Source organism: Dermacentor silvarum, chromosome 1 (assembly GCF_013339745.2).
Source record: "Dermacentor silvarum isolate Dsil-2018 chromosome 1, BIME_Dsil_1.4, whole genome shotgun sequence".
NCBI lineage: Eukaryota > Metazoa > Arthropoda > Arachnida > Ixodida > Ixodidae > Dermacentor > Dermacentor silvarum.
This window is the reverse complement of record NC_051154.1, coordinates 2,924,695-2,996,783: the sequence shown is the minus strand read 5'-3', so window position 1 is coordinate 2,996,783 and position 72,089 is coordinate 2,924,695.

Here is a 72,089-nt window from a genome sequence, read left to right as displayed (position 1 = left end):
CAGAGCGAAATCTTCGCGCTACGGTTCGAGAAAACCTGACCGGCACTTCCACGGCCGCCTGCTCTTCTTCGTCGCTTGACGCGGAAGGCTCGCAACCGTAAGCGGTAATATTTCTCGCCAAGTTGGAATGGCCCTCGTCTTCAGACGTGTACTCATCGCTGGTAGACGCACCAGAACTCGAATCCATGCTCGCGATGGCGGCGTCGGCGCGCTTCGAATGACCGCGGCCGGCCCACTGGCTATCCGACGAGGGTGTCGTGACGTCACGCCTTCCAACTCCCGTGGGTCGGCCGGCGAGGCGCGCGCTCACAAAAACGCAAAAAATAAAGCCATCGGCTCAAAAATGAGCTAAGTGACTACTTCTTTTCGGTGTAATCATACACTGAGGATTCATTTTAAGCATTTTCGTAAAATGTTCAGATTTTGTGTCCGTATCCCTTAAGGAACTATGGCTCTACCGAGATATGGCTTGACTGCAGTGTTCTAGTGGGTTCAATCGCCCATCCTTCCGATGCTCTTCGCTGAAGCAGCCGCCTGCCAATGCGCCCGGTAGAGGCGCTGCAGCAGCTTCCTCCAGAACTCGCCCGATCGTTTCGCCGTCTCGCGTGCGGGTTCTTCTGGGCTGCAGTCAGGCGAGGATCCAGGGGGGATGTCCGGATGGCCTGACCCCCCTCTCAGATTTCTGCATCACCCCCTCGCTGACAGCGCGATGGCCCTGTCGCAAGAAAATATGGCCACCAGCATTCTTCAAAAGTATTTTTCGCGAGTACCAGTGGTAGCAGTCATGTAGAAGTAAAGCTAGCTCGCTCACAAGCTTAGTTGTATTCCGCAGGGGTGTGGTGTCGCGAAGTTGCCATAGTTATTTTTTCTCGTGAACACCTTGGACCTCCTGGCGCCGGCCGTGCCTTACTCGTCCCGTAGGTGGTGTCGAATGAACGAGGGGACGTCCCTTTTGCCAAGCACGCCGATGTGCGCGCAAGCGCCTTCGCGCCTGATTAACTTAGTTCCCCTCGAGGTGTCATCGGTTGCCTCATCGGCTGTCATCGGTTCCGCGACCAACCTGCTTAATGAAAGAGATCTCTCGCTGAAGTGTTCATATATAAATAATAACTAACAGCTAAACTAAGAACTACGCATAGGCAACTTTTTTTTTAACTGTAGCACTCATTGTGATCACAGTTACGCGTTGACAATATCCAGCACGAGCACAGTACCGTTCGTACGCTACAAGTTTTTCATTGTAACTTCGCAGTTTTATTGTCGTACATTAAGCATAGGAGGCTAAAACCCGCCGGATTCATTTACCTGAGTGGGCGTTCTCGCAGAGCGGGGCGAAGCCTCGAGCCGCGTCTGCGAAGTGGGGGAGCGTGACATCAGCGGCCAACGCCAGCGCGCGGGCCTAGGATGGCGTCGCGTGGTTTGAGAAACGGGAGCAGATGGGAACCGAACACAAAGAATCTTAAGGAAATCAAGGTGTCCCAACAGAACTGCAAGAACGGACGCGTGCTTGCGCATTTATAACGAACCTGCAACAGATCATCCTAAATTTTATTTTAAGAAACAATACAGGCTAGATATGCCGGGTGTTCAAAATTAAGCTTTATGGTTTTCTTAAAATTAGGCACTGGGAGGCACGTGAAGACCATCTGCGCAAATAAGTTATGTGGCCAGGTGGACACAAAGTGAGATGATAATTATCGCTGTCAGCAGCTGAATTAACTAAAATTGAATAATTAACTTTTTATTGACTGCAGTAATGTTTGTATTCAAAAATTAGAGGCAGTCGTGTTTCTACACAGTTTCACTTGGAAGAATTCTTCTAGCATGTCTGTGTTCCGAGATATCCAACTCCAAATTTTAATGGTCGTTTGCACGATTACGCATGCAACTTGCAAGAGAGTGAGGATCGGCGCAAAGCTCCTCCCTGATGTGACGCGGCTGTTGCGTGCGGCGTTTAGTCTGACAATGGGGCGGAGGCATTGGCAAAGATAACTGTCCCCCTTCCCCTCACGGCTGGTGAAATGAACAAAAATCGAAGAATCCGTAACCGCTGTCGTAACACGCGACCGCGCAGCCTGTAAATATGGCGGCAGCTGCCATGCCGAGATAATGCGAGCGGAGAAGCCGGAGGGCAGTACGCGTGCGTAATGGTGACTAGAAGACCGGGCATGCATGGTCCTTGCCTGGGCTACGCAAATAAAGTGACTGCTGATTTCCAAGTATTGTAAGTTTTATTGAAATCAAGAGCAACAACTGCACCATCAACAGCAGAAACCTCTTGAGCTATGCTAACGAATATTTCATACTGCTGCTTTAAGTTTGGTGTTATCATGCACAAATCTCATGACAACACTTCACTCATCAAGATGTGAATGCCCTAAAAATGTTCAAAATGCCTCCCTTCCATAGCAACACAAAGCATAAACCGCTCTCGCGTCGACTCGATAACTCTGCGCAGTACGACAATTGAAATTTGGAGTCGGATATCTCGGAGCACGGACGCGCTAGAAGAATTCTTCCGACTGATACTGTGTAGAAACACGACTGCCTCTAAGTTTTCAATACAAACATACACACTTACTGCAGTCGACAAAAATAATTGTTCAATTTTAGTTAATTGGGCTGCTCACAGCGATAATTATCATCTCACTTTATGCCCCCCTGGCCACATAACTAATTTGTACAGGTGGTCTTCGCGTGCCTCCCTGTGCCTAATTTTAAGAAAACCATAAAGCTTAGTTTTGAACACCCTGTATTATCAGGCACAGCCGCCAAGCACATGGCTGTATTGGGTAACGTCCTTTTCCTATAAGCTCGGAGAAACCGATACCTGGCTTCGCTACAGGTCTTCTTCCTCTTTCTGGGGTTTCAGGTGCCAAAACCAGTTCTGATTATGAGGCACACCATAGTGGAAGACTCCGGGTTAATTTTGACCACCTGGGGTCCTTTAACGTGCACTACAACGCAAGCACACGGGCGTTTTTGCATTTCACCTCCATCGAAATGCGGCCGCCGCGGCCGGGATTCGATCCCGCGATCTCGTGCTCAGCAGCGCAACGCCTTAAGGTAGGTCACCACCTTCGAGAAAAATTTTCACAGCAACGGTCCGAAAGGTACAACTGCACTTTTGGTGTGTAAAGCTTAGTTATTTTGAATGTTTAAAATCAGAAAATTGCAGAAAATTAAAATTCTTTTTTTATAAAAATCAAAATGTGCCGAAATATGCATGTTGTGCCAACAGTCATAAGTGAAATATGGTCGATGCGATTCAAATGCAACTTGGCAGGTATGTAGTGAGGACAACAGTCTGTGCATCTAAGCACCATCATCACCGTATCTCAAAGCTGAGGCGCGTTATCATAAAAAAAAACTAATAAAGATGATATCCGGCAGGTTTTTTTTTACGCAATTGGCCATAGTATAAGAAGTTACTGCTCGTTTTCGTTAATTCTGCTTGAATGCACAGCTCTATGTATAACAAAACAGCACACAAAATTTTACGCGAAAATATTTATTACACGGAGAGTTATCACTGTTCGCGCAACTGCACATAGCAAAAAAACATGTTTTGAGAAAAAAGGGTTTAAAAATTTCAAATGAATGTTTGTGTAATAAAAAACATCAGAAATGCCTAAAATCCACCAGACTCATAGCTTGGGCCCTCCTTGGAAGCGGCACGGTCTCCTTTTGAGCGAGCTGATGCACGGATTTTTTTTCTTGCCTGCTTTGCGTCTCCACCTGAGTTGCGCGCGGCCTTCCTCACACAGCAGCAGACACTGGTCAGGCATGCCATCGTCGTGTAGTGGCCGTGTTTTTCATATTTCATAGAGTACAGACTTTCTTCTTGAGTGGATAGCGCTAAATCCACGATGTTCAAAAAGCGCACGGAAAAGCACACGCGACACAGACGCAAATGCCACGCGAACGTGCGCAAAGTAAACAGAGTGTGCTGTATCGCCCCGTAGCCCTCTAGTGGAATTTTTTAATGAACTCAGAAAATGACTTGCATTTGAAAATGAACTAAAGCATACTAAAATGACGTAATATGCATTCTGAGAGACATTTATGATGAGGTAACAGACTCCGTGGTATCAGAAACCTTCAGTTTCGGTTTCGGACTCATCTAGTAGGGGTTGTAAAAATCGCCAGAACCTTTGAAGCGCTTGAGCTATCAAAATAATTCTTTTTGCTAAATATTCTTCAGTAGATAAGGAATCTAAAAATATTAATTTTAAAAAATCAATTTTTTTTTCAAAAAATCGGTTTTCGAAGGTGGTGACCTACCTTAACTGACTGAGCCACCACGGCGGGCTACAGTTGTTGCTCTAGCCGTATAAAACGCGGGTTTGTCGTGAGCAGAAACGGTGAATTTCGGTAAATAAGAAAGGCTACTATCATCATCATCATTATGACAGAAGCTGACCCCCCCCCTCAGAAAAAACCTGGATCCGCCCCTGGCTGCAGTGGCGGTCGGTTGGCTGCGAATTGGTTGCTTGCTGCTGGCTTCATTTCCGTGTGATGTCAATCTCTGCGTGTCGCCCACGTTACAGACGTGTGTCCCGGGTAGGCGAAAATGCGCCCGAGTGCCGTACGGGGTAAGACGCACCGAAGGCATCCTTATTCAATGTTCCGCGAGACGAAGAACGAAGAAAGCAGTGGGAACGGAACTTTCAGCGTGTAGATAATATATTGGATGAAACATGCGCGGTCTGCGAGCTACATTTCGAGCAGCGATATATAAGGTACTATCATGCACCAAGATTTAAAGATATGTAAATGCCACGTAGCTGGACAGAACCAAGGTATTGTTGTTTACCGTCGCTTGGAGATACTCAGATTATTTCTTGCATTCCGTCTAATTACATAGCTAGTCTTAATTAGGCAACTTCTCAAATGTTGTAATTAGATGAAATGTGTCAGAAAACTGTAGAGCAACAGGAAAAACTCCCGATACAGCTTTCTGTTGCTCAATACATGCTACATAAAAGTGTTTTTCCGAGCGTGAACGAATCCAGCCAATACAGGCAAAGTGCCTCGAGCGGCCAGTCGCGCGGCAATTTGGGTGTATTCGCGGGCTTCTCTCGCGCTCGGAAAAACTTTTATGTAGCACGTATTGATCAACAGAAAGCTGTATTGGGATATTTTCATGTTGCTCAACAATTTTCAGATTCACACCTTTCATCTAATTAAAGATTTGAGAAGTTTACTAATTAATTAAGACTGATGATCTAATTAGGCGGAATGCAAAAAATAATCTGAGTATCTCCAAGCGACGGGAAAAATTACCTAGGTTCTACCCAGCTACGTGGCATTTGCATATTTTTAAATCCTTGTGCATGGTAGTTGGGACACCCCGTATAATCAGAGACTACGCGCATGTAATCGAGGGGAAGGAAAGACGCATTCCTCGCGGAAGGCCCCTGCTATCGGAAGGCGCCATCCCCATGAATCTCCCGAACCTGCATGGTTGCATGCAGCGAACACGCGGCTGAACTAACACCGAAGGTGGTCAGTTTCCACCTAATTACTCGGCCGTACTTCTTCGTGAAAGGAGTTAATGCAGAGAAGCGAGGCAACAAGCAGACAATGAAACTCCGAAAGATAAGACCTAGGCTAAATATGCAACATGGGGGGGAGGCGAGGTGTCGTTTCTTAGCTTCTGCATGCTGGTCTACTACATTTTATCAAGCTGCGCCTGACCCTCGGTTCCCTTTCTTCTCGTTCATTACATAACCAGGGCTCGCATCCGGCAACATTGATGCCTTCAGGTAGCATATGTGGGTTCTTGACCAGTTGCCATCACTCAGAAAGATCACGTGCCCGTGACGCCTGCGGCAGAAAGGATGTTCCACATCCGCCGCCATGGTTTGTGAGTGGTGGCGCTGGCTAACACTCCCAGGGTTAGTTCTAGTTGTAAAAACATAAGCATCCTCGAAAGTGGATGGGAAAACGGTTCCGCGGTAGCTCAATGGTCAGAGCATCACACGCTTGATGCGAAGACGTGGGATCGTTGCCTACCTGCGACAACTAAAGCAGAGAGAGACAAGGTAGACATCCTCATCAGGAAAGGTGTCAAAACCGCCCTAGGTTTACCAGCGTGCACATCAACCGAGACGATCCTCAACCTAGGAGTGTCAAACACCCTAGAGGAAATGTGCGAGGCGAAACTCGCGGCACAGTATGTTAGACTAACTGGCAGCAAAACGGCCAGAGCCATTCTTAGGAAACTGGGCTACCGGAATCCAGAATCGCGAGAGGGGATAACCGCCATCCCCAAAGAAATTGGCAACAGGTTAAGAATACCCCCCACCCCAAGGAACATGCACCCCATACACAACGAAGAACGCAGGAGAAGCAGAGTCAAAAGATTCCAAAGCTCCCTCCTCCAAAAACAAGGAGTAGTGTGCACCGATTCGGCAGAGTACCCAGAAGGGCACTACGCTGCAGTAGTAGTGAGCGACAAAGGCGAGTTAATCTCGTGCTGTAGCGTGAGACAATCTTCACTAGAGGAGGCAGAGATCGCGGCGATTGCCCTGGCAATCACAAATCCATCAACCAGAATAATCATCACCGATTCTAAAACTGCAATCAAAGCCTATGGCACTGGTAAGGTGTCCAAAGAGGCCGCCAGAATTCTGCAAGCAGGCAAGGAGAACGTACCCAATGACCTAATTAGAATAATACGGGCGCCCGCTCATAGTGGACTCACAGGGAACGAGATCGCCAACGAGGTCGCCCGAGGACTTACAACACACCGGGCCCCAGCGCAGGCAGACTACTCCCTGTCCAAAAAGCGAGACTTAACCACATACAGAGAAATTCTACAACACTATAGAATGTGCAGGAGAACCCTTCCTCCCCCCCCCCCCCCCATAGATCTCTCACAAAGAAGGAAGAAGTAATCTGGCGAAAACTACAGACAGGTACCTTCCCAAACCCGTATATCCTACACAAATGGCTTCCTGTGGTGCACTCTTCGAAATGCAAAAATTGTGAAGGTATAACGACCCTAAATCACATGCTCTGGGCTTGCCCAGCGCTAAACGGTCTACATGGAAACAAAGAGTCGTGGGAATCCTCCCTCCATAGCCAGGAAGAACAAGCCCAAAGACAAGCCATCTGTCAAGCCCAGGCCGCCGTCGGAAGCCAACTGATTCCGGCCGACGTCTAGGGGAGTGTGATGAGTAGTGCTCGACACAATGCGGTGATGCGCGACGGTGATATTTGTGGTGTGCGACAAGGTGCGTTGCATTTCAAACAAGAAGCAGACGACAAGGAGAGCGCGCGCCGCTCTACCGCGCCGCGCCGAAAACGACGACGCCGAAGACCGTCCGGCGCGTGAACACGCGGCGCAAGACAAGAAATAAAAAAAAAAGCCAATCCAATCACAAAAGAACACGGAGCCTCGAGCACCCAATGAGAAGTCGACGAATCGACCAGAGCAGCAGAAAAAGGAGCCGCGCTGGCAGTAGGGGGAGGAGTTCCAGAAGCGGCACCAGGACAAGGTCGGCCACCGGATCGGGAGTTGAAGACGGCAGTCGGGTTCCGGACCCGAGCCACCAGGACTTCACCCGGCCGGGGCCTCCTGCCAACCCGTTCCTGGGCGCCGCTACTCCATCCGTTCGAGAACTGCTACCCGAGGCCGGCAAGCGTCTGCGCCCGTGGGCAGAACGAGAGCTGTCGGGCTACGGGCCCGAGCTCTACGACCAGCTGCCCGGCCAGAACGCCGCCGCCGTCAACCCCTGCTGCCAAGCCGCCTGCCTTCCCGGGAATCGCCACCCTGCCCGATAGTCAACTGCTGCTGCCCGAGGCCGGTGAGCGTCTGCGTCCGTGGGCAGAACGAGAGCTGTCGGGCTACGGGCCCGAGCTCTACGACCAGCTGCCCGGCCAGGACGCCGCCGCCGTCAACCCGTTCTGCCGAGCCGCCTGTCTTCTCCCACCGAGCCAGAGCTGCCACGCTCTGGTAGCCTGTACGACGTTCCGACAGCGACCTTTTGGTGAGACAAACAACGCTTCTATCGTCGTCTCCGCTTTGCCGCATCGAGAATCTATAGCGCATACTCACACCCGCAGCCTGCCCGAACTTGCCTCATATCTTTAGCGTTCCAGCTACGTGTTTTCATGTTATCTTTGTGTGTTTGGTTTAGGGTTTTCTTTTCGTTCCAGTTTTATTAAAAGTTTGTGTGTCCCAACAAATGGCTTTGTCCCCAATTGGGTTTTTGTCCCCGATTGGGCTCTTGCCCTTAATGGGGTTGTTCCCCAATTGAAGAACCGTCTGCAGTCACGCTGCATCACAAATTGGCGTCCGCGCGACAGGACAAAGCCGTTTGTTTGGATTCTCTTGCTAATTCTAACAATTTAAAAACATGGCTAGCACGCGAGAGCTGTTAGCTTTAGCGGAACGCATGGGGCTTGAGGGAGCAAAGCTAAAAGCGTGGTTCGCCGAGCGGCAGGCGCGAGCGCGAGAAGAACGTGCTGTGGAGCGAGAAGCGGCGAAAAGAGAAGAGATTGAGCGCGAGGCACGTGTTTTACAGTTGCGTCTCAGGGTCGCGGAGGCTGAAAGGGCACGCTCACTGAGAGAGATTTGCGAGCTGGAGTTATATGCAAGCTCTATTGAGCAATCGTTTGACGCGGGCTCCAGACTAAGCAGCTCAACATCTTTGACTATTGATTGCCCCGAACACCGTCACGGGTGTTTGTTAGAAAAAGGCACTGAACAAGAGGGCAGCAGAGAAATAGGCAGGAAACGGACCAGTGTAGGTCCCGACGTGAACCTCAAGGAGGCTGAGGACAGCGCGGGGAGCAGGGAGCAGGCAACTACCAGTGAAATCGAGGCACCCATGCGCATCTGTGCTAGTAAAAGCACCTTGAATAAAGAGGCACAAATGCCTTCAGAAAGCCCGATTGACTGGGCAACGGTGCGCAGTGGTAGTGACCTCGAAGAGGACACCACCGACAAGGAGGTACGCTTGCGAACTAGTGCAGTTGAAAGCACATCGCATAAAGAGGCGCAGATGCCTCTACAAAGCCCGACTGATTGGGCAAAAGTTCGCAATGCCAATGACCTCGAAGAGTGCGAGGCGAGCGATGAAATGCTGCCCCACTCTTCCGGTGTGCCCCTTGCAGTGGTGACAAGTGGCCTCGTCAGGTGCGAGGACCACCCAGATGAATCACCTCAAGAGAATTTGAGCTTGCCTGACTGCGTCCCTGAAGACCCGATAGGTCTATATGAAATGTACAAGAGTATGGAAGTACTCAGCCAGGAGACTTGTACAGAGTCAAAGGAAAAGACCAGTTACTTTAAGTACAAGGCCCATAGCATGTTAGTGCTTAGTGACGACGCATGCACGCAAGGTCAGTACAAGAAGGGCCTGCTAGCTGAGGAGGCCTGCAACTTTGTTAAAGAGCACCCTTCGGAGTTCCCTGATACAGGTCCTAGAGAATGTGAAGGGGAGTTATCGACTTTACATCTCCCCATGACAAAGGTCAGCAGATATACTTTGCATTCGTGTAAGGTCGGGGAAGGCTATTCAGGTGACCAGGTCGAGGCTAGCAAAGCAGTAAAGCACCGGTTCCAGATCAATCAGGGGCCTATGTGTATGTGTTCTCAACGTCACAGCAAAGCGACGCCCGTGCTATCATCGCAAACGCGTAAACGACGCGCCGTTCCAGGGCGGTTGTCCCAAATGCAAAAGAGACGCACGGTTCGTCTCACCTGGGACGCAATAACTTAAGAAGCCGATTGAATAGCCGGTTGCCATATCAGGATTTTGACCTTGGACGGAAACATGTTCGTTGTAAATAGACAACTTGGTTTTCAATTGAACTACGAGTGCTTTATTTGAAGTAGTTTTTGTGGGAGTGTCGTGCTTTCTGCGCCCCGTGAACATTATTAGGGACATAGCTTTGACTATGCGCAGAACATTTGCATAATAATTTTTATGCTGTGTATGCTCAGCGAAATTTCCCGGCTGAACAGTGAACGCCCAATGAGTGTTGTGTTTTAAGCATATGGGTGTATTGTGCCGCGCACTAGCCACAGTTTTTCCTCTGGAAAAACTTTTCCTAAAAAGGGGCTCATGTGATGAGTAGTGCGCGACACAATGCGGTGATGCGCGACGGTGATATTTGTGGTGTGCGACAAGGTGCGTTGCATTTCAAACAAGAAGCAGACGACAAGGAGACCGCGCGCCGCTCTACCGCGCCGCGCCGAAAACGACGACGCCGAAGACCGTCCGGCGCGTGAACACGCGGCGCAAGACAAGAAATAAAAAAAAAAAGCCAATCCAATCACAAAAGAACACGGAGCCTCGAGCACCCAATGAGAAGTCGACGAATCGACCAGAGCAGCAGAAAAAGGAGCCGCGCTGGCAGTAGGGGGAGGAGTTCAAGAAGCGGCACCAGGACAAGGTCGGCCACCGGATCGGGAGTTGAAGACGGCCGTCGGGTTCCGGACCCGAGCCACCAGGACTTCACCCGGCTGGGGCCTCCTGCCAACCCATTCCTGGGCGCTGCCACTCCATCCGTTCGAGAAGTGCTGCCCGAGGCCGGCAAGCGTCTGCGCCCGTGGGCAGAACGAGAGCAGTCGGGCTACGGGCCCGAGCTCCACGACCAGCTGCCCGGCCATAACGCCGCCGCCGTCAACCCCTGCTGCCAAGCCGCCTGCCTTCCCGGGCATCGTCACTCTGCCCGATAATCAACTGCTGCTGCCCGAGGCCGGTGAGCGTCTGCGTCCGTGTGCAGAACGTGAGCTGACGGGCTACGAGCCCGAGTGCCACGATCGGCTGCCCGACCAGAACGCCACCACCGTCGGTCCGTGCTGCCGAGCCGCCTGTCTTCTCCCTCCGAGCCAGAGCTGCCACGCTCTGGCAGCCTGTACGACGTTCCGACACAACGTCTTTTGGTGAGATCAACAACGCTTCTCTCGTCGTCTCGTCTCCGCTTCGCCGCGTCGAGACTGTAGTGCATACGCACACCCGCAGCCTGCCCGAACTTGCCCGACATCAGTAAGCGTTCTAGCCACATGTATGTTGTATTATGAGTTCTTTTTGAGTGTTTATTTTATGGGGTTTTTTTTCTCGTTCTAGTTACATTAAACGTTTTGTGTGTGCGTTCCACAAACGGCTTTGTCCTCGATTGGGTTCTGGGAGGCTCCGCCTCAGAGAACCGCCAGAAAACATTAACACAAAAGAACCTGCTCATCACAGGGAGGTAGACGGTGAAAGGGGCGCTGCGTCTCACCCCGATACTCTCTGACGGGTGCAAATAAAGTGCTTTCTCTCTCTCTCTCTCTCTTTGCCCACCTGCGGCAAGTTGTTTTTTCATCCATTTTCATTTCCATTAATTTATTGTTTCTTTAATTCCATCAGTAAGTACAAGTAATTTCCCCTATGTTGTCCTTGGTGTCATTGTCTGTTGGCTTCTTATGATATGACCAATATGTTGTATTTGTGACTGTAAATGAAGTGTTTATACATGCTGTGAAAAAGGCTTGTTTGTTTCGCCCAATTTATTCTTATGCTTTGTATTATAAGGAAGTGGTCTTCTAAAAGCGAACGTGCACGAATGCCCTAGACAAACCATTTGAGATTGCATATCCATAATTACTGAGCGAATTGGCATCCGAGCCTATGCGAGCGCTTGGGAAGTTTACTTTCCTGCAGCAGTGTAGTGTACCACGGCAGTTTAACAATCAAACCCGATGCGGTTAGAGAAAATTTAGGGCATGACGAAGGTAAAGGGTCGACTCTTTGCTTATGATTATGCTGTGGCACGACATAGGCAAATTCAACTTCCCGCGTGATTGTAAGAACAAACTGGGCAGACATTCAACATCATGCAGAACTTTTTGTTGGGCTAGTTGGTGCATGTTACTGAAGTATTAAAGTGCCAAACAGACGACACAAGAAGAGACACGGACGAGCGCTTACTAACAACTGATGTTTTATTGAAAGAAACACACAATATATGGGCATATCTGGCGGCGTAACTCACACGTTGTCGAAATTCACATGGTAACCAGGCAAAAAGGCGATAAAAGGATTGTAAACGATGATGAAACTCGAATAAAAGATGACAATCGCGACAAAAAAAAAAAAAAACGTGGTGTATAGAGCCACAAGACCATAGAAGATAATGGTTAAGCGATACACAAAACAGCGCTGTAACCCCATTAGAAAGCTAACGCTTAAGATTTTTACCAAGCGCATGCAGGCGGCGCATCAACGTGCTAAGTTCTAACCAAGGGCTTCTAAAAAGGACAGTTCACTTGTATACAGTATTTTTGACGGTTCGCTGACTCATTCCAGGCCCTTCCTTTTAATGTGACTTCAGCTCACGGGCAACGCTGTCTCCACTTCTCTCCAGAACAACGCTATCTCTTAGGCGAGGCTTGCACCCGCACTCTTTAATGGATGGCCATATTGGATCCAATCCCTTTCTCTAGCGAGCGTTCATGCTCTTTTAGTCGTTCATTCAAACATCGCCCCGTTTGTCCAATGTAAACCTTTTGGCATGAGAGGGGAATTTGATAAACCACCCCTTCCTTGCAACTGACAAGTGGATCGGTATGCTGGGTTCCGCAGGTCGCGCGTTCTGTTTCTTGGTTGTTAACATGAGCGCACAATTTAGCAAGTTTTGAAGCGGCTGAAAAAACTACGTCAGAAATATTGTATACAAGTGAACTGTCCTTTTTAGAAGCCCTTGGTTAGAACTTAGCACGTTGATGCGCCGCCTGCATGCGCTTGGTAAAAATCTTAATCGTTAGCTTTCTAATGGGGTTACAGCGCTGTTTTGTGTATCGCTTAACCATTATCTTCTATGGTCTTGTGGCTCTATACACCTCGTGTCATTGTCGCGAACGTCATCTTTTATTCGAGTTTCATCATCGTTTACAATCCTTTTATCGCCTTTTTGCCTGGTTACCATGTGAATTTCTGCAACGTGTGAGTTACGCCGCCAGATATGCCTATATATTGTGTGTTTCTTTCAATAAAACATCAGTTGCTAGTAAGCGCTCGTCCGTGTCTCTTCTTGTGTCGTCTGTTTGGCACTTTAATACTTCAGTAACATTCAACATCATCGCGGGAACGACGTCAAATCTTCCCCCAGCCGTCTGCAGTGGTCCGGAGAATCGCACTTTTTTGCCCTACACATAATTGCCCGGTAGCTGGTGCAGAAACCGGCAGTTTACTTCGAAGTGAAATGGTAAAAGTAACGCTCTCGGCTCGGCAGCCGCCATGTCCCGGAGCGAAGCTTCAGGAGGAACGTCTTGCTGCGCCCCCTCTCGGCAGGCAACATGCAACGCCTCAGCCCACGCCCTCCTCTGCGCCCACTACAAAGCCTTCTAGTACACTGTAGCTCGACCTAAGCGCACCTTGACGCCGGAAGAAGAGGCTACCCGACGAGAGAAGCGCCTTCAAGCCACGCGGGAAATTTCGGAATCGCCGTCTTCGTGCCGATCCAGCCTACCTCGCCAACAAAGCCGCCGATATGCGACGTCACCTAGCCGATCCGGAATACCGAGAACGCGAGAATCGAGTCAAGCGTCAACGCCCAGCCTTGCCCTGATAGCCCACCCTTGCCTTGCAAAAGCCAAGTTAAGCCGCGTTAAGCCTACATCAACTAGTTGCTAAGGAACGTCGCCTAGCTCAGCTGTTTATTCGGACTTGGCACGGCTAGCGTCAAGCTGGCCGCATTTTTTTTTTCGGTTACCTGCTTCGTTCTCAAATATTTGCCTCGACGAGTGGGCCTAGCCAGGTGACGTCGAGTTTACGCTTGTGGACCGAATAAAGTTCACTCACTCACTCCACCCACTAAGTGGAACTGGAATACAACCCAGCTGTTAGGGCTGCCTTTTAGCGGGGAAGGGTGTAATTTTACAAAAACTCGTAAGTTAAAGTTACAATAAAAAACAATATTTATTATAATATTTCAAAAAGTAAATAGAATTTGTGATATACAGCAAGGGTAGTGTGGAATAGACAAGTGCGGACCTTTTCTTCTTTGTGATTTACGCAACCTCCTTTCTGTATGACATAGTGATGCATGCTGTCCATTTCTGAGTTATGATCGCTTCGGTCTGAGAAGTTTTCTAAATCTTTTTGTCTCTGCATACATTGCTTGGCCAATTCAACCGCTGCTGACAAAAATGTACGTCATGGAAGTAGCTTAAGATATGCTTAAACAGTAACGGAACTAAACTTGCAATAGACCGGGATGAGCAGAATATTTGCAGTCAACATTGCCATAGATATTATAAGGCCATGAATTGTGAACTAAGACGAGGCACAATAACTCTTGCAATTAGCGACTCTGCTGAGTACAAACATTCGACACAGTCTTTGAGAATTTGCGGGTCAGTCTAATTTAAACCTAGCGATTCTGATGAATAATGCCAGAAACTCCGCTTATTTCATTCGATAAAGATTTATTTCTGAATTATTATTAACATGTGCGACTGATTCACACAGTTGGTGATACGGAATTGTGATGTGCTTTAAAGTAATCTTATGGTGTATGCTCCAAAGCCCCAATCTTATAACACAGAAAAGAAGTTTGACGCCAGAAGCGGTGCGCGGGACTTGACGCTGTGCCGTCGCCGCTATAGTAAACTACGTAGTTATCTTAAGGCCAAGATATAGTCCGCCGTAACGCACGCGCGCGGCCACGCGCGTCGCGGTTAAGCAACGCCGCTGAAAAGTGCGCCATCGACAGTCTGGCGTCACGGCGTAGCCGGCGTGCCCAGCTGCGCCGGGCGCGCTCTAGGGTTGCCAGATTGGGCTATTAATAGCCAAATTGGGCTACTTTTTACGCGGCTTGGCGTCGAAAATTCCGAGTTGGCTACATGGCTACATTTGGGCTATTTTCGCATTAAGGACTTCCAGGTCCCGGGGACCACGTCAGCACTGACAAAATTTGGGAACGCCGGTTTATGAAAACCCAAAGATTGCTGCTAAAAAGTTATGTAGGCAATCTCGAAGGCTGTGTTTTTAGGCAATGTTGGCGCTGAATGGATGGAGTAAAGTCATCGCTGCCGTGTTTACACGTCTTTCCAGGCTAAGCTCTCCTTTGTTTTGGTTTCGGCGCCATCTGCTGCCGCTTCACGCGTGGTTCATTAAGAAAACCGTTCTCAAAACTAAGCATGGGCAAGTGGGCGAAATACAGCCGTGCATATAAGAAGGAATGGGAGAAGGACCCCTCTTTCAAAGGTAAATTTTACTTTGTGCGCATATTTGGTTTTAAAAGCATCTGGTGGTGCGTTGTTTCGGAATGAAGAAATTCGGCAAATTTCTTACTCTGTTACAAAATGTCCGAAATTCATTCCGCATTCGAAGGCAACTACTGCATCTGCAAAGCATAAAGCCATTCAAATTTTAAAATATTGCAGTTGAGAATGAGGTTGCTTTAAGGTAGGGTCAAGGTCTTGCGTGAGGCTCCCACATGATCACGAAGTTCGGCACAGGCACGAGCGCACTTTGTACTCGCTCGTCGTCTGCCGTTATCTCAAGATCGGTAGCCACGGCACGGTGCGCGTTCCGTCCCCGCTTGCCCTTCTAGTCTTTGTAAACACACAGATATTGCCGGCCCACCGGCTTTATTAAAGAAAGGATAATCTAATGCGCTATAGGATATTTATTGCGTTTCCTTTTTGCAGAAGCAAGAACGCACGTGCGCCATTTTCACTTGGTGTGACGTAGTGACAGTAACGGAGGGTGCGCCAGCCTGGTCGAGCCGTGTGTGTTGGCGAAGAACAAGTTATCAAAGTGCGCGGGCTCGTTTCCTTTACTGTTGCCTGCCCCGGCGGGCTGACCACCCGTAAAATGAGTATTTTATGCTTTCACTAGGTCTAACAAAAGTGGTTGCATATGATAAAATAACAGGTAAATGAGCAAGAGGTATTTCCTTTTATTGAGATAGCAATTATACGGGCACTCCAAGTGCATTTCTACCGTGGTCATGGTCGTCGCTGTGAGGTTGCGTCTAAGTCCAAACACGGTAATCTCGTCGCCGCGCGCGTATGTGTTCCCTAGTGGAATTACATTTTATTTTTTTCAAGTCCCACTGAAGGTAAGTTACACAGCCCCCCTCGGAAATTTGGCAACACACGCATTCGTGCCTGCATTCACAGAAACTTACGCACACGTTTTCAGATTGCACGAATCTTGCCAGGGAATCCCTGTTTAAAAATTGCACAGTTCAACGCTTCGATACTAATACCACCTGGGTTATTGCCAGTGCCGTAATCCAGGTGGCAATTGAAACTGTAAACTTTAATTCACCTCTTCTGCTACGGGCCAGCAGGTCGTTCCGTTTTTGTACTGTTGCAGTCACAACTATAGATATATATCCCTTCTTCGCACGAGGAAAATGCGAGAAGGTTTCAAGTTTTCTCCAGAGTCCAGTGTGTCTCTAAGCGGCAGCATTTGCTAACTCAGCGTCAAGCTGCTTTCGAGTAAAAAATACAAAATTGAGAAAGAGATAGAGAGAGAGAGAGAGAGAGCAGCATAGAAATAACACGCTTAATTTAAGAATCAAGCTTAGGAAAGGCATCACTATTCTAAAATGCATTGAGCTCGGGCCGCCTCTTGGGCACTCGATCGTGACCAGTCGACGCTGATCCTAGAGGCTGCAGCTGGCAGTATTTTGTCCGACACTTATAGAAAAATGCTTCGAGTAAAGCAAGGCGTGAACTTAAGTTAGCTCACAACGTGCGGCTCAGTAAATACTGATAGCGTCATGAATCAATCGGAAACGAAATCCTTCGGCTCGTTGTAACAATAAGTGGTGACCAAATCCACGTCTGAGTGGCAGCTCTCACTAGAATCCTTTTCGCAGATCTTGAGGCCACTGTTGTGCTGGTTGCATGTGGCGGAAGTAATTTTAGAGCCGGAAATACGCGGTAAACCATCTGCACCATCTATAAGACACCTGGAGAACATCATCAAACTTTTGGCTATGTTTTTGGCTACTTTTGGGTAACAAAAAATTTTAGTCTGGCTATCCTTGGGCTACATTTTGAGATCATTTGGCTATTTTTTGTTGGAGCCATCTGGCACCGCGCTCGGCGCCGCCGGCGCGGAGAAAGAACATGTTCTATTTCACGCGGCTACTGTAACGGACACTGTAACGCGGCTTCCGCTAGACCCGAATGCACTGCGCGCTGTAGGTACAGCGGGCAGAAATGGCGGCTTTCGGCGCTCGCAGTGAAAGCGCGGCTGTGGCTTTCACAACGTCCGTGGACAGCGCAAGTGAGGATGCACTTATTGAACGCCTGCTGGAAGGAATTCGCAGCCATCCATGTGTGTATGATGTGAAACGAATGGAGCGACACTGAGCGGAAGAACAACGCAGCTATACGCGGTCTCGCCACAGGTAAGCTGCATTTGACATTCATTTTTAGTTGCAGCGGACAGTTGTCGCAGTGTAGCTTGTCCAATTCTTGTCGCCCTTTTTTCTGCTTTAGTTGACCAGTGCCTGAAATTATGGAACAGACTAACGGCAACATTTAACCATGTTTTGTGGGAGTGTGAAGCCATCGGCTCCACCTTCAGCGAGGATAGGTGGGCTGCGCTTTTGGGCAGCCCCGAACTCAACGACCAAACCCTGGCCGTCCAGAGTGCCCGCGATCGGGCCGTCAAGCTCGGCTTGCCGGTCCCTACGTGGGACTAGCCGGGTGGCGCGGGGTGTCCCCTGCGTCTTCTCTGGACCTCAATAAAGTTATTTCACTCACTCACTCACAGGCTGCGAGACCGCTTCAACCGAGAAAGAAAGTTAATCGAGCAGACGAAGAGGAGCGGGTATGTAGCCAAGCGCACGTGGGAGTTCCTCTCCGCAATGGAATTTCACAACGACTGCGGGCGTATGAGACCGTGAGTGAATACTTTGGCCACATTTCTCGGTCGGTGCGCGAATGATCAAGAACCCTTTCGCAGCCTTTTAGCTAGAGGTCGAAGTTTGCGGTGCTGATTTCTGAGAAAATTACGCGGATGTTTTTTTTTTTTTTTCACTTACAAAAATTTGCCGTTTACCGGCTGTTATTTTCTCCCAATTACCCGATATTTTGTAGTTTATTTTTCATCTTGTGAATGATAGAGCATTTTAAAGGGACCTTCGATGTCGTCCTTCAATTTCTTTTTTTTTTTGGGGGGGGGGGGGAGGCGCGTTGCTGTTTTTGCGATACAGAACACAGTGAACCTTATTTATATAACTTACATCTGCGAATTCGGGCCTACAGTTTTGAAGAATGTGGCTGATTTTGTCGTCAGCAGCACTACTGAAACGCGACGGCTATCTCTACGTGTCTCGACACAATGAGTACACGGCTGAGGTATAATGAGCAGTGACAGGATTTTTGTTTTATTGCTTGCGCTAGAACGCGTCATATTCTGACAACCGTTAAACAGTTGCATTGCTTCATCTAGAGGTCGTGTATCGCTGCAGTAAGCTTTAATTTTATTGTGTCAGAATAGCGCCTTGAAATTGTTATGCAAGAACTGTATTGATATGTGACTTTTAGACATTCAGATGTTTTTTATGCTGCTTACGTGCCGACACGATGACATTGGAATTCGAGTTGTCTGCTTTTGTGAAAGCACACTCTTGGCAAGAGTGCTAGCAAATATTTCTAAAGCTTTCTGAATATCTTGAGCTGCTCCTATGACACGATAGTTTATTGACATGCCATTCATGGCAACCACCCATACCAGCACAAAGCATTTGTATCAGTCAAAAGACTATCATATTGCAGTCCCTTCAAGTGTCTGTGACGCGCCAGTGTTACCTGCCCTCAAATGAAGGGTGGGGGAGATACTAAACCTGCGCTGTGGCTCAGAATAAGTGGTTGAAATGCTGACCAGACCACGACAATCAACAGCCAATGTTTCTCACTTTCTGGCCCGAATAATCCTTATTTAGAACCGTATCGAACGTGCGTGCTTCACAAGAAGGAGCGACCAGCCAGGACAGCACGGCGGAGGAGCTGCTGAATGCCATGTGCGGCACCGCCAGTGTGTCTCCGTTGCCCTCTGAGGACAGCTTCGACCAGGAGCAAGCAGGCCAAGCGGACCAGTACAGCGTTGAACTGGCTTCTCTACAGGCTGATCGACGCTTTTGTGTTGGGACAGTGCCTTCAAGTGTTCAGAAAAAGCGCAGAAAGAATGATGATTTTCATCAGCAGCTACTGAGCCACCTAAAGGAAAAAAATGACAGGAAATGAGGCATTTGGCCTTTCTATCGGTTTGACATTGGACAGGCTGGCCAAGCAAGTAGCAGCTAAGTGCAAAGCACGGTTAATGGAGGTAATTGCCGAGTTTGACATTTAATCTCTCTTAAAAATATGCAGCAGCTACCTTCATTGATCCTGTTAACTCCTGTTAAAAGAACGGGACAGCACTACGTAGTTCTTTTTCTTATACAATGAGCCTGCAGAAGCACTGTACCATAATTTTTATCCCGTTGCATTTATCAAGAAGCGCGAGAGTGATCTTATTTACCACGAGCGTAGTTGCAGCTGTATTGACGTTTGCATTTCTACCCTAAATTAAGCAAGTGTTCATGTGCCTTCACATTTCATTCAAACCAATTTTTTTATAGCAGCATAATTGATTACTTTCCCATTTTTTATGGAACGTAGCTATGCTGCTTTCATCCCATCAATCTATATGTTGTTTTCTTTGATGGCAGCCTGAATGAGATTGCTTTTTTTTTTTAAGTTCACTTGCAGTATCTGTCCATGTACTGTGCAGCTTAATCTAGAGGGTGAAAGTACCTTTGTATACTCACATGTGCTAGTAAAGCAAAGTGCAATCCATACTTTCCTTACACTTGGTTGCAACAGCGTGTTGCATTTCAAAGGAATATATTTGTCTGGCTCGGAAGTGCCAGAGCCATTGTAGGCAGGTCTTTTGTACATTTCCTTTGTAAATTTGTGTTCTGACCTAGCGTGAGTGAGATCACACTGCTTATTCGTGTGTGCAGGCAGCTTGTGTTCTTACTATACGATAAGGCTGCATCATCATGTTGGATTTAAAAGAGTGTACTATGTGCCTTGAAGTGATATATCTGTGATACATTTTTACTCATGTGTACCTGCTAGGGTAATTCACAATACATTTTGACGCTCATATGTGCAGGTGTAGCTATTTTCCTTGCACTTGGCTGCAGCCGCATGCGGTATTTTAAATAGTACAATGCTCATTGTGCCTTGAAGTGACAAATATATTCTAGTAATGTCTTTTTACACATGCTTTGTATGGAACTAACGCGATTCAGATCACTTTTATATATTCGCAAGTGTACTTTGCTTGCATTTTTCATATGCAAGGCTGCATGTTGTAAAGAGTGCAATACACATCTGTGTCTGTGTTTTGAAGTGACAAAGCTATTCTAGTCACGGTTTTAATACATTTCCTTTTTACATGTTTTGTACTGAACGAACATGATTAGTTATTTTTACATACTCTCGTGTGCAGTTTGCTCGTATTGTCCTGTATAAGGCTGCAGTGTCATGTTGGATCTAAAGGAGGGCAATATGTTTAGATTGACAAAAAGTTGAGCAAGTCGTCAGAGATTCATCGTAGCAAAAGATAAGGCGGGGCAGACACAGGTACAAGAGAAGAGAAGACGACTGAACGTCGTACATGTCTTTACACGGCGTTTGATCTGTCGTTTTCTCTTGTGTCTGTGTCTGCACGCCCAACCTTTTTCTTCGATGAGGGCAGTATATTGCTCTTTTGGCCTTGGAATGAGAAGCCTATCCTAGTCAGGTTATTTTGTCGATTTGTTTTGAAAAGTGTTCTGCAGCATGAGCCCAATTTAGATTGTTTGCGCTCGCAGTTTCTATTTTATCACCCATTGCTTTACGATTACCTACCTGTCTGAAAACTTGCTACGAGTATTTCGTTAATGCTATATATGGAAACTAAGCCTTGTCATGTGCTGTGCATACCACCAGTCATTCCACTGTTGTAACGCTTAAAAATCAATAAAGATGAAGCTTACAGTCTTCGAAGTTTATTTATTTTAAAGATACTGTATATGTTTGAGCAAGTAAACCAAGCAGCTGGGGTTACTAGATACATATCTTTACACAACGAGAAGAAAGGGAACCGAGGGGCCCGATTTTTAATAAGCATATCATAATGAGCCAACAAACAATAACACCAAGGACAACATAGGGGAAAATTACTTGTACTGAATAATTGAATTAAAGAAATGATAAATTAATGAAAATGGATGAAAAAACAACTGTCCGCAGGTGGGGAACGAACCCACGTCTTCGCATTACGCGTGCGATGCTCTCACCATTGAGCTACCGCGGAACCGTTTTCCCATCCACTTTCTGGGGTATTTATGTTTTACAACTAGAACTAACCCTGGGAGTGTTAGCCAGCGCCACCACTCACAAACCATAGGGCGGATGTGGAACATCCTTTCTGCCGCAGGCGTCACGAGCACGTGATCTTTTTGGGTGATGGCAACTGGTCAATAAACCCACATATGCTACCTGAAGGCATCATTGTTGCCGGATTCGAGCCCTCGTTATGTAGTGAACGAGAAGAAAGGGAACCGAGGGGCCCGATTTTTAATAAGCATATCATAATGAGCCAACAAACAATAACACCAAGCACAACATAGGGGAAAATTACTTGTACTGAATAAATGAATTAAAGAAATGATACATTAATGAAAATGAAAATGGATGAAAAGGCAACTGTCCGCAGGTGGGGAACGAACCCATGTCTTCGCATTACGCGTGCGATGCTCTCACCATTGAGCTACCGCGAAACCATTTTCCCATCCACTTTCTGGGGTATTTATGTTTTACAACCCTCGGTCCTTTTATTTGTTTTACAACCCTCGGTCCCTCGGCCCCTCGGTTCCCTTTCTTCTCGTTCATTACATAACGAGGGCTCGAATCCGGCAACAATGATGCCTTCAGGTAGCATATGTGGGTTTATTGACCAGTTGCCATCACCCAAAAAGATCACGTGCTCGTGACGCCTGCGGCAGAAAGGATGTTCCACATCCGCCCTATGATTTGTTAGTGGTGGCGCTGGCTAACACTCCCAAGGTTAGTTCTAGTTGTAAAACATAAATACCCCAGAAAGTGGATGGGAAAACGGTTCCGCGGTAGCTCAATGGTGAGAGCATAATAAGTTCACAAAATATGTGATGAAAACTCTCTCGAATGTTTAGTTACAATAATCACTTCAACGCCTTATGCATTAAAATTTATAAAACTTCAATAAAAGGGAACAGTGCGCAATAAAAAAAGATTACAGATAGGAATTGCTATGCTCAGGTGGCGTCACAACAATGAACTCGCCTTAAAGTCACTGCCAGCCTCTCCGCAGGGCGTATTGGTCTCCTGTGGTTAGGCGCATGCAGTATTCTCTCGTAGACAAAGCTCAACAGGTGATCGAACTTCGCCTTAGTCATTCTGCGAAAGCAAGTGTTTTGTGTGAGTCACAATGTTTACATTTATCGCCCCCAATCTTCCACTGCGGGGTATAATGGTAGCCGTAGTAGCATTAATTTCCGCATTAATTTCGAGCATATGCATTACAGCGCATGCATTAAAACGCAATCCACGTCGGCGTTTTTTTATTTCGCCAGCACCGAAATGCGGCCCCCACGACCGGGAGCAGAACGCAACGGAGCCATCTGCAAACCTGCCGACACGATTTTTTTAGCGTTTCCCGTGTTATAACAATGACACTTTTCAACACAAATGCAGGTCACAAAGAAAGGCCCATCGCGGATAATGCAGAGACAGGTGTTAAACAAACAGTATTATCCCTTACCTGAAATACTTAAAGTGGTACTCAGGGTCCACTTGGCGGAGTTCCTGCACTAGGTGGTGGTAGTCGCCGAGTTGAGGGCGCTTGTCAAAAAGCTCTCGTATGTACGTGGTCCGCTTCCGTTTTTTGCGTAGCCGACGCACTAGAAATATGAGTGCGATATTCTGGCTGTGAGGGCGAGTTAACGTCATGCCGTAAATGCAGTCAAACAGCGCACAGAGCGAGAAAAAGCGCGCGCAAACTCGGACGGCGCGGGCACATTCTGTCACAAAGACAGAATGCGCATGCGCCATGGAAACAGCTGATCGCGCGGCCGTGATGTAGCGCTCCGAGACACAGAGATGGCGCTAGCATCGCGCGTTGCGCGCGCTGAACTGTAGAGGAGGCAAATTTTGCACAGGCTGGCGTGGCTGGCGTAGCGCATCCGACTTCGCCTGCCGCGGCCTGGCGCGCCGAAAACGCCGGACTATATCTTGGCCTTTATGGAGGCACATTTGTTTAATCTTTCAATTTTGCAGAGGTGCACACACGCCCGTACAGCCCTTCCTTGTGTGGGTATCACCAGGCCAGTTATGCCTGGTTCGTTCCTTGTATACCATTTATTTTATCAGCGCGCTTGCCGTGTTACTATGCTATATCGCAATTTCCCAAAACACTCTTCGCTGGATTGGAACTAAAATTGCAATTTTATGGTTGTTACAGATACTTAGCACAGCGCTACATATGATTTCCGCGACGGTCTGCAGCACCAGCCTGCTTGGCGCATGCTAGCGAAGCTTCGCCAGTTGCACGTGTTACTGTTGCTTATATTGAACCCACACAAACCAGTCGGTAGCTGGTGGAGACGGTAGCGACAACGCTAGAGCGATAAATGGTAAATGTTTAGTCAATCAATCCTCCGCGATGAAGCTGCGCGGTATCTGAAAAATTATATAAATTGAATTGTGTGGGCCCACCTAGAGGCAAGCGTTGAGAAAAATCTGAAGCTTGTAGTGTTTCATTGGCAAGCGTTGGTGATCAGAACGATGCGTAACCATAGGTCAATGTTACTCTTCGGTACAACGTACGCATTGTATAGTGGCATTTAAGAATATAACTAAATACATATCAAAGACTGCTCTAACGGCAATCTAAGTCTGGAAAGAACGCGTACAAGTCAGATAACTTTCGCGCTGGCTCTCGCTTCAACGCAAACTAAACGTCGAAAGCGCAGCGCGTACGAAGCTACCGGCACTCGGCGAATGCACTTTGGCCCATCGCAGATCGCTTTGAAGATGAGGCTGCTCCCGCGGGCGCACTCTTCGGCCGCGTCGCAGATCGCTTTCAAGATAGCTCCGTGAGCAGCAGCCGCGTACGCACCCTCCCGTCTCCGTCGCTTCCTCCCCGTTCCTCGCGCGTGAACGAAGACCGTGGGTTTCGGCCGCCTTCCTTTCTCGCGTGCGCGAGATTAAGTAAGGTGCGCTTGCCGACTCATCCTCGCACGTTTTCACTCACACACACAACGCACGTCGCGCGGCGACGGTTTTATCGCCGTTGGACTTTAAACGGAGCATCACTACGACGGCGACGGCGACAGCAAAAATACGCTTGGAGTGTCCATATAATTGCTATCGCAAAAAAAAACAGTCCCAAAAATGACGAGCGAACAAAGCGTACCAGTCGCTGCAACCCACGAGCGCTTGCACGTCGCCGGCGCCGATCAGCGCCGGTTGCGGGAGCAAACGGCGGGAGCAAGTCTAGGGTGCCTCGATGCCCTAGGAGCAAGACTAAAACCCCTTGATGTTAGAAAGTAGCGACACGCTTTGATCTACGCCGCAACACCCTCGCCGGCGCGGTCAACCTCCTCTTTTTCTCCCCCTCTTTCGCGGAGGCAACGCATCCGCCACGCTGAATGGCTGCGGCGCTCGAGACTAGCCCGTCAGGTGACCCTGACGTCACGAAAACGGCGCGAAACTTGCTTTCGCGCGCCTTTAGTTTCTCTCGCTCGCCATGAGCAGTCTAAGTGGTGGTCGCCCTGCCGCTCCGAACGTGTGTTTCCCAAGTTTTTCCATCCTTTCGTAGGAATCTGAGATTCGTTCTCCGTGAAAATGCCTTGCTGCTGCGCGTTTCAATGCAGCAGCAGGCCAGAGAAAGGGCAAGCCTTATTTTATATCCCCCGAGGGGAACGGAATCTCGTGCGTCGGAAGAAGTGGCTCCATAACATCGGGAGAAGGGATTTCGCCCCTTCTAAGCACGCCGTTCTTTGCGAGGTGAATGTTGCACCTTTCCTCATATTTGTGGATGAAGTTGCATGGAGATTTTAATGCTCTTCGCATAGCCGGACTCTTCGTTCAGTTTAATACAGAGCACTGATAACTGTGCATATACTTTTTTTTTAAGTGAGTCGGCTGAAATTTTCGTTGACTCTTCGAGCCGTGACAAAGCTTTTTGTGTTTTCGCGCGTGCGTCAGTTTTCAAATGTATGTAATTTGTGAGTTCATGCCTGTAACTCATATTTTGTAGTTGTGTGCGTGTGTGTGTGCGTGCTTGTGTATGTGCGTGCGTGTGTGCGTGTATGTGTGTGCATGTATGTCTGTGTGCGTGTAATCCTTGCGCCTGATACTTGTGAAGCCAAGGAACTATTTTACTCTTATTGCGTGCTTATTGTATCTTTGCAAAGTTTCAATACTGCGAGCATTTTTTTATGTACTTTATGTTGCGAAGGCATGAACCACAATATATAGGTAGATAAGTGGTATTATGTATTATTCGCGCATGCTCATTAAGTACAAGCCACGCGCTTCTGATAATCTCCCTCAATTCTGATAAACTTGACATCTTGAAGTCTGTAAGTTGATTATCAAGTGCCAGTCTTAGCAGTTTCCGTGTAAGCAATCAGCCTTTTTTTTTTAGATAGAGACTTAGGTTACTCCCAGAGGTGATGGAATGTAATTTCTCGTCGTTTCATAGTGACGGAATACAGGCGCGTGTGTAAAGTTCTATGTTGGCTGTTTCGCAAACACAGCACGTATTTCGCACAGTGGCATTGGTACAAAGGCTTTTGGCCCACTCATTTTGGCGAATTCACTTTAAGTAAACTATCACATTTCTTCTTGGTTACCTTCTCTGAGCCTTTTAAGAGCGAAGATTGTGAACCGAATTCTCGTTTATACTCTACGCTGCTTATATTGTATGCACCCAATACACCTCCGCGTTACGGACAACCCAAGTGGCGACGTAGAGGTAAACAGCTCATCCACTGCTTGGTACTCATTTTTTCGGAGCGCTTCCGCTTGTATTTATCGAAGCGTCCTAAAAAAAATGGCACGACGTTCTATCGCAAACGTACTTTCGTCATGACAGTTTCACAAGGGATAAATTCCCATACAACGCTTCAAAGGGCCGAATAAACAAGCGCGCGCATTGATTCTAATGCGGCTGCAGCGAGCCACTGGAGGGTTCAGCGCCGCGCCGGCCCGGTGAGGGGGAGAAATCCGAGGAGAATTGAGGAGGAAAGCGCGCGCGGGGGGGAGAGTGTCGCTACTTTCTAACATCAAGAGGCTTTAAGCAAGACTTGACTACAGCGCCACTAGTTCTCGCGACCGCCACGCGGGCCGCCTCTCCGGTGGACCTTTTAAAGTGCCTCGATGTCAGCGCTGCCGTTCAGGGTGGAGACAACCCCGCTGGCACCGCCATATTGAATCACACGAGCTCAGACTCAGCTAAGCTTGCGTTCATAAATAGTGTTACTCGCGGCGCACTTCCAAGTGCTTTGCCTTGAAGAGGATTTTTTTTATTGGTATCGCATCTGCACATCTTTATAACCAATAGCCGTTAACTCGTGGAAGGTCGAAGACGTAAATGTATGGTGCCGGGAACATGCCCCAAGTTGCCTAATTCAATCACATTTAATATGCCGTATGTATGTTTGAAATACGCACTATTTTTTTTGCGCTTCGATGCTTGGCATATAAGGTTTGCGACCCCCTGTGTGTGTGGAAGTTTTTCTTTTTCGCTGTTGTATTTTGGTTTACACGTCACGCCTCCTTTACCGTAGCCAGCCACTCGCGCACGGCGGTTAGTTTCCCTTGCGTTGCGCGTGCTCTTCGCGTTCGTTGCAATTATTTGACGATATCTACGCGCAATTTTGTTTGTTTTATTGCGATAGTTGTTTTATTGTCGTTTCCATACTATTCTTCCACCAATCTTCGAATTGCCTCTTCGGAGTCTATAATGCGGACACATTTACTTTCGTAATGCTCTCGCTGAACCAAAGGACTTCAAGGAGGCCAGTGGTGCCTTAATCGACCGATGGGCAGATAGCGTCACATTCTAAGGAAACATGTTCCATCGTTACCCTAGCTTTACCGCCGCAAGCTCATGCTTCTTCTTCCTTGTTGTATCTTGCTTCATAAGTGCGTGTTCTAAGGCATCCTGATGTCGCTTCGAAAATTAAAGAGCTTCCCTTTGAGTTATCACATCACGTGATAACTTCTATCGCGCTTCCTTCTGGACAGTACGCGCAATCTACGGTGCGGCAGTTTGCCTTTGTTGCCACATTCGGCGTTATGACGCACAACTACCACAATCCGGAACACTTCAACCGGATTTCTGCCGTAGGCGTCGCAGTCGTCGTCGCCGTCGCCGTCGCCGTGAGGTTCCCTACTGATAAAATCTTCGCCGCGTGCCGTATGCCCGAGCGGAAGCGTGCGGGGACGCGCTCTATCACGGAGAGCGAACGCACTCAATCTCCCACGCGCAAGCAAGGAAGCGGGAAGCCAGCGCCGGAGGGAGCGGGGGGAGGGGGGGCGCACTTCCACTCTGCCAACAACCGTGCTCGTCGCTCGCTCGCACCGTCTCTTATCTCCACACGGCTCTGACCTTTATGCGCCGTGCATTCGCCGCTCAGTTTCCGTTGAAGCGATAGACCGCACGTACCTTCGTCGCTGCGGCGTATGAGCTTGCTGCCAGAGTTTTGACGGTCGTTGTCTACAGTCATTCAGTGTGATCTATTCATGTTTCTTTGTGCGCGCTCACACCAGGCTTGTTCATTCAGTTAGTAATAGTCGGGCCACATTTTCCAACGCACGCTACACATGCAATGCTGCCCGGATCGGCAGTGCAGCGCTACAGGTGTGTCCCTTCGCACGCGCTGCCCACGGGAAGCGCTTCTCATCAACACCACCGTTTCACACGCGCCTTCTAGTGGTCATCGAGTCTCTCTTAATGTCGGTCTACTTACGCCGCAGCACACCTGCTTACTTAATCAGCTCTTGTTTACTACAATTCATATTGCTACCAAAGCCGCTCACCTTACTTCGTATGACATTGCTGTGTTGCTATCGCATTCATTGCTTCGCCCTTAGGGCGAAACTGTGACATTTTTTTCCCCACAAAACTGTGTGCTGACAGGATTAAGCTGGTGTAAAAATAACTGCGATGTGAAAATAAGGTTTAGTTAGTGCTGTAGAGAAAAATGTAACGTAACTTGTCTGTGTCAATCTTGCGTAGTACACACAAGAAACCAAACGATGCACAAAATACATTTACTTAGTAATGTCTAGTACAGTCAATCATGAAAGAGTCAATCATGAAACATGAAAAATTATATGTACTGTGTGGCGCCTGGAGGTTATGCTGAAAGACGAGATAAAAAAAAAAATTCGCAAGGTAGGCTTGACACACACAATTCGGGATAGGGATAGGTTTTTTTAATTTATACATTACATGGGGGGGGGGGGTGTTCAAGTGAGTAAATCAACCTTATTACACACAATATAAATCGAAAACAAGAATACAAACAAGAAAACGCAACCGCGGGTAATATTAAGCAAGATATCCAGCCTGAATACATCAGCTACCATCGAATACGTCGCATCAGCCAAACACATCGATGGCGAGTACACAACATTTTATAAATAACCATTAGAGCACTGATAACTACATTGAAAAAATAAACAACACTGCATACATATCGCGTACAAAAACCTTAAATGAAACTAAGACAGTCAAATACAGATTAGCAATGTTTTCCACTTCGAAAATATAGTCTATGATGATGTAGGGCTGTTGACTTTAACAGACGGCGCCCATCCTGTCGATTTCCCTCGTACTGGTTCTCTTCAAAGTGTTTCTAAGTACAAGTAAAAAAAAAGTGATTATTGATATGAAAAGTTGCCTTGTAAATACAGAGAACCCATTACAATGCTTAAAAATAAATTTTCGCAGAAGTAATGCTTATTACCTCGCTTCACACGTTTCGAAGAAATGCACAGGCTACAACAAACACCATGCCAGAAAGCGCCGAAACAATTTGGTTCCATGATGCCCCTTAACTTTACTACACCTGGGCATATCGTGCACAGGCATTTAAAGACCGTCACAGTATCCACTACGATCGGGAATGAGCACGAATGACCATCGGCTTACGAGCACCACGCTACAAATATATTCGTCTAAAAAATCAGCTATATAACGTAACAACCTGCGATCCGCAAGCTATCTGCTGAGAAATTAGAGAAAATCACAATGCTTCGCTTGCCACGTACACAACAGCCGCTCTCCCCAGAAGATGCACTGCGTTCTTTAGTCCCAAATAACCAGTAGCGAAAAAAGAAACCGAGGGAAAAAAAAGAAACAAGAGACACACGATGTGTACTTCCCGTGAAAAAGTAAAATAGGTGCTTTACATGACGATTTGTAACTAATGTAAGACTATTTCGCGGCGAAGCATTTTCGTCAGTCCTTAAAATAAGGGTACTACTCACATAGACTGCGCCGATCAAAACGGCAAAAGCCTATGCGACGCGCGCTCGCAAACCATAGGCTACTCAGACAGCATCGGTGCAGTGAGCGAACGTAGGTACGTGAGCGAGGATCAGAGAATACTTTCTTATTTATGAAAAACACGATGCTATAGTCTAAACTTTCTTGACACTTACCTCGCAAATGTAGGAGCTATCCGTTGCCTTCCAGTGATACCGCTTTACTTGGGCTTCCCATCTCTTGCTTCGCTCTGGGTCCCGGGGGAAGCGTAAACAACGAAGCCCTTTACGCGTCGATCCGGTACACTTGGGAACACAACAGCCCGTCATGTCGACTCGATGCACTTGACAAGCTTGTCATTCATGCGGCTGAACACTGTCCAGCAAGTAGAAGCGTCAGCGAAGCATCCGCGCGCACTGTGTCTCGAACTAAGCACCGGCACCAAGCAATCGCAACCGCTCGCTGTGATTCAAGATGGCGTCGCAGCGAGAAAGCGGCGGCGCGGGGGCGGTCAAAGGATGGCACCACCCTGAACGGCGGCGCTGGCATCTAGGCACCCTAGGACCTTTGAAACTGATGGTATCTTCGACTGGTCCCCTCCTAGCTTAGAAGCAGAGTCAGGTACATCCGGCGTTCCCCGAACTCAGAGGTACAGGGCAAGCGCGCAAGCCGAACGTGTGACTCGCTCTCGGAGGAGGAAATGACAGATGCGAAACCACGTTAACGTCCGATGTTTCGCCTACCCAAACCGGCAAATGCGCCGGCGGGACGAGCATTCGTTGAGACGCCAGCGTGCAGTGGTCTAGGTGGTGGTGGTGAAAAACTTTTATTTGTCTAATAGAGAGAGTTTGGGGGCCACAGAGTGCCCCGCTACATGGTCGGTGTCTCTAGTCCGGGACACCGCATGACGAGGCCCCGTCTTGCGCCCGTTTCACAGAGCCAGTTGGGACTCCAGCGAGGAGCAGTTGAGAAGGGCAGTCTACCATGCCTCTTGGGAAGGGGAAGGGGGGAGGTGGGGAGTTTTAGTACATGCCCACACCATGTGGAAGATATCACAGGTCTCCCCACAGTGCGGGCACCGGCCATCCGTCTTGGGATGGAAATGTTTGATGATTGCAGGACAGAGTAGAGTACCTGTCTGCAGGCGCCTTAAAGTTCGCTCCTCCGCCTTACTCAGCCCCTTTGCAGGAGTCGGGAAGAGGCGGTGGTTATCGCTATAATGTCTTATAATTTCCCTGAACTGCAGCAGCGGTAGTTTTGCCTCCGAGCTAGAAGAGCTAGGGTGAGGAGCCCGGTGGGTAAGCGCTCGGGCAGCCGCGTCAGCGGCCTCATTACCTCGTAAGCCCTGATGGCCTTTATGTGGTGGAAACCATACTTGAGGGTATGGGACTGAACTGCTCTGCTAAAAAATCAGAACTATTGATACTACGGAGCAGTAAGCGTGGGCGCAAGCCGAACGGATATGTCCCAGAGGAAGAACCCCGCATTGACATATACGCCAAGAATTGAGAGCCAATCAGGCAGGTGGAGACTATTAGGGTGCTAGGCCTTCTCCTGGAAGTGAATGGATCTAATCGCAGGATGATACAACATATCTCTAAGAAGTCTGAAGAAGTCATTAGACTTCTGCGTAGAATTACAAATAAGCATAAGGGGCTAGGAGAAGACAGTGCCATAAGATTGGTACATGCATTCGCATTTTGCCACTTCTCGTACGTGGCAGGCATGCTACAATGGACACAGGCTGATAAGAACAAGCTAAACGCTTTAATCAGACGACTTATAAAGGCTACACTAGGACTTCCCATCAGCACTGCCAATTATAGATTATTGCGCCTAGGGCTGCACAACACACTAGAAGAGATAGCTGAGGCTCAACAGGTGGCCCACCAAGAGAGACTAATGAGGACACGACCTGGAAGGGCGCTACTTGAAGAAATAGGCGTAGAAAGTAACAACCAAACCAACAAAGGAGAATTATTAACAGAATTGCAAGCGGGACTACGAGAAAAAATTAAGACGACCCCGTTCCCTAGGAACATGCACCCGACACATAACCTCGAGAGACGGAAGGCAAGAGCCAAGGCACTCCTTCAAGACATAGATCAACATAAGCAGCAGGCGGTGTTCGTTGACGCTGCCTGGGTTAAAAATAAGAATGCGTATACCTCCGTTGTTGTAGACACTCAAGGTAACATACGGGATGCCATCACCGTCTATACAAAGGACCCAACAGTACAGAACAAGTAGCCATCGCCTTAGCCATCCGGGCAAATCGGTGGACACATATTTACAGTGACTCTAGAACAGCCATACGCAACTTTACTAACGGATATGTGACACGGATAGCAACCAAGTTACTAGACAAGGTCAACAGTGAGAGGATCGAAATTCGCTGGTTTCCTGCACATCTGGGGGTGGTGGACGGAACTCGGAGAAACCTCAATGAGGTGGCAAATGAAGCAGCACGAGGACTTTCTAGCCGTGCTCTTCAAGACCGAGCAGCTTACACTTCACATGGGGAACACAGGGATCGATTATTAACATATAACGAAATCACGAAACATTATTATTTAAGCAGACGGGAATATCCATTGCCACACGGTAAGCTTTGCAGAGCCCAAGCGGTCACATTACGTTTGCTACAGACAAGGACATACCCAAGTCCATATTTTATTAACAGGATCTATCCGGAGAGGGAAATTCAAACCAATTGTAATAAGTGCAATGGCATCATTACTCTTGACCATATGCTTTGGCAGTGCCCCGCGGTCTTCGCAGACTGTGACAAGGAACAAGAATGGTGGCGGCAAATGCTACGAAGTGAATCACTCTCTGACCAATTACGGGCAGTACAGAAGGCCCGCGATGTGGCTGAAAGGCTCGGCCTGACAGTCCCAACGTGGGAGCGGCCCGCGTCAACCCAGGGTTGACCTTCAGGACTCAATAAAGTTCTCCATACCATACCATATTAAAACACTGCAAACCTCAGGGTCGGTAGGCCACCCCAACGAGGGTAAGAAAGAGGCGCAAAAGCGTCCTATCCACGAGGAGAAACGAGCGAAGAGATGGGCGCATTCGGTACTACCCGTCGCAAAGCAAGTGCAGGTTCAGGAAAACAGGGAAGGTATGGCAACAAACTTTTAGGCGATTTCATGACGGAAATTAAAGCTTTCGTCGGAGAAGAACTGAGAATTCAGAGGCAGTACGTTAAAAGCCGTGGGAGGATTGCAGAGGGCAATAAATAAACGCACCCTCTCCACCCCAGTTAGTGAAAAACCATCAAAAGCGGGCCGCCACGACGCGGATACGCCCATGCAGCATGGCCAAAAATAATACGAAAAGTCATGGAGGAAATAAACAAAACAGGAGAGGCCCTGACGTCATGTTTTTGAAGCCGTAAGTGCAGCCATGTTGGCGTGCCACCTCCCTCTGCGCCTCCAATCAGGGGTTCTGCAGCTCGCCGGAGCAGATGGGCGCCAACTTTGAACTTGCATTGTTACGAGCCGCCGGAAGTGTGTGCTGCCGACGCGCGTCAAAAGAAAGCATACGAAACTTTAGTAGCAGTTTTAGTGAAGCAAACGTGCTCGTGTGTTTTTCCAAGGCACGTTGAAGACAGCGACGAAGACGCGCGCCGTGATTGCTTGAGTGTATCTGTTGCTGCCTCACACTCACACTCACAGACACAAAACGCAACTTTCAAGCTTACACACCGCACTCTAAATTCAGCTTTTCTCGCAAACAAAATCTTGTCTCACTTTGCAGAGACCGAGAGCAGCAGCGAAAGCTTCAGGAGCGCGGTTGCTATGGCAACGTTGACATTTGGGGTACCCGTCCCAGTGCTCCTTCGGGAAAAACAGCACGTGACTTACGCCACACCTTCTCCAATACGTCCGTGCTGGCCGGGGCCTCTCCTGGGTTTCCTTCCTCCATGACGAAAAGAGCAGAACAATTATAGATTTGGCAGTTGAACTGTCGCACTTTTCACAAGCGCGCAGCAGCACTCCAAAATTATATAAAAACTGCTCCGATTCAGCCAGATGTAATATGCCTGCAGGAAGTTGGCCGAAAAATGGTCAAACTACAGGGATATTACTGTCTTCAAGATCTCAATTATCCCCGCGGAGCCGCACTGGTTAGCAAGAGCATTGCAGCAAGGGTAGAACATATAGAAAGTCTAGAGATTAATCATCAAATAATTAGCCTCCTTCCTCTGAAGAGAGGCAGGGCAAGGACTGTGATAGTAAATCTATATAGTCCTCCTAAAAATAGAAACGAGAACTTTGCAGAACGCCTTACGGAGGCAGTCACAATTGCTGGGGCCAGAGACAGACTCGTTGTGTTGGGAGAACGCACCCAACACCCCACTTGGGGCTATCCGAGGGATTCTCCCAAGGGAATGCGTCTCGAACACGCCGTATCCAAGCTATGGTTGAGCCTAATTACGCTCCCCACCACGCCTACGAGAATGGGTTACAGCGTAAGTAGAGACACGTTTCCGGACCTCACCTTTACACGTAATAGCGACACCAACTGGACAAACCTCGAAGAGAACCTAGGCAGTGATCACCACATATTCATCATTTCTCTCTCGACCCCCAAACTTCACAGGGTCATAGGAAACGTTGTGATCACTGACTGGCAAAGGTTGCGACGACACGGTCCCCCACCCGACTCCGTACCGGAATCGATGAGGGACTTGTCAGAATACATAAGATTGTCAGACAAACAAACATCTAAACGCATAGCAAGAACAGCAGAGACGCCTGCAGTAGACAGGCACCTGCTCCACCTGTGGGAGAGCAGGCACAGTCTGCTGAAGAGGTGGAAGAACCAGAGACTGAATAAGAACCTCCTCCGCAGAATCGCTGCTCTAGCGGAGGAGGCGAATCAATACGCTAGCAAAATTGCTACCGAGGGATGGATCCAGTTCTGCAGCTCGCTACAGGACACTCTGAGCACTGCAAAAACTTGGGTCATCCTCAGGAACATGCTCGACCCAGAAAAATCCAAATCGGTGACGAGCAGAACATTATAGAGAATCACGGACGAGTTTTCGGGTACGGATGAGGAATTAATACAAGCCCTTAAAGACAGATACATCGGAGAAGACACCAATGCTACCAGGAGTCCATTTAACTACACGGGTGTAAAAAACGAGATACTCGACGCCCCAATAACCCAGGGAGACGTCTTTGCGGCAGCTCAGGCGGTCAAAAGAAATACTACCCCTGGTGCAGACCAAATTACGAACGCAATGATTACGAACCTCAGCGATGAGGTCATAGAGGCATTGACAAACCATTTTAACGAACACTATTGGCTAAAAGGGAAGATCCCCGATGAACGGAAAGAAGCCAAAATTATAATGACACCGAAATCCGGGAAGAAGCCATCCCTGCAGGCACTGAGACCCATATCTCTGACGTCGTGCATGGGGAAGCTTTTTGAAAGGGTTATTCACACTCGGCTTCAAAACTCCATAGAGGACGAGGGCCTATTCCCAGCCACTATGCTGGGTTTCCGCAGCGGCCTCTCCACTCAGGGCGCATTCCTCCTTTTACAAGAGGAAGTCCTGAGCTCCATACCCAAAGGAGGAGAACACTTAAAGGGACTGACAACCGACATTTATGGACTCAGTTTTTTATGGCGCAACGAAAAGCTCACCCTTGGTAGTGCTTAAATCTGCAGCAGTTACTTCCAAAATTGCGTGGATATTTTGTAAGCAGAATTTTTCGATCTGAACAGCCTCTAAAAAAATAAGAGTCCCTCCTCCAGCAACGCTGAGAAGTGATAGCGATGCCGATAACCCGCCTCACAAATTGTGAAAGCCGCCCATCGTCCTGCTTTTACTGGAGGAAGTGCAACTGTGGTTAACCACCTATATTGTCGATTTCGAGCCACTTTAGAGGTAAATAGACAGGTACAATAAGTTTGCGTTGCTGTACAGACCTTTCTTATAGCTGCACCGCGTTTTTTTCTCAAGTACACGCCTACGTCATGGCTGGCTGGCCCCCGTTCTAGTTATTCAGTCGATAGACGAGCCAAGCCTAGTCATCGAAAACGACGGCGAAAGCAGCGCCACTTTATACTCACTACAAACGAAGGCTTATCTGCACATTGTAAGTTAGAAAAAACTTACAATAGAAAGAATGTTACTGCATTTCAATATTAATAAAAAGACCAGCAACAGCATACACTGGTTGAAGGTCACGTGGTAGACCTCTTAAATAGGTTCATGTTTTTCCCGCATGGGGCGCCAAAGGACATTTTTCACAACTTTTAGTGAAGAATTAAAAATATAAATCCACGTTTAATGAGAAAAACAGGGCCCGTTCTACCCAATACGATAGACGATCTTTCCATCCGCGGAGTTATCTCAATTCATCTTCTGAGCGGTTGTCTGTCCCTTTAATACTAGCACTTGATCTAAAAGGAGTGTTCGACAATATCTCACATAGGGTCATCCTATCCGAATTAAACAACATCGGATGTGGTGAAAACACCTTCAATTACATAAAGGCTTTCCTAACAGGGAGGAGTGCTACAATAAGCGTAGCACAAGTTACGTCGGAGCCTTTTCAGATGCCAAGCAAATGTACCCCTCAAGGAGCCATCATCTCTCCTCTGCTCTTTAATATCGCCATGAGAGGACTCGCGCGGGACCTGAATGATGTACTGCAGTTGAGATACACCTTATATGCGGATGATATCACTTTATGGGCGACGCGCGATGCCTGGCTAGCAAGGAGCAGACACTCCAAGAAGCTGCAACAGCAGTTGAAAATTTCGCCAGGGCAAGCGGGCTCAGTTGTGCCCCAGATAAATCCGAAATTATCAGGGCACATGAAAAAAGATACAAAAGTAATGGAAAATTTAAAAAAAGATGGCTGACTAATGGAGTAGCACACGAGGAATAAGGATTATAAACAGGGATAAGGTGCCTCAGAAAGGCTGGCCAACGTTTCGATAGGAGGACCTATCTTCGTCAAAGGCGGCCAAAGTAATGGAGACATATAAAAAAACCATGCCATTTGTAGTAATGTGCTGGAATATAGGATTATAAGCTAGCGGATATTATCTAAACTTGTTTAGAAGACTATGTAATGGGAAATAGTGTTAAATTACCGCACGGTATGAGGAAGTGCCGACCAACTGAATGTGGTAAATGTTCCCATAGATACGTGTGAATCCGAGATTATTTAACTTGCACGATGAGCAAGATGCAACTTCAAGCCGTAAATGGTGGCATGAACATATTTGTGACACAAGACAGCAATATCACAATGAACAAGAACTTATGGGCAAAAGTGAAATGGTGAGTTTTATTTTTAAGATGCTTGAGTTGTAGTTAGTGACAGGAGACATATCTTGAGGCCCTATTTTGAATTGGTTTCAATAAGGTGAAGTGGTTTTATAAGCTAATCAAGTTTAAGAGGTAAACTTGAGTTGCAGGTAAATGAACATCTGAAAAGCTAGCTTGTGTATGTTAGAGGGTGCATTACGTGCGTTGTAGGTACTGAAATCTAGGGATTACTCAAGCATTGTACAAATGCATTTTCACAAAATGGCACATGTGCACACATAGTTGCAGCATCACAATGAATGCCTTGTACTCATTGCAGTAGAAGGAGTACCTATAGTCAGATACAACTTTAGAAGGCAGCGGCATTTGCCCCTCAAAGGCGGATGCACACGAGCCTCCACCAATAGGCGCGCACTTCAGGTGACGTCATGAGCCGGACGGCCGGTGTTCCCGCCGACGGAGAACATGCCTAACATGGCCGCCCTCGCTTCGAACTGGGCCGAGTCGCGTCAGCTCTGTGCGTCTCCCTTCGTCAGAGTGAATTCGAATTGTTTGTGGTGGTCTGTCATGCCGGAAATATTATTGTGAGCTTACGATGCACAATTTTTGCCGCGTGCGTTTGTTCTTAGCCGTGAGCCGGCGAAGAAAGATTGCAGCGAACATCGGTGACGCTGCGCTGCGCTTCGTCTGGAAACAGGAACCTGCGGCGACATACCGCTGCAAACAACCATCCTGCGTGTTTGTTTCATAGTGTTTTGTTTTGCTCCTAAGTGAAGTTACGACCAGGAGAGTTCGCCAAAGTCTGGTACCTACTGTGAGCGACGGGTGTGTTTGTGTACTGTGCCCCTGTGTTTCTCGTCAGACGTGGCGAAGTGATGGAGCAAAACCATTATCAGGATAAATGAGAAAAGCGTGTGCGGATGAAACCAACCTGCGAGTTTCTCAACAGAAAAGATTTGTGAAAGCAACCTCCAACGCAAAGATTCGTTGCTGCCAGCTCAGTGTGCAAACGACCGATCGTTGGCAGCAGTGGCAGTGTGATAAGATAGCCGAGCGTCTAGCAGCGTCGTTCGAGTGTTGTGTAGCACCGTCGATTGATTGCTTTCCACCAATGCTAACAATTAGTGACTAACACGCGCTGCTCATTAGCGAATGTCATGGGATTGTTAACGGTCAGGCGTTTGGGAGCAGTGTTTGTTTCCTTAATGTCAGCCTGAGTACTAATATAAAATTATGACTGATACACTGGTGCCGTTACAAGGGAGCTTGGCATGAATTCGCGTCGGTGTGTGGCTTACAACTCTTCGCCCACTGCACGCGCCAGCTGTAGAATGCCTGCTGTGACACAATCGCGCATAAGTTCTGCCAGCGCTTGACTTGCTTTCCCACAACACAGCTTGGCGCTGCTTTTCGATTGCCGTGATATGTTGCAACGAAAAAACTCCTACGACAGTGAAGGCAACAAAACCAATATGTACATAAAAAAAAAGTACGACAAAGTAGGCACAGCTGCTTGTGAACTGACTCCTAATCGTTATACTCGCGTCTGCGTTAGATGTGTGTGCGTGTTTTCTTGCGTGTTTGTGTATATTTGTTATTTTTCCCTTTCTGTATTTTAGATCTAAGTTTTCGCGCTCGCGTTTGTGTTCATGTGTGTCAACATGTGAGTGCTTCTGTGCGTGTATGTATTTATTCCTATTTCTATCCTTTTATTTTTGCATTTGTTCTTGTAAGCATGCTGCAGCCACGTCTTTCTTTACAATTTCATTAACTCGTCTCATTCAAAGCACCAAGTCCTGTGAATAGCAGGGCTGGCTTCTTTGATGTCATTAAAGCCTTTCCCTCTCGTCTACCTTGCCTCCTCAGTCTGCCATCTTGCTGTGTTTTCTCCTACTGTTCTGACCTTGCTTCTTGTGCTGTTGCCGCAACGCGATTAACCAACTTGCACTAAAGAAAGTTCTATCAGCTGTGACAACAGGAGCGTTGACAGATACAAAATGTTAAAAGCATCACGTGGCTTGCACAGGTACTTCATCTCTTACCCCTGTTAATGTGTTATGTATCAGTGCATACGGCAGCTTGCCAGAAGTGCACATGAAAAGGTGCCATATTGTGAAACAGCACCTCGCTATGTTGTTGCATTTAGTCATAATAAACAGATGGTTTTGCTGCCCGTCACATGTGGTGGTAAACATATTAGAGCACTGCACGGGCTCGGGCTTACCCGAAAGCCCGGGCCCGGCCCGGCCCGTGGGCCGGGTCGGGCCGGGTAGGGCAGTTTTTTCACGGGCTCGGGCCGGGCTCGGGCACGGCATGGGCTTTTTGACCCGGGCCCGGGCCGGGCTCGGACTTTCTGTTGGTGCATGTAACGTGCAGCGAGTTATCCTCACGCGTCTCGACTCTGAAAAACAAGTTGCCCCGGCGCAGCTGGAAGCTAGCAGTGCTACTCCCTGCGTACTTCCCTTTTCTTCTTCCATCATATTTTGCGCTGTTTCAACAGAATGTAAAAGTCTAGAAAGACCGAAGTCGCCTCAAACCAAAGGGTGCCATTGTATTCCTTACATAAATCAATCTAATTAATACTTTCAGCGCGGTGTAAGCGCGTTCGCGACTTGCTGATTCTTCAAAGGCGAATTGGTAAAACGATGACTGGTAAGATAAGATAATTCGTCACGCGGCTGAAATATGGCACTGCATCCATCCATGATTGCACGCATGTTCTCAACCAGCCGCCTAGCAGCAGCTCATTACGCTGCACCATGGAGGAACGAGAAGCTTTCTTTCCCCATTTACTCCATCCATGCACTGCGCTCACGACCGGTCGTGGCTGCACTTCGGCTAGAGTGTACTACATTATGGTTGAGTGGGACGAGCGGCTGGCGCGTCGCATGCTTTGCAGTGAGGCGCCCGACGTGGAAAAATACTGTGGCGGCGTGGCGATAGAAGTGGATTGGGCCGCATCAAGGTCGCGCCGTTGAAAACTGCTCGCGATACTGCACGGCAGGGTCATTCGTACTACTTCGCGCGCTGGTATTACCGTTCAGACAACTCAAATTGTGTTCATAATTGCATATTACATGTATTTATGCCTTAAGAATAAATTCCTTTCATTGTCTTCTTTATGTTATTTTTTTTAATGCCACTCGGTTGTCTTTTTCGGTCTCGGGCCGAATTCGGGCCGGTTTCGAGCCGGGCTCGGGCCAGGCTCGGGCCTAAGATAAAGGGGTGGCGGGCCGGGCGGGTAACGTAGATTATTTCCGGGCCCGGGCCGGGCCCGGGTCTGGCCATAAAACTTTTGGTCGGGCTCGGGCGGGCCGCCCGATGTAAAATCGGGCCCGGGCCGGGCCCGGGCTGAAAAAATTGGCCCCTGCAGTGCTCTAACACATATATAACATGTGCAGTGGGGTATCAGTTCCTGTCTTGACAAACACAGTTTTCTAGTGAATGGAGTCCAGCAAAGCAGTGCTGTGAGAGCTTTTGCAACTTTCACCATTTATTACTTCACGTCTGAATCTGTCCGTCACCTTGCCTACGGCTTGTAATGAACAAAGTGACTCACTAAAACATGTTCAACTTTGCTGAGCATTTTTCCGGTACGTAAATATGACAAAAAATGCTAGCAAAGTTAATCACGTTAATAATTGTGCTTGCATTTGCATTACTTGCCCGAGTCAGATTAATAAATTAAAGATTGGCTATGACAACACTTCAATTTTCAGTGCAGACTGCTAACGGAGCCATAAAGCGTGCTCCGACTACTGCAATTTCACTATGGGGCGCGTCAAACTTGACGGTGGCTGCCTGAATGAGCATTTTGGGCCTCACTAAGCTAATGATGTTTTATATTTGTTCTCTTATTCGCATTACTTGTGTGAGCCAGATAACAAAATAAACAATGCAACCACATGAATGTGTTTGGTGTGCAAGCTGCTAATAGTGGCTGTGAGTTTCGTGTTGTCTACTGCTATGACATGACTGTGATTTCCAGTACAGACTGCTAACAGAACCCTAAAGCGTGCTCTGACTACTGCTATTTCACTATGGGGCACGTCAAACTCGACGGTGGCTGCCCGAATGAGCATTTTGAGCCCGCCAACGATAATCAGGGTTAACAATAGTGTTTCAATTCAGATATGCCAGCATTTAAATGTGTTTCTATGCCACTTCTTAAATCTAGCACGATGTGTGCAGGACGTTGCTTATCAGAATTGAGCTTCTATCATAAGGAGTATGCCATAAATGAAACTGCTTATTTATTTGAGAGGTCACGGAATGGATGGTTGGCTGTTGCGAACCCACCGGCAAAATTTTGGTAGCCCTAATAAGGGCTGTTCTTTCGTTAATAAGAAGCCTTTATGCTTCGTCGAGTGGCTCAATGCCAGACAGCTCGCAGTCGGAGTCGCTTTCTTCATACAGCTTCTTCACTTCACCCAGCTGGATGATGATGGGTTGAATGTGCTCACTCCCAGACGTGTCAAGTCTGAACTTTGCCTCCAAGTCCATCACATGCTCAATGCTCTTCCTCCAGTCTTCTTGCCGTTACCTGCTTGATTTTCTCCCTCAAGATGGCGTCGACCGTGGACAGCTTGAAGTCTTTGTTGTCTGCAGCGATGCCATTTTTGACCTTGGCTCACACAAGCTCAATGGGATTAAATTTGCAGTGGTACGGCGGGAGCCTGAGTACAATGCAACCAGCCCTTACAGCTGTGTTGTCTACGATGTAGCTCAGAAAGCGTGACTTTACAGATGTAGGCTATAGTAAATGCTGGAAGCCTGCAGCACACTGACAAAAACTTACTGGTCAATTCATAAGCTGAGCTACCTAAACATTACAACTTTTTCCAAGTGAACCAGAAATTCCCCCACTTCACAACATCAGCACCATTAGTTCATACGTTGCAATGTAGATGTTCAGCAAGGGCATTCCTTATTGTAACACCCGACGGTTCGACCAGTTTGGTGGTGCAACTTGGCTGAGGTCGCCTTCTGGCCACATTTCGGATTGCATCAACCCATGTGGCATCGCAGCGGGCATTCAGCTGTTCACAAATGTTGTGCAGCACACAACACGCACGGATTGCGCAGTTTACATTGTCAATATCACACTCCAGGTTATGCAGTATACGAAAACGTGCCTTCAGCCAGCCAAATGCATTTTCAACCACGCGTCTCGCGCTTGACAAGCGGTAGTTGAAAATCTGCGTAGGTTACCCGATCGGGCCAGAGTGCGCAAACGGCTTCATTATGGTTGGCTGCAAAGGGAAGGCCTGGTCGGCCAGCAGTACAGGACCAATATCAACACCTTGAAACACTTTTGTTTCACTCGTGAAGAGGCTCCCAGTCAACACTTTTGGAAGGCGTGACCGGTGACAAACGCCTGCATCGTGGTTCCTTCCAGGTGATCCTACATTCGTGTAGATAAACTTGTAGGTGTGGTCAACGATAGCTAACAGTATCACACTGTACCACCCTTTATAATTAATGTAGTCAGTAGCATGGTCCTTTTGGGGGCACACTTCAATGTGGCATCCGTCCAGTGCGCCCATGCCCTGAGGGAATCCAGAAACAGCCGCGAACCGGCGAAAATGTTCAGGTACGTCGTGCCCTTTGGGAAACTTTACGAAACGCGGCTCCAGTCTGCGCACTAGACAGTTTTAGTTACACGCACGTAGAGGCTTTGCGTACGTAGAGCTTCTACGTGTAAGCAGTGCGCATGCGCAGAACGTAGCGGCCGCGCGCTGGTCTCACGGACGTGCGTGAGATTCGATTTTTTACGTGCGTTTCTTGCGCACGTAGAAAGCTTCGCGCGGGGGTTTCGCGAGATCATGAACAAGCGATAGCGTGCTGAGCGCGCGCAGATGGCTTGCATGGAAACACGGCGACAGGATGACTGGTCATCTATTTCATTCCATGTCAACGATGACAGCAGATTACGCTTGCACAACACACTTTCGGGCATTGCGGAGACGATGACCGGCACGCATCAATTCACATCACTGGCTTCGCTGAAATACTCATCTTGAATTGAATTGTTCATATTGCCCGATAGATGTAGCTACGTGGTGCGTCGCGTACGTGTAGCTAAAAGCGTTTCAGATGGCGTGCACGTAAGGTACGTAGACTGTTCACGTTTGCGCACGTGAAGTCTCCACGTACGTGTAACTAAAACTGTCTAATGGTGCAGAACTCGCGAAACGCAAGGTTCACCGTCGAACGGCCAACGCCAAAGATGTTGGCTACGCTTCTGTCTTAAGCAGACGTAGCCAGACGGTAGAGGCCTATCGCTACACGTTTATCTAGGGGGATAGCCTTTCGCATGTTCGTATCTACCCATCTCATAGACACACAAACACTCGATCACAATATATTCAAAGGTAGAGCGGGTTCATTCGAAAGTTCTCTCTGAATCCACTGTCAGGAAGGTGCGGAAGCCTTGCCTCGTACCACGAAACTTCCCGTGGGTAGGCCCAAATCGAACGTTCCGTGGAAGAAAGTGCTGCAGCTGCCAATAAAAGCTCTCGGCTCCTGCACCGAGCGCGGTTACGGTCAGAATCCAGTTCTTCAAGGTTCGCAATGATGCACAGTTGCTGCAATCGCCGCTGCTGAGCAGATGCTTGAAAAGTAGCAAATGCTACCCAAAATTCACGGTCGGCGTCTTCAATGTTGATGTTGACCGCAGCCTGAACCAGCGCCATCGCACCACGCCGCACGGGTAATCGCTTAAATCACACACACTGTGAGACACAATCACACGCACGTACACACAAGCTACTTGAACACAAAAAAAAAAAAACACAAAGTGAACAATTCACAGCACAACCTAAGGCACAACGCTTGCGGGTAACACGAAGCAGAACAATCTGCACCGACAGGTACCACGCTGTAACGACGCTACCCTAACGACGCCGCACGACAGTCTACAGAGTGGATAGTTTTGGCTCTTCTACTGGCTACGGCAACCAGTGTCGAGAGACTTGTTCTGAAAATCGCCAAGTTGCTGGATATTACCAAGTTATTAAAAGATTTCTGTATTAAAACAGTGAACGTAACTTTTATTACGTTATATATTGTCATACAGGTAATTCTATTTTATTATAAGTCGATAAACAGTACGAAATAAAGTTAGCTCGCATGATGACCACGTGATCGCGATAGTTAGCTTAACCGAGCCCGTGTAGCTATGGCAAACCGCGTTCGCGTTAACCGCAGTTAGCCCTGCAAACCACAGTTAAGCATAACCGTGGTCAAATCTGCTCGTTTAACAGGGGTATAAGCCAGGCGAGGGCGGGAAGAGAGATACTCGCTAGGGTGGGCTTCCCACCGTACCCCCAGAACCTGGACGAGGCACTGATGGAAATCCCGGATCCCGTCCGATGCAAGATCTCGGTCGCTCCCCAGCCCAAGAACATGGACCCAAACCAAAACAAAAAGCGGAGAGAGTAAGATGGCTCCGTAAACACCTAAAAAACAAATGTTTTGTATGTGGACGCTTCCAGGTACAAGTGGGCCGTAGCAACAGTAATTGGCAGCGACAAGAGAATGTTGACGAGCGCCTCCCTGTACACGTCCTTCATCGCGGAATGCTTTGTCATTGCCCTGGCGATCAAAGAGCAAGAACGGAGGAACCACAAACGATTATCATCTCGCAGGATGCGTGCCGTTTCTTCTTGAACGGTCGCCTCGCGATAAAAGTTGAAAATTTCCTAGGCGGGAGATTGACAAACCGATACAGGTTGATCTGGTGTCCGGGACACACAGGCCTGGAGGGAAACGAGAGTGCGGATGCTTTTGCTCGGGGCTCACGAACCGAGCAGTCTCGACCGCACTGTCTATCCAGGAGGAGTCAAGCGATGAGGACCTATCCCGAATGGCCCCTCGTCAAGTTCTTGCTCACCAGCGCGGCACGCGAAAAAAAATACAGCACCCCCGACAAATCATTAGAAGGAGAGGACGCTGTAGACCTGCGCAGGATTCAAACGGGGGTCTTTCCAAACCTACAAAGATTAAACAAACGTTCTCCAACGCTGTATGGGCACGCCTGTCCGTGGTGTGGCTGCTCGCCATCGCTGTATCACATTTCGTGGGGCTGCCAAAATAGACCACCAAATTGAAACACCTTTTTAGGTAAATTTCAATTATCGAATACTTTGGAGCAATGGGAGGCACAACTCGCCAGCTCTGACCTGGAGGTGCAGCTAGCGCTTTTGGGTCACGTCAGGCAGGCGGCAGAAGTCAGTGGAACCCTGGACTTGGGGCCCCACCCATCGAGCTCATAACCTTCATCCCAACCCCTTTCAATCAAGTTATTCCTTCCTTCCTCCTTTATCGTTAGAAAACGTTGCAATATTCGGTCGCTTTTTCCCGTTAGAAAAACGACCTAACCTGTGCGCTCTTGCTATTGAGGACACTTTCATATCACGATAGTTATCACAAAATTCCTGAGCCAGGCGCTCAGACGTTTCCAATATCTCATTCTGTTCAGAGTCAGAAAGCCCGTAAAATAAAATAATAAATTGGACCTGCAGGAACGGTTTTCTATGTCGTCGATTTTATCTTCTATTTCGGAGATGCTCACTTCATGGGTTGTAGGGGAGTGCGCAGTAGACACCCCTGACAAAAGCTCTGAAGTTATCTTGCGCTCGAAATCATCGAGTTGATTCGCTTTTTAGAAAATCGTTCTTCGCATTTAAGTGGTACTTTCCCAGAAACATCAGTGACTTAATTTTATCTTCACATTCAGAAACACGTTGACTCAGTTGGTCTAGGTCACTTTTTATGTCAATATAAATTTGTAGCAATTTATTAACGGATTCTAAAACACCTATACTATTAGAATCTAGTCTCTGAACAGTGTTGAATACAAAATCAAATTTTTCTTGTGGTTTAGTCATGGGGCTCGGGTTTGCCTCGACGCCCCCCCCTAAGCAGCAAAAGGCGCCATAGATGCAAGGCACAATCACAAATAGACTTCATTGAATCGGGTGGCCACGGCCCATGACACCGTTAATAAGAACACATCGTTACCGAGAAAAGAAAATGCACCATTTAAACTGGTCTGCCTAAGCATGAAAAGTGAGCGTGGCCTCCCGACAGTCGTGGCCCGAAGTGCCGTCGAAATGGGTGTGCCTTAGTGCTGCGCTTTCCGCAGATGAGGTTCTATGTTGCCAGCCGAGTAACGGTGTCGCATCCAGAACTGGTGGTTGATCCGGTAACGGACTCGATGATTGGATGCATATGCAGCGTAAACGTTTCAGAATAGTGTCTTCATTAGGTATGGAAAGTGAGCGTGGCATCCTCACAGCGGCGGTGTCGTGGCCCCTTGTTGCTGTGGTGTCGTGGCCCTTGTCAGCCAATTAGATAAGAGCCTGTCAAGGTAAGCAATGACATTCGCTTCGAAAGCAAACAAAAGTGGCCTCATATACACGAGAAGAGCGTCTGATTGGGCTGTTCAAACAACGCTGCGGGTCAACACCCGATGCTTGCGCCGGCAGTTACGTACATTTGACGTCTGGAGATTAGAATAAAAACATATTGCAATAGTTCTACGTTATAGGGCTCATAAATGCAACAACTGATTTTGTCAATATAGATGAAATATTGCTATGTACCTTATGTTTTGTGCATAATGTACAGCAACGTCTTTTTACGCATTTTTCTCGCTCTTGGGCAATCATGTTAGAATGAGCCAACTTATACACGCTGAGCCATGTTGCTCCGCTTCGATTCCCCAAGGCTGACTCTCACTGCGTTGGTACGGACTGGCTTCCTTGAGTTCGTCCTCTTGGAGAATGCGATGCGAGTAATATCTTGTTGTCTTTCCTGCATCATCAGATAGAATGTCATCGATATTTAAATCCTCAAGGTCTAGGCAAACACTGTGCAGTGCGCCGCAAGCAATGCTAAATTGTGCTACCTTATCCATACTTTGGAATTCAAAACCTATGTTTGAGGCACGCAAATGCATACTCGATCACGACACGCGCGTAGAGTGACGATTGTTAAAGGGAAACTGAGACTTCCACCCAAATGTAGCAATTGCTACAATGGAAACCCTACCGGGTTCCTCGAAAGAAAGCCTCGCAGTTGAGGAAAAATTCGTCCTGGTCCGGGACTTGAACCCGGGACCACCGCCTTTCCGGTGTTGGGTTTCCATTGTAGCAATTGCTACATTTGGGTGGAAGTCTCAGTTTCCCTTTAATTACTTATCTCCACCTAGCGGATTTCCGCTGAACTATTACATCAGTGACGATTGTTGTATACAATTTGTGCATCTGTCATGGCTCCAAAATCTTTACATGGTACAAGAAGGTGTTCGCTTATTGGGTAGGCAGCGTCCCCGAGAATGTGGTACTGGTTGATTTGGCAGATTCTTGTTAGATGCTTTTTTATTCTTGTGCTCCAGAGTCTTTCGCCAATTAGTACGAATAGTTACATATAATCTTCACGAGCGTGGTGTCGTTGAACTCGGAAAGACAAGCGACACACGGAGATACCAAGATCTCACCGTTAGGTGGATTTTTCAACGACTCTTTCGCCATCGAAAATTTGGCTCGTGGGGTGGAGAGCTAAGCCCGACGACGAGTACGAACCGGCGCCATCTTGGCTGCACTCGTCCCACGGGCGTTAGGCCTAACCGGGAACCTGCGGCAGGATAGCGAATCGAGAAGCGCACACTCAGCGAGGCGATTTGGAAATGAGCAAGGAAACGAGCAGAACGAACGTGGAGGACGCGCCGAACGAACCGAGCATGGACTTCGACGAGTACAGCGGCAAGACGCTGATGCCAGAATACACGTGGAAGCAAGCAACCAAGAAGAAACCCCACAATATAACAACGAATGGGAACCAAATAAAGGAAAGCGAGAAGCCAGGCAGCAACATTAAAGGGAAGCTGAAGAGGTTTTAGAATTCTTCTTTTTCTTTCTTCTTTCTGGGGTTTTACGTGCCAAAACCAGTTCTGATTATGAGGCACGCCGTAGTGGAGGGCTCCGGATTAATTTTCACCACCTGGGGTTCTTTAGCGTGCACTACAACGCAAGCACACGGGCGTTTTTGCATTTCGCCTCCATCGAAATGCGGCCGCCGGGGCCGGGATTCGATCCCGCGACCTCGTGCTCAACAGCGCAACGCCTTAGCTGACTGAGCCACCCCGGCGGGTGGTTTTAGAATTGGAAGATTTAAAGGGGTTTAGAAGGCTGACACAGTATAATTCAACTCCTACAGTTATTGTAGCGTTAGCTACACTGGCCTAGCCAAGCCCGTTTCGCGCGGCACATCAAGAGCCGTGCTGCGCATGCGCAAGGATCAGTGATGTCACACGGCTTGCGCACCGGAGCCACCGGAGCCGGCACCTCTCGCGCACTCCGCCGCCGCCGCGCGCGACTCACCGCCGCCGGTCTGCGCATTCCAGAGGAGTGACGTCATAGCCGTGGTAGACGCACTGGCGCCGGCGCGCTCTCGCTGTGCAGTCGCCGTCTGACACTGCGCTGGAGCCGCTGCGCTTCTGACTGGCGTTTGCGTGTGTCATTGGAGCAGCTGTAAGCATGACAATCAAGCTAATCCTTGGCAATCTAGACAACCAGGAAAGCTAAGAATAATCAGCTGAACCTTTGCTAACGCTACGTATATCCTGGCATAGCCGAGCTAAGCCACTGCAACATTTTTTTCTCGATTATGCGCGAAGCAGCGCCGAAATCACGGTTTAAATTTTCATTGAAGCCCCGCCCCCTTCGCGCGCCGAACGTAGCGGCGAAAGACCGGGCGTGAGGATGACGTCAATACAGGGGTTATGTGAACGTTCTATTCGAATCACGTTCCTCGCCGATACCTATAACGACACCACAATCGCATTCGCCATCAGAGCCCGTTAAACGACCCGCGGTGTCTCCCACAGACGCTGTGGCTTGTTTTTGCTAAATTAAAGCAACTAGCGGTGACTTCTGGCTCGTTAAACTATTATTTTCGTATTCAGTGGGTGAAAAACTATGATAATTCGTTGAAAGCTCACTGTTTTTGAAAAGTGCTTCAGCTACCCTTTAAGAGTGACCACGAAAGCGCTCAAACGGGACCGACAGGTAGCCAGCAACGCGAGAAGCGCGTCGGTGAACGTGGCGGCACGAGCGCACGCGAAGGCGCTGGCGAACGTGGCGGCAGATTCCTGAGGCGAAAACTGTTCCCACCACTACCAGAAGGCGAATATAAAATGGTATTCAGACCACGAACGGCCCTAAATATCTCTAAGTGGATCAGCAAAGTGATCACTCAGAGCATTGCGAAGGCTAGTGGAATCCTGATCAAGGAATTTTATGCGCACGTCACAATACCGACGCAATGGAATCAAAATTTCGTTGTTGCAAGCACAGCACTAGAAGAACGGGTGGACAAGATGCTCAATGTACAGCTGGAAAGCTGTACATTGAGCATCTTGTCCCCACGTAGGGGAGTACCTACGAGGTACTCCCCTACGTGAAAACAGTATCCGAATTCGTGAAGGGTGTGGTCCACGGAATCGACGCAGGCACGACGACTCGGGAGCTCTATGAGATCCTATCCGCCACGGGTACACAATGACGTGGGCAAGAATGCTAGGAAAGAAATACGCCACCGCAATCGAGGGACCCCACGTACCCTTCTACGTGAAGGTGGGCAGCGTCTACACCCGCTGCCGGCCTTACCGCAAGACGGTCTAATTCTGCCGGGCCTGCCATGACTTCGGCCACAGGCAAGACGTGTGCTCCAATCCAAACAGAAACCTTTGCGACAACTGCGGTGTGGAAAACCCACAAGAAGACCATGAATGCCAACCAAAATGCAAGCTGTGCGGAATGCCCCACGTGACAGCGAGCTGAGATTGCAAGAAGCGATTGAAGCCAGCACCCCCGCCGCTACGAATAAGGGAAGCACGAAATAGGTCGAAGAGCAGACCACGGGCAAACAGCACCTCGGAAGAGAAGGCGGATGGCAGGTCAAGATCCAGGTCACGGCGCCGCCACCAGCAACAGCAGGAACAGAACGTGAGCTGCGCGCACGTTGTCAAGCCTCTCGAAGCTCCCTCCCCGGACTCCTTACCTAACATACAACAGCAGCAGCAAATCACGAAGCTGGATAAAATGGTAGAATCGCTCAAGGAACTGAACACTAAGCTAATGAAACTCCTGGATAACTGGGAGAAGCGGCCGCAGCAATCCGTGCAGAGCGCGTCACCCGCCGACCTCGAGCAACGCAAAAGTCGAATAATCGAGCAGAAGCTTGAGCAGCTGATCGACCAGAAGACTGAACAACGGTTTCACCAACTGGAGCTGTTTTTCGAGCAAAGTCTTAGCGAAATTACGAGTGCTATGACTGCAAAGTTCGGAAAGATAAACACAACCATCTTTAAGATGGGACAGGCTATTGACACCCTCACCAACACGAACAACCTAACCATCAGGCTGACGAGACTGATCGGCGCCTCGCCACCCTTGAACAAGAACGAGAACAACTAAGAAAGAAGCCGAAGTAGAATCAGACCAGCGTAGAAACTACTCCTACACCTCAAAATGACGAGTAAGAAGAAGGGAAAGGACGAAATGCTCAAAATCTGTCAATGGAGCTGTCGAATGATACAACGTAAAAAGCAAAACCTTCTACAATTCACCTGCATTCATCAGCCGGACGTCATCATCCTACAGCAGACAGAAACCGTCAAACTCAAACTCCACGCCTATAAGACCCACATAGCCGAGGGGATAAGGACGGCCATTCTGAGGAATAAGCGGCACACAACGCAACAGCATTGCATCAAGCATAGAAGAGAACATACCCTTGTAGAAAAAATACCGGGAATGAAGACAGTCCAGTCTCTCTTCATACTAAACGTGTACAGTCCACCGTCTGAAAGCCTAAATGACTTCAATAGGCTCTTTAAAGCCGTCAAAAAGATCACCAAAGGACAGAAATTTATCGTGCTCAACGACTTCAATGCGCCCCACGTCGCCTGGGGTTACCACGTCCCCAACAAAAAGTGCAACAATGTGCAACAATGTGCACGGTTTGACGTTGTGCAATGACCCCCACATTCCCACCAGGGTGGGAAACAGCGTATGCAGGGACACCAGCCCCGACCTCTCCATCGGCATACGGCAGGTCCAATGGAAGAGGTTGATCGAAACCTTGGGGAGTGATCACCACATCGTTCAGAGAATAATACGACACCGCAATACCCCCCTGAGGACGGGCCAGGCCAAGATCACGGACTGGACCGCGTTTAGGAAACAAGGGATCCCGGACCTGCAAAACATCGAAAACTGGACGAAGCGATTCGTCGAAATGGTGAACAAGCACACCAAGACAGTCTAACTCAGCGTCGACAACCCACAGGTGGACTCCCACTTGCTCCACCTGTGGGAGGCGAGGCGGGGCCTGCTCAGGAGATGGAAGAAACAGAAAAGAAATTGTAAACTCAGGCTCCGCAATGCCGCCGTTACGAGGCAAGTGGAGGAGTACGCCGAGGACCTGGCCAGACCAAACTGAAACCAGGTGTGCGACCGGCTTTAGGGCCCCTTGAGCAACCGCCGGACGTGGGCGATCCTAAAGGCGCTGCTAGCCAAGACGGAATGGAAGGCCGTCACGGGACAACACACCCAGCGGTTGATTCACAACTCCCATGGGACGGAGGAATACGTCCTGGAAGCTGTCCCCGAAAATACCTAGGCACTTAACACCAAAAGCCCCCGGTGACAATACCAGAGTACACAGGACAACCCAACTCGAAACTGGACCAGCCTTTCACCGAGGCGGAGATCCTGGCCACGCTGGGAAAATTGAGGAGAAACACGACGCCCGGGAGAGAGAGAATAAATATTAAGACGATTCGAAACAAAAGCGGCAGGATCCCTGCCGCGTGAAAACATGCGGACCTGACCATGATACCGAAACCTAACAAACCCGTCAATCTACAAAACCTGCGCCCGATCACCCTCACGTCGTGCGCAAGCAAGCTATTCGAACACATGGTTCACAACCGACTTTCCCCGTACCTAGAAAAAGATGGATTCCTGGCAAGCACCATGTACGGTTTTCGGCCCCGCCTGTCGACGCAGGACGTCCTCCTACAACTAAAGCAACGCGTGATAGACAGCCTGAGCACGAAACACAAGAGCGCGATCCTGGCCCTGGACGTCAAGGGAGCGTTCGACAACATCTCCCATTGTGCTGTCCTTTACAGCTTGGACAAGACGGACTGCGGCCAGAAAAGTTACAACCATGTCCGGGACTTGCTGACGGACCGGAAGGCCACGGTGGGACTGGCCCACCTGAGAACGGAAAAGCTCAGAGTCCCGCAGAAAGGAACCCCTCAGGGCTCGGTAATCTCCCCGCTGCTATTCAACCTTGCGATGAGGGGCTTGCTACTGCTCCTGAGGGAAATCACGGATATCGAGCATGCGTTATACGTGGACGATATAACCATCTGGACCAAGCCGCGCCTTTCCCCGGGAGAGCAGCAAGACGCGCTGCAGGAGGCGGTAGACAAGACCAAGAGCTACTTGCGTGAGTGCGACCTCACGTGCGCCCCGGAGAAGTCCGAGCTGCTGGTGTTGAGTGGGAGGACGAGAGGGTGCCCTCCACTGGAGACGCCAGACCCCGAACTCACGCTGAATGGCGTAAGAACATCCAAGGTGGACACGCACCGAGTCCCGGGGCTCACTTTGCAAAAGGACGGCGCGGAAATGGCGACCATCAACCACTCAACAAGATCGTCGCGCAGATCGACCAACTAATACAGAGGGTCGCGAACCGCAGACACGGCCTTAAGGAGCAAGATACGCTCAGGATAGTGCAGGCCCTGGTTACCAGTAGGGTGACGTAATGCATGCCTTACCTGGGACTTGAAAACAGTGAGCGTGACAAGCTGGATGCCCTGATACGAAAGGCGCACATGACGGTGCTAGGGTTACCCCAGACGGCGTCCACGGAAATGCTACTGAGCCTTGGTATCCATAACACATGGGAAGAGCTAGCGGAAGCCGGCAAGATACACTCTGAGGAGCTTGGGATACCGAGTAGAAGACGACGACAAAGGCAAGAAAAGAATATCGCTGCAGCTACAAAACAACATCAAAGTAGGGGCGCTGCCATGCCAAATGCATCCCGAGTATCACAAGGGAAGAAAAACAGCGAGAATCAAGATGCTCAGAAAGGCGTACGAAGACGACAAAGATATCCGCTACGCAGACGCCGCCAAGTACAGAGGGGTGGAGGCGCACGCCGTCAACGTGACGAACGGTAGAGGCGACCAGCTCGCGGCCCCGTCAGTTGCCACCCCAGACACGGACTCGGCCGAAGAGACGGCGATCGCCCTCGCGGCTGCCACAGCGAGGGGAAACGAACACGTAGTCATGATAACAGACTCGCAAGCGGTGTGTAGGCACAACCAACTTAGAAGAATAAGTGCTCCAGCTTCAGACATACTCAGAAAGACCAGGAACCTCCCGGACATATACATATAGTCTGGACTCCGGGACACGAGTTCCTGTCCCCCGCCAGGGACTCGTGTCCCTGGCGGGGGACCCGGACGCGGCGGCACACGCAGCATCTCGAGAACACACTCTCCGGGTTAACCCGCGGGTAGTCCGTGCCGCGGGGGACCCGGACGACGGAGTACGCAGACATTACACCGACATCATGGTGCATTACAGACTCGGCAGAAGAAGGTATCCTCCACCGCTCCCTAAACTGACGAGAGAGGACGCGTTGCATGGAGAAGGCTACAGACAAACACATTCCCGCACAGGACATTGTTCCACGGGATGTATCCCACATGCTATGACTACGGCAGAAAGAAATGCTCAGGGCCGTGCACTCTCTACCATATGGTATGGAAGTGTGCGCACAACAAGGCACTGCTCTCGATCTCGCAACCCCTCACTCTGGAGTAGTGGGAGAACCTGCTGACCAGATCGGGCCCTGAGGGCCAGTTTCGACTGGTGGACATAGCACGACGAGCAACGAGGGGCCACGGTGTCCGGGACTGAGGATGGCACCCACCTGGGGACGACAATAATCGTCTGCTCTTTAAATAAAGTTTATATATATCTCTCTTTTCTTGTGGAACGTTTAGCACGCGAACCCTCTCTAGTGAGGCTAGTTAAGCAGTGCCCTTTGAGGAATTATTAGGCATTGCCTAGGATATTATTGGCCTTGGTTAAGTTAGAACAACTGGTGAGGCTTATACAGTGCTGAGTGACGGCAATGTCCTCTGCTACAGAGGTCTGCTAGGCAAGAGAGAATGCGTCTTAGTACGTCTAATTCATATGGAAGTAGCGGGCAACATTGATGCATTCTACAGCAGTAATGAAGGGCTGGCAGTCGTTGAAGCAAATCTAAATAGGAGATGGAGGTTAAAGGTAGTACAAGCCTACGCTCCAACCTCCAGTTATGATGATGAATAAATAGCACAGTTTTATGAAGATGTTGAATTAGCAATGAGAAAGCTGCAAACTCAGTATACTGTAGTCTTGGACGACTTCTATGCAAAAGCGGTGAAAAAGCAGGCTGGGGAACAAGCAATTGCCAACTACGGCATTGATTCTAGGAATAGTAGAGGTGAGATGTTGGTAGAATTTGCGCAAGGAAATAGACTCCGTATAATGAATGCCTTCTTCAGGTAGCACAGCAACAGGAAGTGCACCTGGAAAAGTCTTAATTTAGAAACAACAAATTAAAAACCTTTCACACACTCTGCTGTTCACAACATGGTGCAGGATGTCGAACTGTTAGGAAGGGAAAATTGCACTGATCATAGGTTAGAGAGGTCTTGGATTGCTCTCAAGTTGAATAGAGAAAGAGCAGAATTAGTCACAAAGAAACAAGGCAACTGTTATGACAGGTTCTTTTGTGTTAATGTTTCTGGCGGTTCTCTGAGGCGGAGCCTCCCAGAACCCAATCGAGGACAAAGCCGTTTGTTGAAAAACACACAAACTTTTAATAAAACTAGAAGCGAGAATAAAGAATCAAAGTAAACACTTAGCAAGACATTACAGCAACAAACACAGGAAAGTTCGGGCAGGAAGCGGGCGTGTGCGCGTGCTATAGTCTCGACGCGAAGCAGCGGAGACGAGACGACGAGAGAAGTGGTGTTGGTCTCACCAAAACGTCGCTGTATCGGACCGTCGTACAGGCTACCAGTGCGGGGCAGCTCTGGTGTGGAGTGAGAAGACAGGCGGCTCGGCAGCACGGGAAGACGGCGCTGGCGTTCTGGCCGGGCAGCTGGTCGTGGAGCTCGGGCCCGTAGCCCGACAGCTCACGTTCTGCCCACGGGCGCAGACGCTCACCAGCCTCGGGCAGCAGTTGACTATCGGGCAGAGTGACGATGCCCAGGAAGGCAGGTGGCTTGGCAGTACGGGTTGATGGCGGCGGCGTTCTGGCCGGGCAGCTGGTCGTGGAGCTCGGGCCCGTAACCCGACAGCTCTCGTTCTGCCCACGGGCGCAGACGCTCACCGGCCTCGGGCAGCAGTTCCCAAACGGATGGAGTGGCGACGCCCAGGAATGGGTTAGCAGGAGGCCCCGGCCGGGTGAAGTCCTGGTGGCTCGGGTCCGGAACCCGACGGCCGTCTTCAGCTCCCGGTCCGGTGGCCGACCGGTGCCGCTTCTGGATTCTGGAACTCCTCCCCCCTAGTGCCAGCGCGGCTCCTTTTCTGCTGCTCTGGTCGATTCGTGGATTTCTTATTGGCTGCTCGAGGCTCCGTATTCCTTTGTGATTGGATTGGCTTTCTTTTGTTGTTTTTCTTGTACCAGCGTGTTCACGCGCCGGACGGTCTTCGGCGTCGTCGTTTTCCAACAGCATGAAATTCACCTCGGCGCGCGCACTACTCGTCGTCTGCTCTTTGTCTCCAACCACCGCACCGTGTCGCGCACCACAAATATCACCGCATTGTGTCGCGCACTACTCATCACAGCAACCTAGACGCCGTAAAGGTAAAAGCAGCCGAATTCAAACTGGTGCTCGCCAACAAATATGCAGCTATAGAACAGGAAGATGAAGACATCATAGGGGTAATGAAGGAAACCGTAATTAGGCTAATCTGAGGAGCAGCAATTGAAGTGGGGGGTAGGCCACCAAGGGAACCCGTAGGTAAGCTCTCCCAAGTAAGAAAGGATCTAAAAATTGGCAGTTTAACGCAAAGGCACTGACTGATAAAGTTAGCTTTAGCGTTGCGCTTGAACTTCTTGGGCGTTGTTATCAAAAATTCGCAGTTTCGCCGGAAAGGCGAAGCATCGATTGCGATAGCAAATTAGTAGACAGCCATACGAAGTAAGGATAGTAGTTTCATCGGTCGTGTAAAGTTGTAAATATTCGATTACTAACTAAAAAAACAAGCAAGGTGTCACGCGCACACAGGTAAACATGAACACATCTCGCTCGATGACCACGGAAACTCGTCAAAACGCTAGACTGAGAAAGCGCGCCAGCAGCAGCGGGCAAATTGACCTTCGCGCTGTCTCTCGTCTCGCTTCAACGCGAACGTCGAAAGCACAGCGCATACGAAGCTACCGGCACCAGGCGCATGCACTTTGTACCCATCGGAGATCGCTTTGAAGATGAGGTTCCCACGGGCGCACACTTCGGCCACATAGCAGATCAAGATACGGTGCCCGCGCGGCAGCTCCGTCAGCAGCAGCCGCCCAGGAGAACGCACCCCCCACCCCCACCGTCTCCATCGCCTCCTTCCCGTGCCCCGTGAGCGAACGAAGACCATATGCTTCCGGCCGCCTTCCTCTCCAGCGTGCGCGAGATTAAGCTGCGGTTGCTGGCGCACCTTTGCACGCTTTCATTCGCACACACAGCGTACGGCACGCGGCTACGGTTTTATCGCCGTTGGACTTTATACGGAACCTCACGGCGACGACGACGGTGATGGCAAAGATGGGCTTGGAGTGTCCATATAATTGCTATCGCAATAATATACGCCGGTCTAATAAACATGGACGCGCTATACGCTGGTCCGCCTAAGTTTCTGACACCATTAAATGCTTTACCCCGTTGTGTAGGACCTTTAATGACGACGCACAGGCTCCACTATGCTGCGCATAAGGAGCGGCGCTAGTAAAATTAAATCATGTTTAGGTTTGAGCCCCGATATTTTTTCGTACTTCTAATATTTATCCGTCTGAGAAGGTTTAAGACAAAAGGCGTGGCTTACGTTTCATTACGTTTGTTTGTGGGCTGTCATTCTCAGAATTCGGAGGAATAATTTAGTCAAGAATGTAAGAACTGCTAGGAGTAACTTTAGTTATAGAATATTGTACTCGCACACACAACATGTCCTGTAGCAATGCATGTCATATGACATCATCATCATCATCATTATCAGCCTATTTTTATGTCCACTGCAGGACGAAGGCTTCTCCCTGCGATCTCCAATTACCGCTGTCTTGAGTTAGGTGATTCCAATTTACACCTGCATATTTCCTAATTTCAACAGCATACCCAGTTTCCTGCCGTCCTCGACTGCGCTTCCCTTCTCTTGGCACCCATCCTGTAACCCTAATGGTCCACCGGTTATCTACCCTACGCATTACATGGCCTGCCAAGCTCCATTTATTCCTCTTAACGTCAACTAGAATATCCGCTATGCCCGTTTGCTCTCTGATCCACACCGCTCTCTTCCTGTCTCTTAACGCTACGCCTAACATTTTTCGTTCTATCTCTCTTTGAGCGGTCCTTAACTTGTTCTCGGGGGAAGGAAGAAGAAGTGAGTTCGAGGCATACGTGTGCCTTGGATCGCTCTATGTTATTTCCTAATTTTGAGAATTCCTGACGCCCCCCAATCGAGCCAAGCGGAGGACGCCCTCCTCCGTTAAGGGGGACCGCCACCCCAAAGGCACCATGGACTCTGGCTGCTCACCTGTTGATGGACCGAATATTGGTGACCACATCGACGTTGCATCCATTCCTCTCGAGTCCTCCGACAACTCATCGCTCGATGAGATGGAATCGGAGGCCAATTTCACAACGTTCACCACCCGCCGTTTGAAGAGGAAGCTGCGAAGGACGTCAACTTCAAGGGTTTTGCAACCTGAGTTTCACGATCTCTTATATGCGAACTACCACAACAGACAACTTGAAATCCCTTAACAGACAGCCCTTAACTGAAAATTTTAGCGAATCGCTCCTGCTCAAGTAAATTAGATTCGCATTAACGGCAGGAAGAATATACAGTCAGTGAACGTGACAAACAAGAGTATTCTCGAGACGCTGAAGTCCGTCACACAGGTAGGAAATATCTCAGTGGGCTCGTTCTTTGCTCACGGGGAAGGAACAATGACTGGTGTCTTTATACGACGTGGATGCTGACATCGGTGACGCTTACCTACAGAAGCTTTTAACGTCAACAGTCCGAATGGCGACCATTCACCGCTACGGATAGTCTCGATGTATTAAGCTAGTATTTGATTCTGCGAATCTACCAGCTTACGTAAAGGCTGGACAGGTCACACACCCTGTGTGCCCTTACGTGCCACGGCTTTTGCAATGCCACAAGTGCTGCAAGCTGGAGTACGTCAGCGCAGTGTGCAAAAGTGGAATAACTTGCCAGTGGTGTGGCGGACCCCACAATATGGACAAGTGTGACGCTGCAGCCCCTCTTTAGTGCTCGAGCTGCTCTGGGGCGCATGAAGCGACCTCGTAAGATTGTCCGAAGATGGAGTGGGCACGGTCGAGCGGCAGCCATGCAGTCGCTCATAAACGCGATCTTGCTTTTTGTGCAGTTTATCGCCCGGCTTGGCACGTGGCTACAACCTACGGACCCAGCGATTGCCGGCTGTTCATCGACAGTGTTGCTCACGGCCCCGATCTTCAATAATGCGTCCTCATGTCAGCAGACCTGCTTTAACGGTGGCATCCCTTCTATGGCCAGCTAGTCGGCAACGTTGCTGGCGACTGCAGCGACAGGGGAGGACTAAGGAGCTTGGAATTCCTATGGCCCTTCAGTGGGCACGGTGGAGCAGCAGCCATGCAGTCGCTCATAAACCCGGTCTTGCTTTTTGTGCAGCTTATCGCCCGCTTTGGCACGTGGCTACAACATACGAATCCAGAGATTGCCGGCTGTTCATCGACAGTGTTGCTGACGGCCCCGATCTTCAATAATGCGTCCTCATGTCATCAGCCCTGCTTTAACGGCGGCATCCCTTCCATGGTCAGCTGGTCGGCAACGTTGCTGGCGACTGCAGCGACAGGGGAGGACTAAGGAGCTTGGAATTCCTATGGCCCTTCAGTGGGCACGGTGGAGCAGCAGCCATGCAGTCGCTCATAAACCCGGTCTTGCTTTTTGTGCAGCTTATCGCCCGCTTTGGCACGTGGCTACAACATACGAATCCAGAGATTGCCGGCTGTTCATCGACAGTGTTGCTGACGGCCCCGATCTTCAATAATGCGTCCTCATGTCATCAGCCCTGCTTTAACGGCGGCATCCCTTCCATGGTCAGCTGGTCGGCAACGTTGCTGGCGACTGCAGCGACAGGGGAGGACTAAGGAGCTTGGAATTCCTATGGCCCTTCAGTGGGCACGGTGGAGCAGCAGCCATGCAGTCGCTCATAAACCCGGTCTTGCTTTTTGTGCAGCTTATCGCCCGCTTTGGCACGTGGCTACAACATACGAATCCAGAGATTGCCGGCTGTTCATCGACAGTGTTGCTGACGGCCCCGATCTTCAATAATGCGTCCTCATGTCATCAGCCCTGCTTTAACGGCGGCATCCCTTCCATGGTCAGCTGGTCGGCAACGTTGCTGGCGACTGCAGCGACAGGGGAGGGACTAAGGAGCTTGGAATTCCTATGGCCCTTCAGTGGGCACGGTGGAGCAGCAGCCATGCAGTCGCTCATAAACCCGGTCTTGCTTTTTGTGCAGCTTATCGCCCGCTTTGGCACGTGGCTACAACATACGAATCCAGAGATTGCCGGCTGTTCATCGACAGTGTTGCTGACGGCCCCGATCTTCAATAATGCGTCCTCATGTCATCAGCCCTGCTTTAACGGCGGCATCCCTTCCATGGTCAGCTGGTCGGCAACGTTGCTGGCGACTGCAATGACAGGGGAGGGCTAAGGAGCTTGGAATTCCTATGGCCCTTCAGTGGGCACGGTGGAGCAGCAGCCATGCAGTCGCTCATAAACCCGGTCTTGCTTTTTGTGCAGCTTATCGCCCGCTTTGGCACGTGGCTACAACATACGAATCCAGAGATTGCCGGCTGTTCATCGACAGTGTTGCTGACGGCCCCGATCTTCAATAATGCGTCCTCATGTCATCAGCCCTGCTTTAACGGCGGCATCCCTTCCATGGTCAGCTGGTCGGCAACGTTGCTGGCGACTGCAATGACAGGGGAGGACTAAGGAGCTTGGAATTCCTATGGCCCTTCAGTGGGCACGGTGGAGCAGCAGCCATGCAGTCGCTCATAAACCCGGTCTTGCTTTTTGTGCAGCTTATCGCCCGCTTTGGCACGTGGCTACAACATACGAATCCAGAGATTGCCGGCTGTTCATCGACAGTGTTGCTGACGGCCCCGATCTTCAATAATGCGTCCTCATGTCATCAGCCCTGCTTTAACGGCGGCATCCCTTCCATGGTCAGCTGGTCGGCAACGTTGCTGGCGACTGCAGCGACAGGGGAGGGACTAAGGAGCTTGGAATTCCTATGGCCCTTCAGTGGGCACGGTGGAGCAGCAGCCATGCAGTCGCTCATAAACCCGGTCTTGCTTTTTGTGCAGCTTATCGCCCGCTTTGGCACGTGGCTACAACATACGAATCCAGAGATTGCCGGCTGTTCATCGACAGTGTTGCTGACGGCCCCGATCTTCAATAATGAACACTCCTCCGTGTACCCGCGCTCTTGCTCGGGGCGGTGCCGCCGCCTACGAGCAGAAAAGAGAAGTACTGCATTATGACACTAACGCGCACCGACAGTGAACGCTTCGGTGGTCTCCGCACTACGACGCCTCGATGCCAGCATTCGAAGGGACGCTGGCATCAAGAAGCACTACCAACGCCACTTAGGTGGCGTTCACCGTACTCAGCACAGCGGAGCGTGGCCTCCGCAATTAGCTCTGAAAATGTTTCTGAAGTTGATCGCGGAGGCTGCAATTACGACGCGCTGTACGCGCTGATTTGACTCGGTGACGATTCAGTTACGTGCTTTGTCTTGCGCGTTGTATTAGTGTGTCAGTTACGTGCTTCGTCTTTCGCGTTGTGCTAGCGTGTGCAGCGTAGTGCAGCTTCCATATGCACGACGGTTGCTCATGGTCATCGACGTTGGTAGTCGTGATGGAGAGACGTGCCACCAGGCGTCAGCGTGGGTGCATCAACGCAGGTCCTAGGCCCTTCAGTGGGCACGGTGGAGCAGCAGCCATGCAGTCGCTCATAAACCCGGTCTTGCTTTTTGTGCAGCTTATCGCCCGCTTTGGCACGTGGCTACAACATACGAATCCAGAGATTGCCGGCTGTTCATCGACAGTGTTGCTGACGGCCCCGATCTTCAATAATGCGTCCTCATGTCATCAGCCCTGCTTTAACGGCGGCATCCCTTCCATGGTCAGCTGGTCGGCAACGTTGCTGGCGACTGCAGCGACAGGGGAGGACTAAGGAGCTTGGAATTCCTATGGCCCTTCAGTGGGCACGGTGGAGCAGCAGCCATGCAGTCGCTCATAAACCCGGTCTTGCTTTTTGTGCAGCTTATCGCCCGCTTTGGCACGTGGCTACAACATACGAATCCAGAGATTGCCGGCTGTTCATCGACAGTGTTGCTGACGGCCCCGATCTTCAATAATGCGTCCTCATGTCATCAGCCCTGCTTTAACGGCGGCATCCCTTCCATGGTCAGCTGGTCGGCAACGTTGCTGGCGACTGCAATGACAGGGGAGGACTAAGGAGCTTGGAATTCCTATGGCCCTTCAGTGGGCACGGTGGAGCAGCAGCCATGCAGTCGCTCATAAACCCGGTCTTGCTTTTTGTGCAGCTTATCGCCCGCTTTGGCACGTGGCTACAACATACGAATCCAGAGATTGCCGGCTGTTCATCGACAGTGTTGCTGACGGCCCCGATCTTCAATAATGCGTCCTCATGTCATCAGCCCTGCTTTAACGGCGGCATCCCTTCCATGGTCAGCTGGTCGGCAACGTTGCTGGCGACTGCAATGACAGGGGAGGACTAAGGAGCTTGGAATTCCTATGGCCCTTCAGTGGGCACGGTGGAGCAGCAGCCATGCAGTCGCTCATAAACCCGGTCTTGCTTTTTGTGCAGCTTATCGCCCGCTTTGGCACGTGGCTACAACATACGAATCCAGAGATTGCCGGCTGTTCATCGACAGTGTTGCTGACGGCCCCGATCTTCAATAATGCGTCCTCATGTCATCAGCCCTGCTTTAACGGCGGCATCCCTTCCATGGTCAGCTGGTCGGCAACGTTGCTGGCGACTGCAGCGACAGGGGAGGACTAAGGAGCTTGGAATTCCTATGGCCCTTCAGTGGGCACGGTGGAGCAGCAGCCATGCAGTCGCTCATAAACCCGATCTTGCTTTTTGTGCAGCTTATCGCCCGCTTTGGCACGTGGCTACAACATACGAATCCAGAGATTGCCGGCTGTTCATCGACAGTGTTGCTGACGGCCCCGATCTTCAATAATGCGTCCTCATGTCATCAGCCCTGCTTTAACGGCGGCATCCCTTCCATGGTCAGCTGGTCGGCAACGTTGCTGGCGACTGCAGCGACAGGGGAGGACTAAGGAGCTTGGAATTCCTATGGCCCTTCAGTGGGCACGGTGGAGCAGCAGCCATGCAGTCGCTCATAAACCCGATCTTGCTTTTTGTGCAGCTTATCGCCCGCTTTGGCACGTGGCTACAACATACGAATCCAGAGATTGCCGGCTGTTCATCGACAGTGTTGCTGACGGCCCCGATCTTCAATAATGCGTCCTCATGTCATCAGCCCTGCTTTAACGGCGGCATCCCTTCCATGGTCAGCTGGTCGGCAACGTTGCTGGCGACTGCAGCGACAGGGGAGGACTAAGGAGCTTGGAATTCCTATGGCCCTTCAGTGGGCACGGTGGAGCAGCAGCCATGCAGTCGCTCATAAACCCGGTCTTGCTTTTTGTGCAGCTTATCGCCCGCTTTGGCACGTGGCTACAACATACGAATCCAGAGATTGCCGGCTGTTCATCGACAGTGTTGCTGACGGCCCCGATCTTCAATAATGCGTCCTCATGTCATCAGCCCTGCTTTAACGGCGGCATCCCTTCCATGGTCAGCTGGTCGGCAACGTTGCTGGCGACTGCAGCGACAGGGGAGGACTAAGGAGCTTGGAATTCCTATGGCCCTTCAGTGGGCACGGTGGAGCAGCAGCCATGCAGTCGCTCATAAACCCGATCTTGCTTTTTGTGCAGCTTATCGCCCGCTTTGGCACGTGGCTACAACATACGAATCCAGAGATTGCCGGCTGTTCATCGACAGTGTTGCTGACGGCCCCGATCTTCAATAATGCGTCCTCATGTCATCAGCCCTGCTTTAACGGCGGCATCCCTTCCATGGTCAGCTGGTCGGCAACGTTGCTGGCGACTGCAGCGACAGGGGAGGACTAAGGAGCTTGGAATTCCTATGGCCCTTCAGTGGGCACGGTGGAGCAGCAGCCATGCAGTCGCTCATAAACCCGGTCTTGCTTTTTGTGCAGCTTATCGCCCGCTTTGGCACGTGGCTACAACATACGAATCCAGAGATTGCCGGCTGTTCATCGACAGTGTTGCTGACGGCCCCGATCTTCAATAATGCGTCCTCATGTCATCAGCCCTGCTTTAACGGCGGCATCCCTTCCATGGTCAGCTGGTCGGCAACGTTGCTGGCGACTGCAGCGACAGGGGAGGACTAAGGAGCTTGGAATTCCTATGGCCCTTCAGTGGGCACGGTGGAGCAGCAGCCATGCAGTCGCTCATAAACCCGATCTTGCTTTTTGTGCAGCTTATCGCCCGCTTTGGCACGTGGCTACAACATACGAATCCAGAGATTGCCGGCTGTTCATCGACAGTGTTGCTGACGGCCCCGATCTTCAATAATGCGTCCTCATGTCATCAGCCCTGCTTTAACGGCGGCATCCCTTCCATGGTCAGCTGGTCGGCAACGTTGCTGGCGACTGCAGCGACAGGGGAGGACTAAGGAGCTTGGAATTCCTATGGCCCTTCAGTGGGCACGGTGGAGCAGCAGCCATGCAGTCGCTCATAAACCCGATCTTGCTTTTTGTGCAGCTTATCGCCCGCTTTGGCACGTGGCTACAACATACGAATCCAGAGATTGCCGGCTGTTCATCGACAGTGTTGCTGACGGCCCCGATCTTCAATAATGCGTCCTCATGTCATCAGCCCTGCTTTAACGGCGGCATCCCTTCCATGGTCAGCTGGTCGGCAACGTTGCTGGCGACTGCAGCGACAGGGGAGGACTAAGGAGCTTGGAATTCCTATGGCCCTTCAGTGGGCACGGTGGAGCAGCAGCCATGCAGTCGCTCATAAACCCGATCTTGCTTTTTGTGCAGCTTATCGCCCGCTTTGGCACGTGGCTACAACATACGAATCCAGAGATTGCCGGCTGTTCATCGACAGTGTTGCTGACGGCCCCGATCTTCAATAATGCGTCCTCATGTCATCAGCCCTGCTTTAACGGCGGCATCCCTTCCATGGTCAGCTGGTCGGCAACGTTGCTGGCGACTGCAGCGACAGGGGAGGACTAAGGAGCTTGGAATTCCTATGGCCCTTCAGTGGGCACGGTGGAGCAGCAGCCATGCAGTCGCTCATAAACCCGATCTTGCTTTTTGTGCAGCTTATCGCCCGCTTTGGCACGTGGCTACAACATACGAATCCAGAGATTGCCGGCTGTTCATCGACAGTGTTGCTGACGGCCCCGATCTTCAATAATGCGTCCTCATGTCATCAGCCCTGCTTTAACGGCGGCATCCCTTCCATGGTCAGCTGGTCGGCAACGTTGCTGGCGACTGCAATGACAGGGGAGGACTAAGGAGCTTGGAATTCCTATGGCCCTTCAGTGGGCACGGTGGAGCAGCAGCCATGCAGTCGCTCATAAACCCGATCTTGCTTTTTGTGCAGCTTATCGCCCGCTTTGGCACGTGGCTACAACATACGAATCCAGAGATTGCCGGCTGTTCATCGACAGTGTTGCTGACGGCCCCGATCTTCAATAATGCGTCCTCATGTCATCAGCCCTGCTTTAACGGCGGCATCCCTTCCATGGTCAGCTGGTCGGCAACGTTGCTGGCGACTGCAATGACAGGGGAGGACTAAGGAGCTTGGAATTCCTATGGCCCTTCAGTGGGCACGGTGGAGCAGCAGCCATGCAGTCGCTCATAAACCCGATCTTGCTTTTTGTGCAGCTTATCGCCCGCTTTGGCACGTGGCTACAACATACGAATCCAGAGATTGCCGGCTGTTCATCGACAGTGTTGCTGACGGCCCCGATCTTCAATAATGCGTCCTCATGTCATCAGCCCTGCTTTAACGGCGGCATCCCTTCCATGGTCAGCTGGTCGGCAACGTTGCTGGCGACTGCAGCGACAGGGGAGGACTAAGGAGCTTGGAATTCCTATGGCCCTTCAGTGGGCACGGTGGAGCAGCAGCCATGCAGTCGCTCATAAACCCGATCTTGCTTTTTGTGCAGCTTATCGCCCGCTTTGGCACGTGGCTACAACATACGAATCCAGAGATTGCCGGCTGTTCATCGACAGTGTTGCTGACGGCCCCGATCTTCAATAATGCGTCCTCATGTCATCAGCCCTGCTTTAACGGCGGCATCCCTTCATGGTCAGCTGGTCGGCAACGTTGCTGGCGACTGCAGCGACAGGGGAGGACTAAGGAGCTTGGAATTCCTATGGCCCTTCAGTGGGCACGGTGGAGCAGCAGCCATGCAGTCGCTCATAAACCCGATCTTGCTTTTTGTGCAGCTTATCGCCCGCTTTGGCACGTGGCTACAACATACGAATCCAGAGATTGCCGGCTGTTCATCGACAGTGTTGCTGACGGCCCCGATCTTCAATAATGCGTCCTCATGTCATCAGCCCTGCTTTAACGGCGGCATCCCTTCCATGGTCAGCTGGTCGGCAACGTTGCTGGCGACTGCAGCGACAGGGGAGGACTAAGGAGCTTGGAATTTCTATGGCCCTTCAGTGGGCACGGTGGAGCAGCAGCCATGCAGTCGCTCATAAACCCGATCTTGCTTTTTGTGCAGCTTATCGCCCGCTTTGGCACGTGGCTACAACATACGGATCCAGAGATTGCCGGCTGTTCATCGACAGTGTTGCTGACGGCCCCGATCTTCAATAATGCGTCCTCACGTCATCTGTCCTGCTTTAACGGCGGCATCCCTTCCATGGTCAGCTGGTCGGCAACGTTGCTGGCGACTGCAGCGACAGGGGAGGACTAAGGAGCTTGGAATTCCTATGGCCCTTCAGTGGGCACGGTGGAGCAGCAGCCATGCAGTCGCTCATAAACCCGATCTTGCTTTTTGTGCAGCTTATCGCCCGCTTTGGCACGTGGCTACAACATACGGATCCAGAGATTGCCGGCTGTTCATCGACAGTGTTGCTGACGGCCCCGATCTTCAATAATGCGTCCTCATGTCATCAGTCCTGCTTTAACGGCGGCATCCCTTTCATGGTCAGCTGGTCGGCAACGTTGCTGGCGACTGCAGCGACAGGGGAGGACTAAGGAGCTTGGAATTCCTATGGCCCTTCAGTGGGCACGGTGGAGCAGCAGCCATGCAGTCGCTCATAAACCCGATCTTGCTTTTTGTGCAGCTTATCGCCCGCTTTGGCACGTGGCCACAACGTACGGATCCAGAGATTGCCGGCTGTTCATCGACAGTGTTGCTGACGGCCCCGATCTTCAATAATGCGTCCTCATGTCATCAGTCCTGCTTTAACGGCGGCATCCCTTCCATGGTCAGCTGGTCGGCAACGTTGCTGGCGACTGCAGCGACAGGGGAGGACTAAGGAGCTTGGAATTCCTATGGCCCTTCAGTGGGCACGGTGGAGCAGCAGCCATGCAGTCGCTCATAAACCCGATCTTGCTTTTTGTGCAGCTTATCGCCCGCTTTGGCACGTGGCCACAACGTACGGATCCAGAGATTGCCGGCTGTTCATCGACAGTGTTGCTGACGGCCCCGATCTTCAATAATGCGTCCTCATGTCATCAGTCCTGCTTTAACGGCGGCATCCCTTTCATGGTCAGCTGGTCGGCAACGTTGCTGGCGACTGCAGCGACAGGGGAGGACTAAGGAGCTTGGAATTCCTATGGCCCTTCAGTGGGCATGGTGTAGCAGTAGCCATGCAGTCGCTCATAAACCCGACCTTGCCTTTTGTGCAGCTTATCGCCCGGTTTGGCACGTGGCTACAACATACGGATCCAGAGATTGCCGGCTGTTCATCGACAGTGTTGCTGACGGCCCCGATCTTCAATAATGCGTCCTCATGTCATCAGCCCTGCTTTAACGGCGGCATCCCTTCCATGGTCAGCTGGTCGGCAACGTTGCTGGCGACTGCAATGACAGGGGAGGACTAAGGAGCTTGGAATTCCTATGGCCCTTCAGTATGCATGTTGGAGCGGCAGCCATGCCGTCGCTCATAAACGCGATCTTGCTTTTTGTGCAGCTTATAGCCCGGTTTGGCACGTGGCTACAACTTACGGATCCAGCCATTGCCGGCTGTTCATCGACAGTGTTGCTGACGGCCCCGATCTTCAATAATGCGTCCTCATGTCACGACCCCTGCTTTAACCGCGGCATCCTTTCAATGGTTAGCTGGTCGACAACATTGTTGGCAACTGCAGCGACACGGGAGGATATAAGGACCTTGCAATTCCTATGGCCTTTCAGTGGGCAAGATGGAACGGCAGCCATGCAGTCGCTCATAAACCCGATCTTGCTTTTTGTGCAGGTTAGTAAACCTCCCTCTCTCTACTGTAAGCGGACTAGGAACGTCTGACTGCTGCTCCTACCGTGCCCAAGTGTGCTCTTTGAGTGTTTTTCGAATGAGTATTTGTTACAAAGCTCTTGCTATGTTGCGGAGACATTGAACTAAACCCTGGTCCTACTAACAAAGATGTACTTGATGCTATCGCTAAACTTTCTGAATAAGTTGACCACCGTCACGTTGAAGTCATGGAAGTCCTTGACGACCGTAAGACAAGACAGGCGGCCTTAGTACAAACCGTCTCGGCAGTGATGCACCACGTCTAATCACTGAAGCTGTCAGAATGGAAGGCCAAGCACTCAGTTCCCGACTGGACGATCTTGAAGACAGATCCAGACGAGATAACCTATTGTTCTTTGGAATACCGGACTTCCCGACTGAGACGCGGGTTCAGTGAGAAGGCCTTGTTCAAGATGTTTTGTCTCGTCACCTTAAACTACAAATTCCTGACTCAGAAGTCTCTCGAGCGCACAGGTTAGGATCCTACACCGATAAAAAGACTCGACAAATTATCAAGTTTTCGTCGTCTAAAGTTAGGAATGCAGTCTGGGCGCAGAAACATGAGCTCGGGAGGGGGGGGACTGCTAGCGAAGATTTTTGCAGAGGTACGCGAAACTCAAGGAGGAAGCTAACAGAAATTGCAAAGGTAGCAGGGCAACCGTACTCGCTTCCCATGAATCAACTCATCATGAATAAAAAAAAGATACGTTTACTGCGCAGTAACCACAGCGTACGAGAAGCTGATTTACTATGATCGTCAGGTACGCAAGATAGCGCGGCCACTGTACCTACACGTGCTGGCACTTCTAGTGCATCATAGCTATGTCTGCCTAGATACCACGCAAAGAACGCCTCTATTTTCCTTTCCAATGTACGGAGTATCCTGAATAAGCGCGTTGAATTGCCTTCCGCTGTTGACACACTCTCTGCTGATATTGTTGGTCTGACGGAGACCTGGCTTTCTGAAAAAGTTAAAAATGAAGAAATTTGGCACTGTAAAAAGTGCTAAAATTTTACCGATGTGATCTTGATTACCGGTCGGGTGGTGGTGTTCTGTTGGTGGTTGCCGATACTCTTGCTTCTCATGTCATTCCGATTGTATCTTCACTTGAGCTTGTGTGTGTGTAGGCGTGCTAATTGATTCTCGCGTAATAATTTTTGTGTCTGCTATCAGCCGCCAATTTCATCACTGTCCTTCTGTAATGACTTGCACGATGCTGTTCGTCAGATATCCGAAATCGCCCTTCTTCATACTTGGCTACTTCAATTTTCCATACATTACGCGGGAAAGAACCTCGGTTTCCTTAAAACACAACTTAGCTGAAAGCAAAGAATTTTAAACTTTTTGTCAGGACTTCAACTAAACTCAGCTCGTTCACGTTCCCACTCGCATAACTCCCACTTCCGCTAACATTCTACACCTAATACTTCCAACTACACCAGACCTAGCTTCCTGCTTAACTCAATCACCGGGAATTAGTGACCACTCTATAATTCACTTCACTCTACGGGCGCGGGTTTTCAACGAGAAGAAAACCACGGTCATCCAAGACTACAGTAAAGCAGATATTACTGGAATGAATAGGGAATTACAGGCCTTTGTTGATCCGTTTTTTTGCTGGTTTTGAGCAGTGATCGGTTGAGGATAACCTGGTTGCTTTATAAAAACGAACTCCTGTCTCTAATTGATCGCTTTATACCTAAAAGAAAAGTTTCATCGAGTCCTCGCCTTCCGTGGTTTCATAACACGTTAAAGCGCACGCGCAACAAAAAGAAGCGGATATTTCTACGCGCAAAACTAACAGCCAAAACAGACCAGTGCTTTTGCTATCAAAAATTCAACCAAGAATTCTGTACTGCGCTTTCAAAAGCCAAGAAGGAATTCTTTGATAAAATTCTTCCTTCGCTACTGCTTTCTAGCCCCCGTAAATTTTGGAGCAATATTAACGGTTTTAAAAGGACACGCATTCAATTAATCCAATCGAATGTTCTAGCAGTTCAAAGATAATTCTGCAATTGTCTGAACAATGTGTTTGTTGCTCATTTTAATAAGAGCACCCCCATAGTATTTGCGCATATGCCAAAAACCAACTTCTTACCAATGGATTCCATCGCTATTGATGCAGTTGGTGTGGAAAGGCTTATGGTCAATTTAAAAGTGTCTTCATCGGCCGGCCCAGATTGTATCTCATCAAAAATGATAAAGTGTACACAAGCTTATTCTTCCTTGATATTGTCAAAGCTTTTTGAACAGTCATTACAGATGTCTACACTGCCCTCTGACTGGAAGATAGGGAAGGTGGTCCCTGTGCATAAATCTGGTGATGTACATTCCCCCAATAATTACCGTCCCATATCATTAATATCCATTCCAGTAAAATCTTAGAACATATAATATACTCACACTTCACTGAGGTCCTTGAGTCCAATTCCTTCTTCAGTATTTAACCACATGGATTCCATAAAGCAGTTTCGTGTGAAACGCAATTGCTCTTATTCATTATTCTTATTCTTAACTTATTCATTAACGCGGATCATGACTTTGATACTGGATGCATATATTTAGATTTTGCCAAAGCATTTGACACCGTCTGACACGACCAACTTATCTTCCAGCTTAATCAACATATACCGCAGTGTACTTGCACATGGTTAAGGAATTTCTCTCTAACCGTAGCCAGTATGTGACAGCTAACGACTTTTGTTCACCTAATTCTGCCGTAACATCTGGTCCGTTTTGGGCCCTCTGCTTTTCTTGATTTATATGAATCCTACTTGCCTTTCTTCCTCAACTGTCCGACTGTTTGCAGATGACTGTGTAGTTTACCAGAAAATTACTAACCATGCTGATTATATCAATCTGCAACACGATCTAGATAGGGTATTTGAATGGTTCAATCAATGGCTCATGACAGTTAATACAACTAAATGTAAAAGTATGCGAGTTTTTTGCCACGATACTACTCATTGTCCGCGTACTTACTCCCTCAATAACATTCTATTACCATCTGTTAACAGTTATAAATACCTTGGTTTAACATTTCTTCTAATCTTTCGTGGAATACGAATCTTGAATATGCAACTAACAACCCGAATCGCATGCTTGGCTATCTGCGTCGAAATTATTTTTATGCCTCATCGTCCCTGAAGTTAAACATTTTCAAAACCTTGGTACGTTCTTAATTAGAGTAGGCATGCGCCGTATGGGATCCTACTCAGAGCACCATCATTCAAACTCTTGAAGCCATTCAGAATGGCGCAGCACGTTTCATTATCGATTTATTCCCGTCATTCCAGTGTCGCGTCTATAAAGAAAACCCTAAACTTGCCTGACCTTTGGTTGCGTCGAAAGTCATCTCGCCTTAATCTTTTTCACACAATCTATTATTATAACAACGATTTGAAGGACATCCTGTTTCATCCACCTCATTATATATCTTCAAGGGCCGATCATCGCTTCAAGGTTGGTCTACCGTCTTGCCGCACGAAATTGTGTAATGACTCTTTCGTTATCAGAACAAGCGTCGCATGGAACCACTTTCCCTCCACAATCGCTAGCATAACTGATGGCAACGAGTTCAAGATCACTTTACAAGATGCCTTGTAATATTTGGTTGTTAGTTGCACGTCTTGCCATCTTTCCTCACACCTTTCTGTAGTGCCCTACGGCCCTCAAAGTATTTTCAATAAATAAGTCAATCAAAGAAGAAAAGCGTATCGTGTGGAAGATGGTGCGGGATCACTGAACCCACAGAGAGGCTGCCAGCTGCCTCATACATCCGGCGTCACAGGCGACATTCGAAACGCAGACGTCAGAGCAACCGTAGTGTCCACAGGAATGATGGAAATCTACCGCAAAAGAGTGCACCACCGCATTAGCCACTGCTAATGCAGCATAAGGCGGCTACACCCGTCTCAAATGAGCCACGCCCAAGGGAAGCACAATGTGGACCAGCCTTGCACTCAGTTGCTTCAGAGGTTGAATGGCCTTCGCTACCTTCCGAGCAAGGGGCAAGACGACATCATGGGCTGCATCTCCAAAGATGACTGACAGCTATAGGCAAGACTATTAAAAGATCCCGAGCATGCTAAAGAACCTGCTAAAGTCAATACGCGTAATTCTTTTTGAGCTGCAGACGCCAGGTGCCAAGGCAGCAGTGCAAGTTCTGAACATGCTGGAACCGCTTTTGGTAGCGCTTCCCTAGGACAGTATGATGAACTCATTTGAAAAGCGGGTACCTGCATCTGCTCTAATG